This window comes from Hylobates moloch, unplaced genomic scaffold, assembly GCF_009828535.3.
Source record: "Hylobates moloch isolate HMO894 unplaced genomic scaffold, HMol_V3 SCAFFOLD_2, whole genome shotgun sequence".
Lineage (NCBI taxonomy): Eukaryota > Metazoa > Chordata > Mammalia > Primates > Hylobatidae > Hylobates > Hylobates moloch.
The window spans coordinates 139582755-139654843 of NW_026652277.1; the positions used below are offsets into that span (position 1 = coordinate 139582755).

At 37.1% G+C, this 72089-nt stretch overlaps 1 non-coding gene and 1 pseudogene across 1 annotated transcript; both read right to left on the minus strand.

Annotated features, from left to right (window-relative positions):
- Positions 1-21765: 21765 nt before the first annotated feature.
- On the minus strand, positions 21766-22352 carry LOC116475909 (high mobility group protein B3-like; annotated as a pseudogene).
- An 8381-nt stretch (positions 22353-30733) lies between these two features.
- LOC116477694 (small nucleolar RNA SNORA46) lies at positions 30734-30868 on the minus strand. The gene has a single exon (XR_004250598.1). It is a non-coding gene; the product is annotated as a small nucleolar RNA SNORA46 (small nucleolar RNA).
- Positions 30869-72089: the final 41221 nt, after the last annotated feature.

Consider the following 72089-nt stretch of genomic DNA (forward strand, 5'->3'; position numbering starts at 1 on the left):
AAATACAAAAATTAGCTGGGCATGATGGTGCTTCACTGTAATCCCAGCTACTCTGGAGGCTGAGGCAAGAGAATCTTTTGAACCAAGGAGGCAGAGGTTGTGGTGAGCCGAGATCATGCCACTGCACTCTAGCCTGGGCAACAGAGAGAGACTCTATGTAAAAAAAAAAAAAAAAGAGAGAGACAGAGAGAAAGAGAGGCAGAGGGAGATTTGACACATAGGGAAGAGTATGTAAAGAGCAGCAGAGATTGCAGGGATGCAGGCACAAACCATGGAATGCCAATGAATGCTAGCAGCCACCAGAAGCTAGAAGATGCAAGGAATAGGTTCTTCCTCAGAACCTCTATACAGAAGGTCGCCTTGCCCACATCTGATTTTGGTCGTCTGGCTTCCAGGACTGTGACAGAATACTTTTCTGTTGTTTTTAGCCACCAAGGCTGTAGTGAATTTTTTTTTTTTTTTACAGCAGCTTAAGGATATTAATACAGTGGGCAAGTTATAACTAGATAACATACTTTGAATTGTCTTCTTTTAAATAAGTGTACATCTCAAGGTTACTCACTAATTCATTCCATTTTCTCTGTAAGTAGAGTTCTTTCCTATAATTGACTGTGGGTGCACATGTGTGTATGTGTAGTCATGCTGACTTTGCCCTTTCAGTATTTAAGTAGACAGAGTGATTCTATGGCAATCTTTTCTACATGCCTCATTCTTTCTTGCTGTTTATGACTTCAGTTTTTTGAGCCTGTTTTTGTCAAAAAAAAAAAGTTGTGAGTAAGTTCATTACTTCAAGTAGTTTCATCTGTTACCCTGCTCTTTGCTGATACATGCAAATACAATTACTGCTTTGCCTGGCCTGGCAGTAGGATAGACATCTGATGGATGAAATGCTTTATAAGGTATTTTACTTTTCTAAGCATTGCATAGGCTTTTCTTAGGGTCATATCCATGATGGATAGACTATATGTTTTCAAAAAGTAAACAACTAAGATTTAGAAGTCAGCAAATTGGTCTATAGACAAGGTCAGTCAAAGTCTTTGCTGTATTAAGCCTATGCTCTACTGGGGAAGATGTACAAGAGAGGTATGGATAATATTTGACAAATGTTAAATTACTGTGTTTGTATCCCTCTCCCCCATAAACCATGTTTCATCACAGTGATTTTTTTTTAAATTATACTTTAGGTTTTAGGGTACATGTGCACAATGTGCAGGTTTGTTACATATGTATCCATGTGCCATGTTGATTTCCTGCACCCATTAACTCATCATTTAGCATTAGGTATATCATGCTGTCCCTCCCCCCTCCCCCAACCCCACAACAGTCCCCAGAGTGTGATGTTCCCCTTCCTGTGTCCATGAGTTCTCATTATTCAATTCCCACCTATGAGTGAGAACATGAAGTGTTTGGTTTTTCGTCCTTGCGATAGTTTACTGAGAATGATGTTTTCCAGTTTCATCCATGTCCCTACAAAGGACATGAACTCGTCATTTTTTATGGCTGCATAGTATTCCATGGTGTATATGTGCCACATTTTCTTAATCCAGTCTATCATTGTTGGACATTTGGGTTGGTTCCAACTCTTTGCTATTGTGAATAGTGCCGCAATAAACATACATGTGCATGTGTCTTTATAGCAGCATGATTTATAGTCCTTTGGGTATATACCCAGTAATGGGATGGCTGGGTCAAATGGTATTTCTAGTTCTAGATCCCTGAGGAATTGCCACAGTGACTTCCACAATGCTTGAACTAGTTTACAGTCCCACCAACAGTGTAAAAGTGTTCCTATTTCTCCACATCCTCTCCAGCACCTGTTGTTTCCTGATTTTTTAATGATGGCCATTCTAACTGGTGTGAGATGGTATCTCACTGTGGTTTTGATTTGCATTTCTCTGATGGCCAGTGATGATGAGCATTTCTTCATGTGTTTTTTGGCTGCATAAATGTCTTCTTTTGAGAAGTGTCTGTTCATGTCCTTTGCCACTTTTTGATGGGGTTGTTTGTTTTTTTCTTGTAAATTTGTTTGAGTTCATTGTAGATTCTGGATATTAGCCCTTTGTCAGATGAGTAGGTTGCAAAAATTTTCTCCCATTCTGTAGGTTGCCTGTTCACTCTGATGGTAGTTTCTTTTGCTGTGCAGAAGCTCTTTAGTTTAATGAGATCCTATTTGTCAATTTTGGCTTTTGTTGCCATTGCTTTTGGTGTTTTAGACATGAAGTCCTTGCCCACGCCTATGTCCTGAATGGTATTGCCTAGGTTTTCTTGTAGGATTTTAATGGTTTTAGGTCTAACATTTAAGTCTTTAATCCATCTTGAATTAATTTTTGTATAAGGTATAAGGAAGGGATCCAGTTTCAGCTTTCTACATATGGCTAGCCAGTTTTCCCAGCACCATTTATTAAATAGGGAATCCTTTCCCCATTTCTTGTTTTTGTCAGGTTTGTCAAAGATCAGATAGTTGTAGATATGCGGCATCATTTCTGAGGGCTCTCTTCTGTTCCATTGATCTATGTCTCTGTTGTGGTACCAGTACCATGCTGTTTTGGTTACTGATCACAGTGATTTTATTGGGGTTGTGCATGGAAAGGAGGTGTTGACAAATGCTTCTTCAGGAAGAAAGAAGACATAGACATAGTGAAAGTCTATGTCACAAAGCAGGCAGACAGAACACTCCCTTCTTTCACTGGCTTATGGGCAGAAAAAGAGAAAGAAAACATAAGATGAGAAGGAAAACAGTCAGACATGGGGTTTTGATAAAGGATGTGCCCTTTAAGGAAAATCAAGGCAACAAGGATTTTGGCCCATCCACCCATTAGGTCTCTGGGATGAGCCCATGAACAGAGTGGCCAGACAAAATGAAATGGCCCACATCAGGCAAGTAGGTGGATTGGCATACACACACTGAGTCAGAGCTCTGTTTTTCCTCCTGAAACTCCCTTAGGTACTGTGTAATGTGAATGTTGAGTTGACAGCCCAGTCCCTGGCCAAGCCAAGCACACTCAACCACAAGCTCATCAGATATAGATGTCAGCAGCAGACACTAACAGAAAGCCCAAGGGTGGGACTGAGCCAACCACAGCTCACTGGATCCCAGCCAAGTACACAAACAAGGCAGCACAGGATGGTGGTTAAAGTCATGGGCTATGGAGCAGTCTGCCTGGGTACAATTCTTGTCTTTGTAGTAACTTTGCATAAATCATATTGCCTCTCTCTGCCTCAGTTTCTCCAACTGTAAATCTTAATAAAGGTACAAATGCTCTTAGACTTATAATCGGATTATGGCCCAATAAACCCATTGTAAATTGAAAATATCATAAGCTAAAAGTGCATTTAATAGGCCACACATGGTAGCTCACACCTGTAATCCCAGCACTTTGGGAGGCCGAGGTTGGTGATCACCTGAGGTCAGGAGTTCGAGACTAGCTTGGCCAACGTGGTGAAACCCCATCTCTACTGAAAATACAAAAATTAGCTGGGCATGGTGGTGCATGCCTGTAATCCCAGCTACTCAGGAGGCTGAGGCGGGAGAATCACTTGAACCCTGAAGGCAGAGGTTGCAGTGAGCCAAGATGGCATCACTGTACTCCAGCCTGGGCAACAGAGAGACTCCATCTCAAAATAAAAAAGTGCATTTAATATATCTAACCCACTGAACATTATAGCTTAGCCCAGACTACCTTAATTAAATGTGCTCAGAACACTGACATTAGCCTATGGTTGGGCAAACTCATCTTACACAAAGCCTATTTTATAATGTGTTGAATATCCCATGTAATTTATTGAATACTGTAGTGAAAGTGAAAAACAGAATGGTTTTATGGGTACTCAAAGTAGGATTTCTACTGAATGTGTATTGCATTCATACCATCATAAAGTCAAGAAGCTTTAAGATAAATTATTGTAGGACAGGAACTGTCTGTGTTTACCTGACAGAGTTGTTTTGTGATGATTAAATTAAGCAATGCACATAATCAACTTAGAACAATTCTGGGATTATAATAATCATTCATTAAACATGCTTGAGTTACCCAAGAACCAGCATGAGGCCAGGAAATTCCCTTTCCATATTGCTGTGATGACACATAAATACTTCCCCCTTTTCCAACTTGAGGAAAGCAAGGAGTTCAGAAGATACATGTAAAAGATGAAATAATTATATCAAACAAATCAAGAGACGATTTAAACCCTTGGATTGAATTAAGTTTTAAAGTGAAATATACTACATAGAATTTCTTTTTCACTTTTCCTTGCTCCTAGCTGGTGAGATTGGGGACAGGCTCATGAGTAAGACCACGTTAGTTAATAGACTAAGAAAAAAAGACTTCATTTTCTTTGCCTTTAATAAATTGTAGTGTAGGTTAAAGCCTGGTTCTGGGCCCAAGTAAATGAATGACCATTTTCTGATAGTAATGATCTGTGACAAAACTTCAAGTGAATAAATTCATGTATAAAATGCGTCGAAGCAGGAACTTTAGAGCCAGGGAAGAACTCCCTGAGAAGGTAACATTGGAGCTTAGACTTGAATTTGAGAAGGAGCCACGCTGACTTATATTTGGAGGAAGAACTTTTCAGATAGATGGAGTAGCAATGCAAAGGTCTGTTGGCCACAAGAATTGCTGTGTTTTCGGAACAGAGGGAGAGCCAATGTGCCCAGAATGATGGAGATGGAGGCACAGGCCATGGAAGTATTTCCAGGCTGTGGTAGGGAGTCTAGGTTTTATTCTAAAAGTAATGAGAAAACATAGAATATTTTTAATCAAAGAGTAAGATGACAGATGTACATTTTTACAAGTCACTTATATGCATGGAATATGGATTCTAAAGGGAAATTAGTGGAAGAGATGTAGACTGTCCACTGTAGGTAATCCAGACAAGTGAACATGATTTGAACTAGAGTGATGACAGTGGATATGGGAGAAAGTGGGTGGATACAGAATATATTTGAGTAGTAGAGACAACAGTTTGTGCTGATACATTAGTTGTGAAGTTGAGAAATTAACAACTTCTTGAATTTTGGCCTTGGCATTGGTGGACAAAAATAAATAACCCTTACTGAGGTGAGAAAGAACGGTTTTGGGGGTTTGTGGCCTCAAGACAGAACAGGCATCAAATATTCTGTTTTGAATGTATTTAATTTAAGGTGCTTACTACACAGCCATGTGTAAACACCAAATAAGTAAAAAGTATGAATAAGTCTAAAGCTCTCAGTAAAATTCATGGCTTTAACATCTAAATTTAGGTGTCACCATCCATATAGAGAGATTTGGCATCATGGGACCATAAGCAATCATCTATTTGGAGAATGTAGATAAAGAAAAGGAGAGTGCTCAGATCTATTTAGGATAAAGCAAAACCAAAACACAACACATAAAAAACAAAAATGTTTCTTATCTGTCTTTTGTGTATCTGCCAGTACAGTGGAAAAGTGCACGAAGGATACAAGCTAAACTTGGAACATGGATTCTGACATGGTTGTGGGATTGGAGGAAGTTGAAGGAAAATGTTACCTTTTTGCTTTATACATTCTGTATTGTTTGAAGACACATGGCTTCAAACATGGAAAATATCATAACTAATACATGTACCTTATAGATAATTTAGAAGATAATACCAAGCCAAAAAATAAAAGAAACTTAATTCATAACCCCACACTCAGAAGCAACTACTGCTAACATTTTAACATATAGCCCTCCGGACTTTTTCTTGTACAAATGTATTTAGACATAGAACTTTAAGTATTTTATTTTTAGTATTTCACAAAAAAAGTTCTCCAGAGTTTGTGTTGTCAGTTTTCATTCTATCCCAAGTTGATTTTTCTGAACTCCTAAGTTTTCATACCATTTATAACTTTGATTTATACCATTCTGAATGGTATAAATGGCAGAACGATTTATACCATTCTGCTTATCCTACTTTTATATCCTTTGACTACCTGTAGTTCCACTTGTGTGCCCTCTCAGAAGCCCAGATTTAATGTATCACACTTGAAATGTATGTTTCCCCAATCTGCACATTCTGAATTTTCCAAACCAGAATTTTCAGGCAGGTTCTTATCCCTGACCTATTCCTTTCTCTTACTTTCCATATCTAAAGAGTTAACATGTTCTGTATCTTTTATACTCTGTACATCCTTTAAATCCAAATTTAGATATCCTTGTTACCACTGCTTACATTCAAGCTTTTAATTTTTTATTGTTGTGACAGCTATTCAATTCTTTTGTTGCTGTGTTATAATCTGATTTTTCTAAAAAAGTAAACCTGAGTATGTCACTCTCTCATCTAAAGCTTCTCAATGACAACCTACTGCCTTCAGGATAAAAGCTGAACTCCATAGTTTCACACAAGCCATTTCCTGATGGGCTTCCTCTGCCTTGGCTGCATTGTATCTTATCACCTTCCTTCTTGCATCTTTATCTCTAGTCACAGGGAGGCACCTGCAGTTTCCAGAATATACTCCAGCCTCCAATTTACCTACAGTTTCTGACAGACTCCCTGGAACCAAATAGTCATTCAATACATGCTTATTGAATACAAAAATATAAGTTTAAGAAGGCCTCTAAAGCTTACAGTGTGGACATGAGAAGTAGCCGACTGTGTGGAGACGAAAAGTCCAAGTGAAAACATGAGCCGCAAATATCAAAAGGATTCAGAATCAGGAAGGAGTATTTGAAAGTATAGGGATGTAGTATCCAGGGATTCATATTCGAATCCAGTGCTGTCCAATAGAAACATGATGTGAGTCACATAGCTAATTTCAAACTTCCTAGTAGCCACATTTAAAAAAATGAAAATAAACAGGTAAAAATAGCTTTATTAATATAATTAATATAGCCAATATATTGAAAATATTTTCATTTCAACATGTAATTAATATTTAAAAATTAATATTAAAATGATTGAGATATGTTATGTTTTGAATACTAATCAAAATCTAGTACAGGTGTATATACATCATGTCATTACTTTTCTTTTTAAAGTTTTATTTATTGACTTATTTATTTATTTTGAGACAGAGTCTCGCTCTGTCGCCCAGGCTGGAGTACAGTGGTGTGATCTCGGTTCACTGCAACCTTCACCTCCTGGATTTAAGCAATTCTCCTGCCTCAGCCTCTTGAGTAGCTGGGATTACAGGCACATGCCACCAAGCCCGGCTAATTTTTGTATTTTTAGTAGAGATGGGGTTTCACCATGTTGGTCAGGCTGGTCTCGAACTCCTGACCTTGTGATCCGCCCACCTCAGCATCTCAAAGTGCTGGGATTACAGGTGTAAGCCACCGTGCCCGGCCTAAAGTTTTATTTTTTTAATCAACTTGATTAATAAAATAATTTTTCATTAAGTTGAAACAGTAAGATTTTTTGTTGTCGTTTTTTCTTTGATTTTTTTTTTTTTTAAGACAGGGTCTCACTGTGTTGCCCAGGCTGGAGTGCAGTGGTGTGATCAAGGCTCACTGAAGCCTTGACCCCCCTAGGCTCAGTAATCCTCCCACCTCAGCCTCACAAGTGGCTGGTACTACAGGCGTGTGCCACTACACCTAGCTAATTTTTATATTTTTTGTAGAGATAGGGTTTCACGGTGTTGCTGAGGCTGGCCTTGAACTGGGCTCAAACAATCCTTCCACCTCAGCTTCCCAAAGTGCTGGGATTACAGGCATGAGCCAGCATGCCCATCCTGGTATATAGTTCTGTAAGTTTAGCATATGTATAGAATCATGTAATCATCCATAAAAGAAGGATACAGAACATCTGTATCACTCCAAAAAATTCTTTTTTAAAAATTGACATGTAATAATTGTACATATTTCTGGGATACATAGTGATGTTTTAATACATGCACTATATAGTAATCAGGTCAGGATAATTAGTATATCCATCTAAAACTTTCCTCATTTCTTTATGTTGGGAGCATTCAATATCCTCCTTCTAGCTATTTGAAATTACATAATATATTATTGTTAACTATAGTAATCCTACAACTTACAGCACATAGTAATATACTCAATATATACAATATAATTAAGCCACATTCTCAATATACAGTAGTCACATATATTGCTCATATGTACAATAGGTAGTATACACATCATAATGCAGATTAGGGCTCCGTAATCACATGTGGCTAGTGACTACTGTATTCCTATAAAATCTCCTTCTACAAAATAATAAAATAATAAATATAATAATAAATAAATATAAAATATAAAATAATCTTCTACAGAGAAGAAGCTGGAGTTCTTTTTTGTCACCTTGAATATCAGTGAATTGAAATCTCTAAAATAGTACAGGGTGGCCGTGATCTGTAAACCAACTTGATGACAGTACCCCACCCTTCCCTTCAATAAATACGCTGTGAGCCCAGATAGAGAAACCTAGTACCTTTATTAGATAAGGACACTAATTATAGTGAGGTAGGGCGCATTCATTCACATCCTCTGGTACTTCTGGAGAAGCAGGAGTAATGATGTGTCAGAACCGATAAAAGGTGCTCAGAAACATATTGCCTGCTTTTTGTCCATAGGGAATACACATCTGTGACTAAAGACATATTAGACTTTCTATGAAATACTCAACACGCAATCTTTATAAGGAAAATTTTCACTATTAGGCTATTTTTTAATACACCAGAGTTTAATTTATGTATTTTTTTCTGATGTAATGTTCCAACTCTTGGAAAGGTAGTTTATGAAATTTTTAAAAAAGAAGAAGCGCAAAATATTACACTAAAAGCAGAAAATCCTTTTACATATTAAATTAATTGGCTATTTGAACAATGTCCTAGTTTTCACCATATCTGCAAGCATCTCGTGATATGATATACAACAAATATCAGCAAATGTTATTCTTCTATAGAGTCTTTTCTTATGTCACTACTCCTGATTATATTACCCACAAGGAGAAAACATTTATGGTATTATTTAGCTTTTTTGTTTTTTAACATTCAATAAGCATTTAATTAGTTTCTCCTATGTCTATTTCAATAAAGAAGCTAGATTTTCTTTACTGATTTTGATTTGATTTTTTTACCAAACTTAGACATCTTTTCAAATTTGGCACTAAAATAAGAACAATAAGAATACTTAATTTGTATTACAAATAGCAAAGATTGATGCATGTAGACCACAGAAACTTGGCTACAAAGCTAGGCTTTTGGAGCTAGTAATATGAAGTCTCTCTAATGATGTATAGTTCTTCATGACCCATATTTGGTTCAAACTTAGCCCTTTACAGGTGTGGGAAGGTGGGGCAGAGTGGGAAACAAATCAGGTTCTATTAGCAGATTGGGGAGTGAAGGGGGTTCGAAGTGAAGTAAGTCTACCAGCTATTGCACAAATAATGAGTTTTGAATATTGCAGGGAAAAGTGTGGTTATTTGTTGCAGGAAAATAAAGTACCTGCCATTTCTGCATTTGTTTCAGGTTAAATAAATGTTTAAATATATTTTTGAGAAAGACGTGTGTTCATGGAAACCAGTAATTTTAATTCTAAAAATCATGACATAATTTTCACTTTTTTCTTCTCAAACCCATGCTTCCCAGTTGATCTTAAATTGGGACCCCTTCCTCACAAGTTTTAAACAGGTCTAATTCATGACAGTTCATATCCATATCTGAAATTAATGGCAGTGAATCTCTATGCCAGTGGTCACGATCACATGGCTCCATTCAGTTCCCAGAAGGACAATAGTGAGTCAAACTTCTTTAACCCCCATCAGGCTTCAGGGAGAGAGAACTTTCTCATCAAGGAGATCCTTGAGAACCCTGTTTTAAAGTCAGCTCCCGTCATATTGAACCTACAATTTTACTGCAATGTGTCTGCTAATTATCTTATACAATCATACACATTTATTTTATTTAGAGAACTGTTTCCTCTGCTTCTTCTAAGTTAATTTTCTAAAACTATTTTCTATAGAACCAGAAATAATTCGGCCAGAGGGAATTGTCAAAGCTAGTCCGTAACAATAGAAGAATGAGGTTTAAATAATTTATATTGGCCCAGGATTTACTTTTACTTATAGAAAACTTTTTAAAATTGCTTTTAAAGGCTTCTGTATTGGGCCTTTTTGTTTGTTTCTCTGTTTCGCATTTGCTATTTATTTATTTATTTATTTATTTATTTTTTGAGATGGAGTCTCCTTCTGTCACCCAAGCTAGAGTGCAATGGCATGATCTCAGCTCACTGCAACCTCCAGGGTTCAAGTGATGCCGGTGCCTCAGTCTCCCTTGTAGCTGGGATTACAGATGTGTGTCACCATGCTCAGCTAATGTATGTATTTTTAGTAGAGATGGAATTCTGCCATGTTCCTCAGGCGGGTCTCAGACTCCTGAGGCTGAAGCAATCCACCCACCTTGGACTCCAAAAGTGCTGGGATTACACATGTGAGCCACTGTGCGCAGCCTGCTTTTGCTTTATTAAAGACAAAAATATAAAGTTACTTTCTGAGGGATTAAGTAGTACACTAGGTGTATTTAATACAGTTACTTCACTTGGTTAGTCACTCTGTAGCCACTAAAAGTACAAATCCAATATTTAATAAGACTTTAATAAGAAGAAATAATTAATGAAAAATTAAAATTAATTTATAGCATTTAGACCAACTATAGTGAGGCATGTCTTAATAAAGCTTCTTTTAAAAAGGGAGGGAGACCGGGCATAATGGCTCATGCCTGTAATCCCAACACTATGATAATCCCAGCACTGTGGGAGGCTGAGGCAGGAGGATCACTTAGCCCAAGAGTCTGAGACTAGCCTGGGCAACAGAGTGAGACTCTGTCTCTACAAAACAATAAAAAGATTAGCTGTGCACGGTGGCATGCACCTGCAGTTCTAGCTACATGGGAGGCTGAGGCACAAGGATCAGGTGAGCCTGGGAGGTCAAGGCTGCAGTGAGCTGTGTTTGAGCTACTGAACTCCAGCCTGGGCATTATAATGAGATCCTGCCTCAAAAAATTAAAATAAAATAAAAAGTAAATAAAAAGGGAGAAGGAGTTATTATCAAGGCCAAAAGTAAAAATTATAGTGAGATTGATGTTCAAAGTTAATAACAACTGTGATTTTAACATGTTCTGATGTAGGCTTTACTGTCAAGTAGTTAAAAAAAAAAAAAAAAAGACTCAACCTCCATTTATGGGACAGTCAGTGGCCTGTGGCAATCTGTAAGGATGAGAGAGAGAAAAAAGCAGGATTAACATCTCACTCTCCCATGGGTCTGAACCATGGGACCTGCAAATCCCAAGACAGAGGGAGACTCATACAAGGTCACTTGGGATTAGGCATGCAAACTAATGGCCTTACTAATTGTTCCAAGGGGTCCTGTGATTGGGCGTGAAGCCAGCACACTTCAGCCAACAAAGCCTTTCAATTAGGTACAGTCGTAATGCCAAGTTCCTCAGCAAGAGCATGTGAAAAGGCTCCTTTTGACTTTTGATCAAATCCATTTAAAATCTTTGCCATGGGACCCTGAAAATCACCCTTATAAAATATGCCTGGAATGTCTCATACCTGGGAACTAATATTATATGTTATTCTTACTATAGAGCTTACGACCAATGAATTGGTTCATAACGCTCTCAAGTAAATGGATTTCAAAACAAAACACTGCTGTAGATCAGGCTGGAGACTGGAAATCCACCCACATTTGCCAGCAATGTCAGACTATCTGCTTTTGAAGGCAGGGTCCTTGTCTTACACCTCTGTGCAGGTGCAGAGCCCAACATATGGTGACATTTCATGAATTGTTTTTCTGATTGTATCGATAAGATAAACAGTGGATTCCTTGAGCTTGTAAAATACGCCTCAAACAAATAGGTGGTTTACGGTTTGGAAGACTCTTTTCTACTCTATTTTCTTGGCTACCCATGGTGAGACTTGAAATATTTGTGCTTTTAGGATAGCAGAAGAGCTTTTTTTCCCACCCCAGGAAATCCAGCACAGTGGCAGTGTGCCGGCTTCGTGGTGGTTGTCTAATCCCTCCTGCTTTGGAACGCTCATTTGTGCGAGATGTGAAGTCTTCTGCCTTAGATCTGATCACAGAACTATGGAGAAGGGCTTTCACTTCAGTACACTTTATTTTCTTTTCAAGTGTAAGAAAAACAAGGTTGGACCTACACGTAGTCCTGGATACTTTGTTTTCAGCTCTTATTTGTCTTTTCTATTGAATTTTTGGTGACAATAGTGATTCACAACCAAAAGAAGTATTCAGATTTATTCTCTTCAAAAGGGATACTCCCATAATTTCAACTCTGCTGAGGTAGATACAATAAGGGAAGTTAAAGAACCCCAAAGCAAAAGAGTTAGGACAGACTGCAGCAATTTCTGTGGCCTGTGCACACAATCATCTGCCTGTTCTACCAAGCTCCCCTATGTGGAATCAAACAAGTCTTCAGAGAAAGGAATTCAATTTGTTGTTTTTCTGGTAAGGAATGCAGGAATTTAGGAGACATTGAACACTTACATCTTAACCATGAAAGTTTGCAGAATGTAATCTGGAAAAATATACTTTTATAAATTTAAACAATATTTGCAAATTCAAATGCCTATAGAGACCAACAAGGTAAGAAATAAATTTGTGAAGTGGGGCAGGTATTAGATGAAAGAAGTGTTAAGGCTGTGGCACAGTGGTACATTTATGCCTGTTCCAAAGTTATTCAAATTATTGAACATACACACACACCTTGGGCCAAAAATTTCAGTGGCTATATATAGTTTTATGGCCATTACTTTAAGCCATAGATCCCATCTGGCATTTTGTTTAGGTTGTCCACGTTAGGAAAGTTTTTCCACATGGGACTTAAGCCTAGATCCGCTTACTGTCATGTGACATTTAAAGAGAGGTATGATTTCAAAAGAACTAAAGATTGAGCTATGTGGAAGCAGGACCTTCTTAGCCCTTCCTAATTCACCAAAAGCTCAATCTGCTACTACAATGACCCAGTGAGGACTGTGTCTGGACCCTCATTCAGTACTACTCTCCTTGAGCTCCCCCTAGAGGTCAGAGTCCTCCATTAACAGGCCCCCTGCTGTTACTCAGCCTCTTCTGAAAGGTGAGATAAATACGCTGGAATAGGAGTGGTACTGGTGTTGTTGATGCTAAGAAAAGAACAATCAAAAGAGAACTAAGAACAATATTTATATATATTTATTCCTCACGTCTTGTTCAATAAATATTGAGGGCATACTACATGCATAAAATTATGATACGTGTTCTGGACAATACAGAAATCACCAATACAATACCTCACTCTTTGGGGGAAACTAAAAGCCCGCATGAAGCAACCATTCTTTCTGCCATCTTAACCATTCTTTCTGCCATCTTAACCATTCTTTCTGAAGTCTTACAATTATCTTTCACTAATTTTTCTACTATGTACTTCTTAAGTAATGATGTTCTTAAGAATTCTTTTTGAACTTTCTTTCCTCATTTTATAGACCTTTATTTAGGTATGCCTGTTCTTTCTTCTGGTTTCAGTTGCCACCTATTTTCTGAAGATTTTCACCTTTGTATCTCTATATCTCTAGACTGCACCCTTCCTGAGTGACAGACTTAAGCTCACAATTTTCTGCTGGAATTCTCCCTTAGAATATTTCAAAGTCAATTCAAATCCAACGTATCCCAATGAAAAGTCAAGGCCACAAGTATTTGGTGCCATATGTGTGATACTAGCAATAAGTGCTATGAATCTAGATCACTTTGAGCTGAGATGCCTGGGAACGACTTATGGCAGAGGTAGACATGGGCAAGACTTCAAACAAGGGATTGTTATTGGGCAACACTGAACAAAATCAGGAGCACACCTACCATTGTTTCTTTTCTTCCTTTGTTTCTTTCTTTTTCTTTTTCTTTTTTTTTGGAGACAAAATGTCACTCTGTCACCCAGGCTGGAGTGTAGTGGTACAATCACAGCTCACTATAGCCTTAACTTCCTGGGCTCAAAAGATTATCCTGCCTTAGCCTCCTTATCTGGGACTACAGGCCAGTGCAGCCACACCTCAATAATTTTTAAATTTTCTGTAGAGATGAGGTCTCACTTATTGCCTAGGCTGGTCTCGATCTCCTGGTCTCAAGCAATCCTCCTGCCTTGGCCTCCCTAAGTGCTGGGATTATAGGCATGAGCCACAGTGCACAACCTTATCCCAATACTTTGGAGGTTCAAGCTCAGTTTTGACCTCTATTACAATCCATATATATATATATTTTTTTAAGTGGAAACTTCCCTCTTGGCAATCTTTTTCATTCTGTCTGTTTTATTTTTCCTCTTCTAATTGAGGAGATTGGAGATTGAAGACCAGATAAGCAGAAGTCCCAGCCATATTCAGCTCACCTCAAAAGTATACATATTTTCCAAACATTTATAGATTTCTTGATGCCTAGAAACCGAAAAGGACAATCATGAATCCCAGTTGAGAGGCAGCTTTTGAATGCCAGGCATTTTCTTTATTCACTCTCTCTCCACTTAAGAGTGTGGCTCTGGCTCTGCCTTTATTTCAGCCGGTAGCTGAATGCAGCCTCTCAGGCTCACAGCACTGCCCTGTAATCCTCTGAAAGGACTGCTGTTCTTTCTGTTCCCTCCCTAGCAGTGTGGCACTTCCAGCTTAAGCAACTCTCAGCCCAACTGAACTCTTTTATAATCCCACCAGGCAAGCTCTTTTGATACTTATTTCAAAATAAAATAGATGTTTTCTTCTTTATATCTTATGCAATGTTGTTTAGAAGGAACATGGAGAGGATTTTCTGTTCCCTGAGTAATCACAGTAGTTGCTTTTCTTCCTAGAATTGTAGATAATTAAGAACATGATTTTTTTTTTTTTTTTTTTTAGTGTACAACTAGGTACACCATGAAAATCTTAGCTGTGTTGTACTTTTTCATGAGAAAAAAAGTATCCTTTTTACTGTGATAGCCTCAGGGGTGAAATAAGTTATACTATGACAGCTTACAAAAAAGGCAATATCGTTGTGAAAATTCACTAGAAAACAAGAGGCTCTGTTGAAGAGTTCTAATGTCTTGTGGTTTTTCCTTCCAAAATGACAGTTATTAAAATTTTTTAAATTTTATTTATTTTTTTGTAGCCTTTTTATAGAAAACTGTCCATTTCATTTATCAACCAGAGTCATGAAAAAGATCTTTTATAATTGCATCTACTGAAGTTAATTAGGCATATTATATATCATGGCTTGTTTACCATAATACTGGCTTTGTTCTTAATTGAAGTGTTATTTGGTGAGTCTGTTTAATGAAGGGCTATGTGTTTTCTTTTGTAATTCTAAAAGTCACAAAAAATTTAGCCCAGATGAATAAATGAAGTTAAGAAGCATTTGAAGAAAGAAAAGAAGTCTCCCAATTTTTGCTAGTTTATTAAGCTAGTGCTTGCATTGGAAAGTAGTGAAAAATCTGTTTTGTTTTTAAAGGCAAAACTAGGCAACATCTCACTTTGCTTAGGTTTTGGTGGGATAGTCATTTGGCTTTTAAAAATGCATCCTACAGATACAAGAGCATGCACAGACTAGGAACCGGCATGACTTGTTTCAAAGTTAAGGACACAAATATGGTTATAATATAGTCATCTCCACCGTACCTCCACCAATCAATCATTTACTCCCCTGTACCTCTTTTTAGAAAACAAAGCAAAACAAAATAAAATGATATCTGTCTTTAAGACCAAACTTCTCTTTCCCTGCTAGGCAAAAAAAAGAAGAAGAAAAACAAACAAACAACAACAAAAAAAAAAAAAAAAGAAGAAGAAGAAAAATCCAAGAACCCTAACAAGGGTGACACTTGTCCTGATTCCAATACTAAACAGAAAGGAAGCTATCTGCCCAATTAGACTCCTTCTGCCATTGCTGTTCCCTGGCACACAATGTTGATGTTAAGGCCTGAGCCTGCAGATTGATGGACAGTGGGTGTGTACCATCGCTGAGGTGTTCTTGCTGTTATATATACATGCCAGGCCATAGGAGTGTCCTGTATTATGTATGTGCCAAGGTGAAAACTCTTTTTAGTTCATACCACCATGCTCAGCTACTGTTGCTGAAAGCACATAAAATGGGAGGAAAGAGTATTTCAGAGGTGTAAAATAGCATGTGTTACACTTCGAGACAGAAGAGATATGGTCATGTCTAGACAGAGAAATACACTGGAAAACATCACTTTCTAACAGTGGATAACTTTGGACTATAGGATCATAGATGACTTTGTTTCAATTTTCTTAGTCTTCTGCAAGAAAACCACATTACCTTATTATTTAAAAATGTTTTAGTACCCAAAGGAGTAAAAAATCAGTGACAGAGGAAAAAACAAAACCTAGAAGTGATATTATTTTTATTTTTATTATTATTATTATTTTTGAGATAAGTTCTCACTGTCACCCAGGCTGGAGTGCAGTGGCCCAATCATAGCACTGCAGCCTTGAACTCCTGTCTTCAAACTATCCTCCCACCTCAGCCTCATGAGTAGCTGGGACTACAGGAACACACCACCATGAATAGCTAATTTTTAATTTTAATTTTTTTTGGAGAGATGGAGTCTCCCTATGTTGTCCAGGCTGGGCTTGAACTCCTGAGCTCAAGTGGTCCTCCCACCTCAGCCTTCCGAAGTGTTGGGATTATAGGCGTGAACCACTGTGTCCAGCTAGTAATATTTTAAAAAGTGTTACGGGGCAGTACTCAAGCTGTATAAGAAGAAGAAAATGAAAAAAATTAATTCATCAGATTTAATGAAAACATTGATGTAGGAATCCAGTTCTCAAATAAAGCCTGGATCTGGGTACTGGCAGATTCTGTGGAGAAGGTTATAGAGAAATAAGAAAGAATGTAGGGCTGAATTCAGCATGGAAGTTTTTCTCACTTGTTTTTTCTATCTCAAAGGTGCCACCCACAGAGATGCCTGAGAATTTTCCTTAGTCCTTCACTCCCTTCTATTTCAGGATTTTGCTTTATGTCTTTGTTTTCCTGCATCTTGAATGTGGTATATCAAAGTATAAATATTTTTATGCTCATCCTGGTTGGTGTCCTCTGAACTTCTTGGATCTGTTGTTTTGTGACTTTGAGGGGAGACAACCGTCTTGCCCTGCTCAGGTGCAACAGCAGTTAAAAACATGCAGATCATCAACTAAAGTAACTAGAATCAGTCATTAACCATGCCCCTTGTCCCTCTTCCTATCTCCTTTTGGTTTTATTACTATTAAGGCATAGTAAAACCAACAGACCAGGAGATAACTGCCATTGAAAAGGTAGTTTATTATACTCTCAGATCCCAAGAGAAGGAGTACAGGTCATGCCACAGAGGCCGCATAGGGAAGCGCCAGCGCTGGTCCCGAAGCAGAGGGAGAGGGCAAAACTGGTGCCCACGAGCCTTCACCATAGTTTCTATGGGGAAAATGGGCAAGGCAGGGCAATCAGGCTTAGAATGGGAGAGCTTGAAAATTCCAGCAAGTTCTGGGGTATGGGGGTTGTCCCTAGTTGTCTGGCATCTAGCCCTGGGGTGAATTTCAGGGTGTATAGTGGCTTGGAGTGTGAGATAAGGGAGGTGGTTGAGGGTATAGACTCTGAATTGGTTCATTTGTATTTGAATAGTGTGCTGCTGGGGAGGAGAAACCCCTTTGACAAGAGGGGGGACAAAGGAGGCAGGAGGCTAAGGCAAGATGACTCAGGCATATTATCAGGTTGTCCAGAATTTGATGTATCTGGCATATGCATGTAGGATAGATAAAGCATCAAGCTTACAGAAGCAGGTGACATGGTTAATATACCCTTCTCCCTCTCATCCTCTTTCTCTCTCCCTCTGGCTTTCATACTCCTGTGAAGAGGCTCATGACAAAGGTCCAGTGTACTTTGCTAATGCGTGGTGGGTGGAGAGCGGTGGGAGAGTTGAAAATGGGATGGGGCAACAGGATGAATCTCCACTCTTGGGTGCCTCACAGCATCCCCAGTTACCTAAAGAACTTCACTTTACTGAAGGAGTCTTTTTTTTTTTTTTTTTTTTTTTGGAGACAGAGTCTCGCTCTGTCACCCAGGCTGGAGTGCAGTGGCGCGATCTCGGCTCACGGCAAGCCCTGCCTCCCGGGTTCACGCCATTCTCCTGCCTCAGCCTCCCGAGTAGCTGGGACTACAGGCCCCCGCCACCACGCCTGGCTAATTTTTTGTATTTTTAGTAGAGACGGGGTTTCACTGTGGTCTCGATCTCCTGACCTCGTGATCCGCCCGCCTCGGACTCCCAAAGTGCTGGGATTACAAGCGTGAGCCACCGCGCCCGGCCTGAAGAAGTCTTTTGTGTGTAAAATCATAGCTAAGAAAGATGTATCATTAAACTAGCGATAGCTGTGTTATCAAAAATTACCCTAATAATGATGAATAATTTTAAAATTATTAAAATGCCTTTATGCATAATTTTTACTCCAAATTTGAATACTTATTAAGCTATGTATGTGGATATATATGGTTTAGAAAATACGTATTTAGAAAATATAAAGTATATATTTTACAATTTTGATTTGTATATTAAAAATATAAACCCTATATTGTATGTTTTATATTACAAATATATTTATATATGAGATATTACAAATGTTATAAGAATTTAAGTGACAGACAATGCATTTATTACACAGGACATTGACCATTCTTACCAACCTCGAACTTTCTAAATCACGAGTCTCCTTCAAAACCTATTTAAAGTTCCACATCCTTGGGGAACTTGGGAGTAAGCCTTGCTCCCTAACAGGCTAATCCTGCTCATGGTATTGCAGCACTGATTACACTTGCTAATCTACCCCAGGTTATGGCCACAGTGTTCTCCAAATAAAGGTTTTTTTCTGAATATTTCTGATATTCAGAATACAGGATATAGGAATACTCCTATACCTGAGTTTTTATCTTGAGTGTCATTATCTCTCTTCTCCAACTCCCCATGTCCTCACATTCTGTATGCTCAATTACTAGAATTCTATTTTGACCTGTGTTTTGAGTTTTTGCAATATTATCCTGCCTTGCTGCTTAGATCTGCTGAAGGGTTTCTGCCAGTACAGAAGCCCAGTCTTTGTAGATTATAGATTTCCTAGATGGTGATGACAAGCCTGTCTCTTCTGCCAAGTATCTCCTTCTACTATTATTGATGTGTCCTGCCACCCCAAACCTGCAATTTACTAACAGATGAGTCTATTTCTAAATCCTGGATGTTATCTTAAATTAAACCTTACCTTGAGTAACTAACCATGCCTAGATGATGAGTTATAAAATAATATACTAAGCATTCCTGCTAGTTTTGCTCTCTTCTCACACACTTTATGTCAAACACATTGACCTGTTTCGCAGCCAACTGGATTTGGGGAATCACTTCTCCTGTTACATTTGGAGGAGGCGTACTTCCTCCTGTCTACAATTCATCCTTCCACTTGAGTTTGAATTCTCCCTGCTCCCTGCTTCTGAGACCTCTCACATGTGATTATTTGATAAATGTCTACCTCCCACAGTAGGCTGTAATTTGTAGGAGATCAGTGATCTTATTCTATTTTTGATTCCTATTGCACCCCTAATGCCTGGCAGACTGCCTGGCACATAGTAAGTGCTCAATAAATATCTGTTGAATAAACAAATGAAAATGCTAAGGCCCTTGAAGTATGGGACTGCATAATGTAAACTCCATCTTAGAATGTACTGTTATGTTACTCAGACTCTCAAAATATATGTAAATGATGAATGAAGACATTCTTGAAGAAATATATAATTTAATGCTGTGTTAGAATTCATAGGTTTCAGAAGATTAATCTTCAATTTCAGAAAAAAAGTATTCTGCATAGAAGTTTAGACCTAAATAAAAGAAGACATATCCCTAGATGAAAGTTCAGACTAGCTCTCAATGATATGGTGCATTCCTAGGCTCATTTTGATGGTCAATATCCACATTCCTTTTTTGAAATCTGTTTAAATAATTTTCTCCTTTTCATATTGGCAAGAAAACAGAACTGGTTTGATCAAAAGACTCAATGCAGTTTCTAACCATTGCACAAGCCAACAAAAGGCTCACTCTGTGTTCATTTTTGGGTTAGTCCACATCTCCATCATTTATTATGGAATGTAACTGGTATTTCCTGCTTTCACAAAGAAACTCAAACCCCAGTTGAAATATCAAGAACTCAAAAGGATGGGGCTGTGTTCTCTCCATTCGTAAAACAAGGAATCCTCCCTCCACAAAAATCCCAAATAAGAGCTGAGGGCCTAACAACAGCAGTCCCAATTCTGTTTGCTCTGTAGCAGTGCTGTTCAGTAGAAACCTAATGCCAGTTTCTTAAATATAAGCCACATGTGTAATTTAAAATTTTCTAATATCCACATTTAAAAAAAGGTAAGAGAAATGTTGAAAATAATTTTAGTAATGTATTATTAAAATGTAATGCTGTTTACTTAATTTCAAAAATATTTCAGCATTCTAAACATACAAAAAAAAACAGAATGTGGAGATCATGTTTAAGTACAGAAGGTTCTTGAACTTTCATTGATGCAGTGGCTCTTCGCTTTGTTGAAAATGAAAAGTTCTACAGTTTGTTTAAAAACAAATGGTTTAACAACTACCACACTGAACTGAAAAAAAGCAAAAACAAAAAGTAAACACTTCTCAAGCCACCTGACCACCTTTTGTTCACAGCAAGGAATGGTAGCAGAATGCTATGTCATTAGATATAGAAACAAGACAACCTGAGGCTAAATGGATGCCCAGTGCAGAGTCAACAGGCCCAGCCTCATAGTGCACAGCCTGAGCTATGGCCACTCCCAGAGGCATCTTCCACCACAGCCTCAACATCAAGCAAAGAGCATCAAGAGTTTGTCTTGGTTGTTTTGTTCGTTTTACAAACTATGGATATATGCAGTTGATAACTCAGGATTTCTAGCCAATAACTATGTAGTTAACACTACCTTACAAATTAAAAAAAAAAAAAATGCTAGAAGCACCTTTAAATGCCTTATCACACTAACAGCAAAGCACATAGAGTGAGGAGAGCATGAAATTACCTTTTCATTTTAAAAATATTTGGAAATATGTACAACTTTGATATAGTTTCAGGGTGCTCTAGACCCACGTGGCCACTTCATGTAAAGAGTTTCTAGTTTGAGAAACAACAATATGATCGTAATCAAACTTTGTAATTAAAACTAATGAGGGCAACAGACACTTCTCAAATAAGAGATGTGTCAATTACAGCTCTCCCCTACTTTAAGGCAGGGGTCCCCAACCCCTGGGCCATAGATAGATACCAGTCAGTGGCCTGTTAGGAACCAGGCCACACAGCAGGAGGTGAGTGGCAAGTGAGCAAAGCTTCATCTGTATTTACAACCACTTCCGATGGCTCACATTACCATCTGAGCTCCGCCTCCTGCCAGATCAGCAGCAGCTCTCATAGGAGAGCAAACCCTGTTGTGAACTGTGCATACAAGGGATCTAGTTTAGCTGCTGCTTATGAGAATCTAACTAATGCCTGATGATCTGTCATTGCCTCCCATCACCCCCAGAAAGACTGTCTAGTTGAAGGAAAACAAGCTCTGGGCTCCCACTGATTCTACGTTATGGTGAGTCATATAATTATTTCACTATATATTACAATGTAATAATAATAGAAATAAAGTGCACAATAAATTTAATGTGCGTGAATCATCCCAAAGACCATCTCCCGACCCATCCATGGAAAAACTGTCTTCCACAAAACTGGTCCCTGGTTCCAAAAAGGTTGGGGACTGCTGCTCTAAAGTATTCACAAGGAGACAAACAGTTTTTTAAATTTTTTACTCCTCTTCCTCCTCCTTCTTTTCTTCCTCCTCATTTTCTTTGTTGTCCTCTTCCACCTTTTTCCAGGCAACTTTAGTGGAATGCTTTGGGCCATCAAACTTTCCTTTAGACTTACAGTCAGCAATAACCTTCTCATACTTCTTCAGCTGTGCCACCTTAGTGATGTAAGGCTACTTTTCACTGTCATTTAAGTTATTCCACATCTCACCCAGCTTTTTGACACATCTCCAATAGAGATGTCAGGGTTTGTGGATTTGATCTTGTAGCAGAATTCTGAACAGAACAGGAAGAGTCCAGATGGTGGCCTTTTGGGAGCATTAGGGTTCTTCTTGCCTCCCTTAGCTGGTTCATAATTCTTCATCTCCCAATCATAGTGTACTTTATCTGCCTTTGCCATTTCGTCAAATTTAGACTTCTCTTTCCCAGACATCGTCTTCCACCTCTCAGAGCAATTCTTGGAAAATTCTGTAAAATTAATAGGGAACTCTAGATTTTTCTTTTTATGTTCTTCTCTGCCTATCTGCACAAAGAAGGCATAGGCAGACATCTTGCCCTTCGGTTTCTTTGGGTCAACTTTATCCATCCTGACTGTATTGTTCCAATATATTTTATTTAGCTTAAAATATCAAAAAACTCATTTCAACATGTAATCAATATGAAAATTATTTAGATATTTTACTTTTTTTTTTCCTATACTAAGTCTGCAATCTGATGTGTACTTTTACACTTCAAGTCAAACTAGCTAAAATTTGAGAGCTTAATCGCAAGATGTGGCTAATGGTTACACATTAGGTGGCATAGTTCTAGAATATGCTTCTGTGCTATTGTTTCCCATACAATTGAAAAAGATGTCCACATTTATTTCTACTGCAGCCATTGGTACCATAATGAGGAAAGGCCAGCTGCTAAAATCTCTGTAAAGTTTTAATAGATTCATTAAGTAAGATCTAACCAAGTGCTTCAGTTCTCTCCAAGCCTCTGCTCACTGCAGCTGCAGTTGCTAGATTAAGCTCAGCTTTGATACAATGTGACTGGGTTCATGCTGCTGCTCTTATTGCTGCCATCATTATACAACCTTGTCCAGGCTCACTGTGGCCAGACACAGGAAGAACTCTTTTTCCTTTCATTATCAAGTGCAGCCAAGTGTGCTCAAGCCAAAACTGACTTGACATCTCAGTCCCACAGCTTTTGTCAGATTCACTCACTTGTATTCTTTCTGTTTTTCTTACTCTGGGTAACTCTAATGATCAGAAAGCATCCTTCTAGGCCAAGTACCTATAAATGCTAATAATAATAATAAGTAACAAGTAGCTATAAATGCTAGAATAATATATATATGAGTTTTTAAATTTATTTTTTTGAGACAGGGTCTCACTGTTGCCCAGGCTAGAGTGCAGTAGTGCGGTTATAGCCCACCGCAGCCTCAAATTCCTGTACTCCAGCAATCCTCCCTCCCACCTCAGTCTCCTGAGTGGCAGGGACCACAGGTGCACAGCACAATGTCTGGCTAATTTTTTAATTTTTTGTAGAGATGGGGTCTCTCTATGTTGTTGCCCAGGCTGTTTTTGAACTCTTGGACTCAAGCAATCCTTCTGCCTTGGCCTCTCAAAGTGTTGGAAATACAGGTGTGAGCCACCCCACCACAGCCAGCTGAATGCTTTTTTTTTTTTTTTTTTTTTGAGATGAAGTCTCGCTCCTGTCGCCCAGGCTGGAGTGCAATGGCACGATCTTGGCTCACTGCAACCTCCATCTCCTGGGTTTAAGTGATTCGTGATTCTCCTGCCTCAGCCTCCCGAGTAGTTGGGATTACAAGTGCATGACACCACCCCTGGCTAATTTTTGTATTTTTAGTAGAGACAGCGTTTTACAATGTTGGCCGGGCTGATCTCGAACGCCTGACCTCAGGCGATCCGCCCGCCTTGGCCTTCGAAAGTGCTGGGATTACAGGCATGTGCCACCGCACCCGGCCCCGAATAATATCTTTAAAATAAGGTTTTAACAGACAGGACAAACAAATTTGTGGAGAATTAATAAACCAAGCTTTAGTGTCATGAGAATAGCATAAGTTTTCTTAAATTTTCATATGTAGTAAACCACAAAGATTATACTGTGGATTCTGATAATTTCCAGCTCATCTTTACTAGAGAGTGATTGATAGTAGATCTAACCTAAGATGATTTTGTTGATTTTTCAAATTGTGTTGCTTGCACCTAATGCATCGGCAGAGCCTGCTGCTGGGAGCTCTGGGGCAGAGGAGAGAGGCAGGTGTGGATAAAGGGTAGCAGGCAGCAGGGCATCTACTTCTCATTCTCCTTTTCCCAAACCCCCATCATTGTCTTCCATTGTTTTTCTTTCAATGCTTCTGGGCAAGATCTGGTATGGATAAATGGTTTCTGTGCCCAATTTTTAAAAGCCCACCTACCTAAGGGAATTGTCTCTGTTTTGATTCAGTCTGCATATTTTTGTGCTCCCCATATTACATTTTTATCCTGCCATCTGTTCTGAGATGTCCACTTTTTCCTTAGAGGCTTTACTACTAAGTACTGTCTTTGCTTGTGCAACTGTTCAAAGAAAAATCTTTCAGTACCACATCTTTTAAGCTCATTTTTATTGTGTGTGTGTGTGTGTGGTTTTTTTTTTTTTTGCTTTCTGTTTATTTAAGTAATATTCTTACTGTGGGGGAAGAAACTAAACAGAAAAACAGGACATAAAAGTCATCCATAATCGCATCACACAGAGATAAAAATGTTAACATTTTGATAAATTTCCTCCTGAATTTTAGTTCATGTATATTTTAAAGTAAATTTGAATCATCTTTTATGTGCTTTTCATTATTGTGATCTTGTGTCTATTTCATTAAGGCATAATCATTATTAACTTTAAAATTATTTTTTTTTAATTTTTTAAATTATACTTTAAGTTCTGGGGTACATGTGCAGAACATGCAGGTTTGTTACATAGGTATACATGTGCCATAGTGGTTTGCTATACCCACCAACCCAACATCTACATTAGGTATTTCTCCTAATGGTATCCCTCCCTACCCCCCGCCCCCTGCCAACCCCTGACAGGCCCCAGTATGTGATATTCTCTTCCTTGTGTGTATGTGTTCTCATTGTTCTACTCCCAGTTATGAGTGAGAACCTGTGGTGTTTGGTTTTTTGTTCTTGTGTTAGTTTGCTGAGAATGATGGTTTCCAGCTTCATCCATGCCCCTGCAAAGGGCATGAACTCATCCTTTTTTATGGCTGCATAGTATTCCATGGTGTATATGTGCCACTTTTTGTTTATCCAGTCTATCATTGATGGGCATTTGGGTTGGTTCCAAGTCTTTGCTATTGTGAACAGTGCCACAATAAGCATATGTGTGCATGTGTCTTTATAGTAGAATGATTTATCATCATTTGGGTGTATATCCAGTAATGGGAGTGCAGGGTCAAATGGTATTTCTTGTTCTAGATCCTTGAGGAATTGCCACACTGTCTTCCACAATGGTTGAACTAATTTACACTCCCACCAACAGTGTGAAAGCATTCCTATTTCTCCACGTCCTCGTCAGCATCTGTTTCCTGACTTTTTTATGGTTGCCATTCTAACTGGTGTGAGATGATATCTCACTGTAGTTTTGATTTGCATTTCTCTAGTGACCAGCGATGATGAGCCTTTTTTCATATATTTGTTGCCTGGATAAATGTCTTCTTTTGAGAAGTGTCTGTTCACATTCTTTGCCCACTTTTTGATGGGGTTGTTTTTTTCTTGTAAATTTGTTTAAATTCTTTGTAGATTCTGGATATTAGCCCTTTGTCAGATGGATAGATTGCAAAAATTTTCTCCCATTCTGTAGGTTGCCTGTTCACTCTGATGATAGTTTCTTTTGCTGTGCGGAAGGTCTTTAGTTTAATTAGATCCCATTTGTCAATTTTGGCTTCTGTTGCCATTGCTTTTGGTGTTTTAGTAATGAAGTCTTTGCCCATGCCTATGTTCTGAATGGTATTGCCTAATTTTTCTTCTAGGGTTTTTATGGGTTTTGATCTACATTTAAGTCTTTAATCCATCTTGAGTTAATTTTTGTATAAGATGTAAGGAAAGGATCCAGTTTCAGCTTTCTGCATTTGGCTAGCCAGTTTTCCCAACACCATTTATTAAATACAGAATCCTTTCCCTATTGCTTGTTTTGGTCAGGTTTGTCAAAAATCAGATGGTAGTAGATGTGTGACATTGTTTCTGAGGCCTCTATTCTGTTCCATTGATCTAGATATCTGTTTGGTACCAGTACCATGCTGTTTTGGTTACTGTAGCATTGTAGTATCGTTTGAAGTCAGGTGGTGTGATGCCTACAGCTTTGTTTTTTGCTTAGGATTGTCTTGACTATGCAGGCTCTTTTTTGGCTCCATATAAAATTTAAAGTAGTTTTTTCCAATTCTGTGAAGAATGTCAATGGTAGCTTGATGGGGATAGCACTGAATCTATAAATTACTTTGGGCAGTATGGCCATTTTCATGATACTGATTCTTCCTATCCATCAACATGGAATGTTTTTCCATTTGTTTGTGTCCTCTCTTCTTTCCATGAGCAGTGGTCTGTAGTTCTCCTTGAATAGGTCCTTCATATACCTTGTAAGTTGTATTCCTAGGTATTTTATTCTCTTAGTACCAATTGTGAATGGGAGTTCACTCATGATTTGGCTCTCTGTTTGTCTATTATTGGTGTATAGGAATGCTTGTGATTGTTTGCACATTGATTTTGTATCCTGAGGCTTTGCTGTAAGTTGCTTATCTGCTTGAGGAGATTATGGGCTGAGACTCTGGGGTTTTCTAAATATACAATCATGTCATCTGCAAACAGAGACAATTTGACTTCTTCTTTTCCTAATTGAATACTCTTTATTTCTTTCTCTTGCCTGATTGCCCTTGCCAGAACTTCCAACACTATGTTGAATAGGAGTGGTGAGAGAGGGCATCTTTGTGCCAGTTTTCAAAGGGAATCTAGTTTTTGCCCATTCAGTATGATATTGGCTGTGGGTTTGTCATAAATAGCTCTTATTGAGATACGTTCCATCACTGCCTAGTTTGTTGAGCGTTTTTTAGCATGAAGGGCTGTTGAATTTTATCAAAGGCCTTTTCTGTAACTATTGAGATAACCATGTGGTTTTTGTCGTTGGTTCTGCTTATCTGATGGATTACATTTATTGATTTGCATATGTTGAACAAGCCTTGCATCCTGAGATTAAACTGACTTGATTGTGGTGGATAAGCTTTTTGCTGTGTTGCTGGATTATCTTTGCCAGTATTTTATTGAGGATTTTCACATCGATTTCATCAGGGATATTGGCCTGAAATTTTCTTTTTTTGTTGTGTCTCTGCCAGGTTTTGGTATCAGGATGATGCTGGCCTCATAAAATGAGTTAGGGAGGAGTCCTTCTTTTTCTATGGTTTGGAATAGTTTTAGAAAGAATGGTGCCAGCTCCTCTTTGTATCTCCAGTAGAATTCAGCTGTGACTCTCTCTGGTCCTGGGCTAATTTTGGTTGGTAGCTATTAATTGCTGCCTCTATTTCAGAACTTGCTCTTGGCCTTCTCAGGGATTCTTCTTCTTCCTAGTTTAGTTTTGGGAGGGTGTATGTGTCCAGTAATTTATCCATTTTTTCTAGATTTTCTAGCTTATTTGCATAGAGGTGTTTATAGTATTCTTTGATGGTAGTTTGTATTTCTGTGGGATTGGTGGTGACATCCCCTTTATCATTTTTTATCGCATCTATTTGATTATTCTCTCTTGCTTTCTTTATTGGTCTGGCTAGTGGTCTATCTATTTTGTTGATCTTTTCAAAAAACTAGCTCCTGGATTCATTGATTTTTTGAAGGGTCTTTCATGTCTCTATCTCCTTCAGTTCTGCTCTGATCTTAGTTATTTCTTGTCTTCTGCTAGCTTTTGATTTTGTTTGCACTTTCTTCTCTAGTTCTTTTTATTGTGATGTTAGCGTGTCGATTTTAGATCTTTCCTGCTCTCTCTTGTAGGCATTTAGTGCTATAAATTTCCCTCTACACACTGCTTTAAATGTGTCCCAGAGATTCTGGTACATTCTGTCTTTATTCTCATTGGTTTCAAAGAACATCTTTATTTCTGCCTTCATTTCATTATTTATCCAGTAGTCATTCAGGAGCGGGTTGTTTAGTTTCCATGTAGTTGTGCAGTTTTGAGTGAGTTTTTTAATCCTGAGATCTAATTTGATTGCACTGTGGTCTGAAAGACTGTTTGTTATGATTTCTGTTCTTTTGCATTTTCTGAGGAGTGTTTTATTTTCAATTATGTTGTCAATTTTAGAATAAATGTTATGTGGTGCTGAGAAGAATGTGTATTCTGTTGATTTGGAGTGGAGAGTTCTGTAGATGTCTATTAGGTCGGCTTGGTCCAGAGCTGAGTTTAAGTCCTGGATATCCCTGTTAATTTTCTGTCTCATTGATCTGTCTAATACTGACAGTAGGGTGTTAAAGTCTCCTGCTACTATTGTGTGGGAGCCTAAGTCTCTTTGTAGGTCTCTAAGAACTTGTTTTAGAAATGTGAGTGCTCCTGTATTGGATGCATATATATTTAGGATAGCTCTTCTTGTTGCATTGATCCCTTTACCATTATGTAATGACCTTCTTTGTCTCTTTTTAGCTTTGTTGGTTTAAAGTCTGTTTTATCATAGACTAGGATTGCAATCTCTGCTTTTTTTGCTTTCCATTTTTGTGGTAAATATTTCTCCATCCCTTTATTTTGAGCCTGTGTGTGTCTTTGCATGTCAGATGGGTCTCCTGAATACAGCACACCAATGGGTCTTGACTCTTTATCCAATTTGCCAGTCTGTGTCTTTTAATTGGGGCATTTAGCCCATTTACATTTAAGGTTCATATTGTTATATGTGAATTTGATTCTGCCATTAAGATGCTAGCTGGTTATTTTGCCCATTACTTGTTGCAGTTTCTTCATAGTGTTGATGGTCTTTACAAGTTGGTATGTTTTTGCAGTGGCTGATACCAGCTGTTTCTTTCCATATTTAGTGCTTCCTTCAGGAGCTCATGTAGGGCGGGCCTGGTGGTGACAAAATCTCTCAGCATTTCCTTTACTCTAAAGGATTTTATTTCTCCTTTGCTTTGGAAGCTTAGTTTGCCTGGATATGAAATTCTGGTTTGAAAATTCTTTTTTTTTTCTTTCTTGAGATGGAGTCTCACTCTGTTGCCCAGGCTGGAGTGCAGTGGCACAATCTTGGCTAACTGCAACCTCCGCCTCCTGGATTCAAGCGATTCTTCTGCCTCAGCCTCCTGAGTAGCTGGGATTACAGGTGTGTGCCACAATGCCCGACTAATTTTTGTATTTTTAGTAGAGACAGGGTTTCACCATGTTAGTTAGGCTGGTCTTGAACTCCTGACCTCATGATCTGCCCACCTCGGCCTCCCAAAGTGCTGGGATTACAGGCATGAGCCACTGCACCTGGTCCAAAAATTTTTTTCTTTAAGAATGTTGAATATTGGCCCCCTCTCTCTTCTGGCTTGTAGGGTTTCTGCTGAGAGATCTGCTGTTAGTCTGATGGGCTTCCCTTTGTGGGTAACTCGACCTTTCTCTCTGGCTGCCCTTAACATTTTTTTCTTCATTTCAACCTTGGTAAATCTGACGATTATGTGTCTTGGGGTTGCTCTTCTCGAGGAGTATTTTTGTGGTGTTCTCTGTATTTTCTGAATTTGAACGTTGGCTTGCCTTGCTAGGTTGGGGAAGTTCTCCTGGATATTATCCTGAAGAGTATTTTCCAACTTGGCTCCATTCTCTCCATCACTTTCAGGTACACCAAGCAAACGTAGATTTTGTCTTTTCACATAGTCCCATATTTCTCAGAGTCATTGTTTCTTTTCACTCTTTTTTCTATAACCTTGTCTTCTCACTGTATTTCTTTGAGTTGATCTTCAGTCTCTGATATCCTTTCTTCTGCTTAATCAATTCAGCTGTTGATACTTGTGTATGCTTCATGAAGTTCTCGTGCTGTGTTTTTCAGCTCCATCAGGTCGTTTATGTTCTTCTCTAAACTGGTTACTCTAGTGAGCAATTCGTTTAACCTTTCTTCAAGGTTCTTTTTATTTCATTTTCTGGGATCTCTCTCTCTCTCCTTATATATGTGTGTGTGTGTGTGTGTGTGTGTGTTTGTGTGTGTCTACACACACACACACTTTCCTGTGTGCTATAACACAGTTCCTTTGAGTGCTATAACAAAGTATCATAGACTGGGTGGCTTATAAGCAACAGAAATTTATTTCTCACAGGTCTAGAGGCTGAATGTCCAATATTAGGGTGCCAGCATGGTTGGGTTCTGGTCAGGGCCCTCTTCACAGTTGCTGACTGTATCACTTCATTCTCACACTGCTATAAAGAACTACCCAAGACTGGGTAGTTCATGAGGAGGTTTAATTAACTCACAGTTTTGTGGGCTGTACATGAAGCATGGTTGGGGAGGCCTCAGAAAACTTAAAATCATGGCAGAAGGCAAAGGGGAAGCAAGCATGAGTTACTATGGTGGGGCAGGATAGAGAGAGCAAAGGGGGAAGTGCCATGCACTTTTAAACTATCAGATCTCGTGAGAACTCACTATCATGAGAACAGCAAGGAGGAACTCTGCCCCTGTGATCCAATCACCTCTCACCAGGTCCCTCCCCCAACATTGGGAATTATAATTCAACATGAGATTTGGGTGGGGAGGCAAACCATATCACACTCTTTTTACTTATGCGAATTTCTGCAGCCAGCTCCCCAGAAAATGGATTTTTCCTTTATACCACATGGCTGCAAATTTTCCAAACTTTTATGCTCTGCTTCCCTTTTAAATATACGTTCCAGTTTCAGACAATCTTTTTGTTCATGCATGTGGGCATATGCTATTAGAAGCAGCCAGAGCACATATTTTTTATTTTTAAATTTTTTGTTTTCAAAAATCAAATACAGTCATGTTCCTTAACTCCATACAGCAACAGCAGAATGGCATGTCAGTTGTGCAACAGAGAGAGCCAGGAATTTTCTTGCACTACAGCGTAACCAAGAATGGGGAAAATTCCCATCCAAAGTTTTAAATATAGTGCTACAGATCACTTCTTGAATGCTTTGCTGCTTAGAAATTTCTTTCACTAAATAACCTAAATCATCTCTCTCAAGTTCTCTAGAGAAAGGGCAAAATGCCACCAGTCTCTTTGCTAAAGCTTAGTAAAAGTGGCCTTTATTCCAGTTAGTTCCCAACAAGTTCCTCATCTCCATCTGAGACCACCTCAACCTGGACTTCATTGTCCATATCAGTATCAGCATTTTGGTCAAAACTATTCAACAAGTCTCTAGGAAGTTCCAAACCTTTCCTCCTCTTCCTGTCTTCTTCTGAGCCTTCCAAACTGTTCCAACCTCTTTCTGTTTTCCAGTTCTGAAGCTGTTTCCACATTTTCAGGAATCTTTATAGCAATGCCCCACTTCTCTGATACCAATTTTCTATATTAGCCCATTTTCACACTGTTATAAAGAACTACCTGAGACTGGGTAATTTATGAAGAGGTTTAATTGATCAGTTTTGCAGGCTGTGTGGGAAGCATGGCTGGGAAGTCCTCAGGAAACTTACAATCATGGCAGAAGGTGAAGGGGAAGTGTCTTCACATGGCCAGGAGAGGCAGAGAGAAGAGGGAAGTGCCATAAACTTTTAAACCATCAGATCTCATGAGAACTCATTTACTATCACAGGAACAGCAACGGGGAAATTTGCCCCCATGATCCAATCACCTCCCACCAGGTCCCTCCCCCAATATTGGGAATTACAATTCAACATAAGATTTGTGTGAGGACAAAGATTCAAACCATATCACAGACTGTCAACTTCTCATTGTATCTTTACATGGTAGAAAGACAGTGAGAGAGCTCTCTGAGATCTGTTTTATGTCACTAACCCCACTCATGAGGGCTCTACCCTCATGACCTACTCACCTCCCAAGAGTCTCACCTCCTAATACTGCCACATTGGGAGTTAGGATTCCAACATATTAATTTTGACATTTGCTATATAGCAATTCTTATGGTAATTTTTCCTTGCAAATGTCAACAATTTCATTTATGGGGACATTTTATGTTTCAAGAATAAAACATAAATCTTGACCTATCATATTCATTGTAAATGAAAATGACCCAGATTCTCTAATTTTTAATTTTATTGTTTTTTTTGAAGGGGTTGACACATAGGTTTGGTCACAAGCACTCTATTCTGTCACTTCAGGCAGCTTCATCCACACATATGGCTTCTATTACACTGAATTCACACAAACTTACATATCTAGCCCAGAGCCTAAGATAGAGAGGGACTATCTTAAAGATATATGTTGAAGGCTTTTATCTAAAACAGTAGAAAGTAAATTGATAAAAATAAAGCCCATAAGATTTTATAAGAAATTGTATCAGCTTGAACTGTAAGAGGCAAAGGCAGTACAAAATTGGGAGGCCTTTGGAACTCCTGAACTACTATAGGCAAAAGGAAGTTAGCAAAGATGACTTAGCTGTGAACATGAAACACTTTTTATGAAAATGTCACTCACAGGGATGAGCCAAAAGTCCAGAATATAGTCAAGAGTCATGGAGAAGTATTCCTAGGTAATAGGACTGAGCCTTGGTCAAGGGAATGGAAACATGTCTCTACATATATTTCAGAATTGCTATGGACCGTGACTGTTTTGCACCTCTTTTGAATGGAAATGTCTACTGCAGGTATCCTATACTTATCTTATGACTGTATGTTGGGTATGCTGGGGATGTAATGGTTAATTTTATGTGTGAATTTGACTGGGCTGTGGGCTTTCCAGATATTTGATCAAGCATTATTATGAGTGTTTCTGTGAGGGTGTTAGTTGACAAATATAACATTTAAATTGATAGACTGAGTAAAGAAGCTGCCCTCCTGCGTGTGAGTGGGCCTTACCAAGTCAGTTGAAGGTCTGAATAGAGCAATAAGCTGACTAAAAGAGGAAATTCCTTCTGCCTGAATGTGCTTGAGTTGGGACATATTTTATATTTGTTTTTATGCCTTTAGACTTTAACTAAAATATTGGCGCTTCCTAAGTCTAAAGACTGCTGGCCTTTTATCTGCATATAGACCTGATTTAGAGGACTTACACTTTCAGCCAAAGCCTGATGCTACAATGAGAAAAGACTTGTCAGGGGTCCTGGCAGAGGCTGAATGTATTTTGTTTTTATTATTATTGTGATTTCAATAGTTTTTGGGGAACAATGGTGTTTGGTTACATGGATAAGTTCTTTAGGTGTGATTTCTGAGATTTTGGCGCACCCATTACCCAAGCAGTGTACACTTCACCCAATAGGTAGTCTTTTATACTTCATGCCCTCGACCCTTCTCCCCAAGTCCCCAGAGTCCATTATGTCATTCTTATGCCTTTGCATCCTCATAGCTTAGATCCCACTTATAAGTGAGAACATATGATGTGGGATGTTCGGATTTCCATTTCTGAGTTACTTCACTTAGAATAATGATCTCTAATTCCATCCAGGTTGCTGCGAATGTCATTGTTTCATTCCTTGTTATTGCTGAGTAGTATTCTAGGGTGTGTGTATATATATATATATACACACACACACATATATGTGTATATATACATATATATACACGTATCACACTTTATCCACTCCGTTGATTGATGGGCATTTAGGCTGGTTCCATATTTTTGCAATTGTGAATTGTGCTGCTATAAACATGCATGTGCAAGTGTCTTTTTCTTACAATGACTTCTTTTCTTTTGGGTAGATACCCAGTAGTGGTATTGCTGGAGCGATTAATACCTCTTACCCTACCTGTGGCTTGGTTTCTTCTTGACCACCTTTCTAGGCCCTGCCAAGAAACCCTTAGCTTCATTTTGCCTTTCATAAGTTACATACCCTTTTATTTGGACTCAGTTCATGTTCTCATGGACTTCAGAGCCCACTTGTGCCAGCTATTTGGGATCCAAATTCTCTTTAGTCCATGATTACAAGCAAGAACCAGCCGCAATCACTTTCATATCAGACACATGGTTTTAGAACTTCAGACTCAGTTACTGCCTAGAAGGAAAGTTTGAGTAACACACAGAAAATCTACCAATGTTCTATTCGGTTACATGTATAGACCAGTTAAGTTATAACATGGCTATTTAATATTTTAGGTTTTCATATTATTGTTGAACAAATTTCAGTAACATATTGTGTAGAAAATCTTTCATGTTGAGATATTTGCATCTATAGACATAAAGTTCTTCATGGTAATAGCTCATATTTTTGTTTTGTTTTGTAGAGACAAGGTCTTATGTTTTCCAGGCTGGTCTCAAACTCCTGGCCTCAAGAGGTCTTCCTTGCTTGGCCTCCCAAAGGGTTGGGATAACAGGCGTCAGCCACCATGTCTGGCCTTTCATATTCTGTTGTTTTCCCTCTTTCTATTCTTAATTTTGTATTTTCTCCATAGTTTTAAAATTATATTTATAAAAGTTTATAGATTTTCCTCAAAGATTTATATCTTGAGTTTATTAATTCTACTATCTTTAGATTTTCAAATGCTGGATTTCTGCTTCAGTACCTACAGTTGTCCTTCTTAGAGTTTATTTTCTTGAATTTTTCCCTTGAGTTTTTGAGTTGAATATATGGTCAGTACCTTTACATTCTTTCCATATCTTTTGAATATTAAAAACATTATATATATATAATAATCTGCTTATTTTTAGTTGACAAAATTGTACACATTTATAGTGTAAATGATGTTTTAAAATAGGTATACATTGTGAAATGGTTACATAAAGCTTATTAAGCTTATTAACATATGCATTACCTCACATATTTATTTGTGGTGAGAATACTTAAAATCCACTCTTAGCAACTTTCAAGTATACAATACATTGTTATCAACTATAATCACCATGTACATTAGACCTCTTAAATTTATTCCTCTTGTGGTGTAATTGAAATTTTGTATCTTTTGACCATCATCTCCCCAATCTCTTTACTTTCCCCACTACCAGCCCCTGATAACCACCACTCTTCTCTCTCCTTCTATGACTTAGACTTTTTTAGATTCTGCATGTAAGCAACATCATATGGTATTAGTATTTCCGGGCCTGGTTTATTTCTTTTAATATAATGTCTTCCAGGTTTATCCATGTCGTTGGGAATCTATAGAATGGGAGAAAGTATTTGCAAACCATACATCTGATAAAGAGTTAGTATCTAAAATATATAGAAAATCACATTGTTCAATAGCAAGAGAACAAATAACTCAATTGAAAATGGGCAAAGGACTTGAATAGACATTTCACAAAAGAAGACAAAAATGTCCAACAGGTATATGAAAAAAATGCTCATATCAGAGAAATATAAATTAAAACCACAATGAGATATTACCTCACACGTGTTAGAATAGCTGTTTTGAAAAAGGTAACATGTTGGTGAGGATGCGAAGAAAAGGGAACTCTAGTACACTGTTAGTGATCATGTAAATTAGTACAGCCATTGTGGAAGACAGGATGGAGGTTCCTCAAAAAAATGAAAAATATAACTATCATATGATCCAGCAACCCCACGCTGGGTATATATTCAAAAGAAATGAAATCAGTATGTCAAAGAATATCTGCACTGTCATGTTCATTGCTACACTATTCATAGTAGCTAAAATATGGAATCTACCTAATTGTCCATCAGTGGATGAATGGATAAAGAAAATGGATACATACAGAATACTATTCAGCCTTAAAAATAAAAACATTATATATTTAAAACAGAATTCCTGCTGAAATGCTGCCTTGGTCACATCCCATATTTTTTGACATATAAGATTTCATTGTTTTAATTTTAAAACTAACCTGCATTAGTGCCTTGATTTTTTATTTTAATCATTTTTTTTTTTGCCAGAGAATATTTTAAAACTTAAGTGTTTTTGTGTTTTTGGTAGTTTGTCATTCAACTTTGTGTGTGTGGGTTAATTTTATTGTAGCCAGCTACTTTGGTCTATTCATTCTCAACTTTTGGGAATATATAGTTTTTCTTATGTCCTAGTATTTGATTAACTATTGTACAAACTTTATTATAGATATCGTATCCTAATTCAACTGCATTAAGTATTTTATTCTCTCTTTAACTTTAAAATACAAATAAGTATTACATTTTTGTATTTTGTACAGATAAGTATTACATTTAATTTGCATAAAATGCAATTAAATATTAAATTTTGCTTATTTGAGATCAAAGGCTGAGAAAAGAGTGTGAAAGTCTTCCATTACAGCTGTGTTTTTCCCTACTTACCTGTATTTCTAAGTTTTGGCTTTTTATAATTTGATCCTACATGCCCATGTTTGTCATGACTCTTATAATGTTATTGTGAATTGTATATTATTTAATATATGAAAACATTCTTGATTAATAAATGCTTTTCCCTCTTCAAAATCATCTTTTTTAAAAATTCAACTTTTAAGTTTAGGGGCACATGTGCAGGTTTGTTATATAGGTAAACCGTGTCATGGGGGGTTGTTATATAGATTATTTCATCAGCCAGGTATTAAGCCAAGTACCCATTAGTTATTTTTCCTGATCGTCTCCCTCATCACAACCTCCACCCTCTGGTGGATCCCAGTGTCTGCTGTTCCTCTCTCATCATTTAGCTCCCACTTACAAGTGAGAACATACAGTATTTGGTTTTCTGTTCCTGCATTAGTTTGCTAAAGATAATGGCCTCCAGCTCCATTTATGTCCCTCCAAAGGACATGATCTCATTCTTTTTTATGTCTGCATAGTATTCCATGGTGTATATGTACCACATTTTTCTTTATCCAGTCTGCCACTGATGGACATTTAGGTTGATTCCATATCTTCGCTATTGTGAATAGTGCTGCAATGAACATATAGCATGTATCTATGATATAACAGAATGATTTATATTTCTTTGGGTATATACTCAGTAATGGGATTGCTGGGTTCAATGGCAGTTCTGTTTTTAGGTCTTTAAGGAATCACCACATTGCTTTCCACGATGGGTCGAAATCATCTTTTCATTTTACAATAGTTTTAGATTTTTTGAAAAAGTTATTAAGATAATACCTTTCCTCCCAATTTTTCCTACTACTAACATCTTATATTACCATGATACATTTGTCACACTAAGAAAACAATATTGGTACATTCTACTAACTAAACCTCAGACTTTGTTCAGATTTCGCAAGTTTTCTTTTTTTAAACTGGTATCCTTTCTCTATTCCAGAATCCCATTTAGTAATACCACATTACATGTACTTGTTGTACTTGTAGTGTCTCCTTAATCTCTTCTGGTCTGTGACAGTTTCTTAATCTTTTATCTCTCTCTCTCTCTCTCTCTCTGTGTGTGATCTTGAAAGTTTTAAGGAAGAGTGATCAGTTATTTAGTAGAGAGGAAGGTTTGTCTGACATTCTTCTCATGGTTAGACTGGAGACATGACTTATTACTGGTGATGTTATCCTTCACACCTGGGCAAGAAAGTGTTGGATAGTTTTCTCCACTATAAAGTTTCTTCCCCTTTCTCTCTCCCCCCTGCTTTTTTTTTAATCTTTCTTCATATTCGATTCTTTGGAAGCAAATCATTAAGAACAGTCCATATTTAAAGATTTAGGGTAGGAATCATGAAGTTTCACCTCCTGGAAGGGAGATGTCTTTCACATTTAATTGTATTTTGAGATTTCCTTCATTTGCACTTGACTTGTGAATTTTTATCTGCCTTTTAAAAAATTTTGTTAATCTGTACCATTTTTTTGTATGCTACTTTTACAGTTGAATTCTATTTTACAAGCCAATGTATACCTCTTTGTCTTTTATCAGAGGAATTTCTCAAGATTTTATATTTACTGATTGATTTCTAAGGGATGCTATTTGCTTCTAACATGTTAATCAGCAATGTAGGCTCTGGCATAGCTTACCAACCCTAAGAGTGGCAGGGAGTTGCTCTGTGTAATGGTGGAGTACTCAGCTGTCTTCTCCATGGTGGTTGAGTTCTCTGGATGAGATCAGCTTTCTTCACATGTCACTGAAGTGAAAGGGGACAATTGAAACCTATTTTGACAGGGTGAGTCATTTCTAAGGAAGCAATGTGACCTAAAAAGAAACTTCTTATTTTGTAATACCATAATCTTTCTGGTTCAAATTTTAATAGCTACCATTTGTGCGTTTGGCATTATCCTGGATGCTTTATGTGTAACATTTTATTTCTTCTTCCCAACATTCCTAAGGGTAAACCTTATTAAGATGACAAACTCCTCCTAGGAAATGGCAGAATTTTGAAAACAAGCCCATCTTACGTCTATACCTGTGCTCTTTTCTACTACACCAATCCCCTAGTAGACAGAAAAATCCCTGACAGCACGTTTCTTCTGCTTCCTACCCTTTCCTGGAGCTTTCCAAAATGTTACTGTTTATCTGATTCAGGCTCAGAGTCAAATAGGCAATTTTACTGTCCCGCTTCCATTAAGTAGTGCAAAAATCAGTACGTGGTGGTCTAATGCAGACACACAGCAAAGAAAACAGTAAAAGTCATGACGTGAAATTGTAAGGAGAGAAGAAAGCCTACCTTAAATAAATTCAATTCAACAAACACCAAATTAGCCCACTGCTATATGGAGATCCTTGGGAAGATAAAAGAGTGAATTAGACACAGTATTTGTACATTAGGAACTCTCAGATTTTGACTGAAGGAAACCAAAATATTTCTCTCCAAAATAGTGATTGTTGAATTACAAACACTGAAAACACAGGGGAACACTCTGTCTCAGGCTCTGCTTGCCTGATGGCAGGCCATCAATCCTTCCTTGAGACAGAACTTGCTTATCAGCCCAGGGAAGTCACCAGAGAAGTTTCCAGGAGGCACCAGAAAAAATTGCAGACACATTTTACTATCTTCTACATTTTCCTACCCTTTGAAAGACTGAAACTGCTCTCTCCTTTGTCTTTCTACTATATCGGATTGATGGTTCTTTGTTGAAATACTATTTAAGCAAGTCCCCTAAATCACTGCTTTGAGAGAGAAATACTTTTGAACTGAGGCCTCTCCTGCATGATGGGTACAGCATGCATTAATAAACTTCCGTTTGTCTCTTTTGTTAATCCAATGTTTGTTTTCAGGAAACTCTCTCAACAAAGAACCTAAAAAGGAAAGAAAAGAAATTATGTTTTCTCCCCTACATAATAAATAAGCAGGAGTTCCTTTTTATAAGAATGGGAGTATCCAGAACATGAGACTGTATCACGACAATAAGGATCAGATCACAGTCAGAGGGCTTGTCTCCATTGACATTTAAGCACCATGCTCTGAGCCCTGAGTCAGTGACTCAGTTGGAAAGAATGACCTCAAGTGGCATGTTGTGTTTTAGCCAAGAAATTGCAAATTTTACAGGACTTAATAAGATTAATAGACCATTCAACTTCTCCCTACAAGGGAGAGAGTATAAAAAGTATATAAGACATTTTTTATTTCAAAATTTTTGTATTTACCTAGATTTGTATAAAGTAGACACTTCCCAGACTTTTCAGAAAGTTACTAAACATTAGCTCAGCATAGCAAAATATTTCTAATATTATTGTCTTAATATTACCCACACAAATTGATTATAAATTTTTTTCTCCCACTGTGGGTAGTGTCATTTTTTAAAAACCTAATGCATTTCAAGGAAACAGAACATATTTATGATAGATAGTTTAGTTTGTATTTGCAATGCCCAAGTTGACTTGGAAAAATTGAAACTTACCCTACTATTATTCCAAAATTTGATCTTAAGTGCCCAAAGTATGTTTAAATCTTAGCTTAAAAAGTGCATTTGAAACTAAAATGTTACAGATTTTTTAAGCTCAAGACTATATGTACAATCTTCTATCTGATTTGAAATATTTTATTTCAGATTTCAGTGGGGTTATCTTCAAATCTGGTATTTATTGAAATAGTGTTTGTTCAAAAGTTGGACATTCTGTTACACATTATCTAATTTGGTGGCATTAGTAAGTGGTACCAAGTTTCCTGTGTGCAGTCTGTGTCCCTCTGCAAAACTTGTAAAGGGAATCCTAGCAGACATTGGCAGTTTAAGATTTTTAAAATCTTAGTGTACTAAAGTTTAAAAATACATAAGTTCTATTAAAGAAGGTAAGTAGAAAAGTACTGTATTTGCTTCAAGGATGTGATATGAAGCCTTGCCTTACGTTTTAACTACATTTCAAATTGCAAGAAGTCAAAAAAGATAAAACTTTATGAGACTATAGTTATTTCTTGTGCAACATTTGCTAGTAAAAATTCTTCTCTGCCTTCATTTATCTTTATTTTTAGTTTAAAAGCTAAAGCCAAGCCAGGAAGAGGAAGACAAGATGAGAAACCCCAAATCAAGGTAAACATTGCTTTAGCAAAGGATAGAACTGTGAAATAAACCAGAAGGAACATTATCATGCCTGTCATCTAGGTATCTCCCCACATCTCCCCCATCGCAAAAAAAAACTTGCTTTCTCTTGATATTCTTTCTATAAAATAGATACTATTAGAGAAAATATCTGCATTCTTGTCTTGTAGAAAATGTTTCATACAAAATGTATTTATTTCCAGCTGATAGAAATATGAACGATATTTAAGCCGTGCCCAGACGTTGAACAGATTTCTTAATTAATACTATAATGGCTAAAACAAAAACTCTTTAAAAAGGGCTTAAATTTTATAATCACCTGCACATTTTGGGCTACATCTGAGTTTCAAACTCATATGAAGGTTTCAGAAGATCCTCTATTTCTTCTTATTTTCAGGTACATATACCAAAGTAGAAAGTATTTTAAGAGCTTTTTAAAAAAGATGGGCAGGGTGCAGTGGCTCATGCCTGTAATCCCAACACTTTGGGAGGCCGAGGCAGGCAGATCACGAGGTCAGGAGATCGAGACCATCCTGGCTAACATGGCGAAACCCTGTGTCTACTAAAAAAAATACAAAAAATTAGCTGGGCGTGGTAGCGGGCACCTGTAGTCCCAGCTACGCAGGAGGCTGAGGCAGGAGAATGGCATGAACCTGGGAGGCGGAGCTTACAGTGAGTGGAGATGTGCCACTGCACTCCAGCCTGGGTGACAAAGCGAGACTCCACCTCAAAAAAAAAAAAAAAAAAAAAAAGATGGCATTTTGGCATCTTTGCTTCCAGCAGTAGTTGGTCAAAGAGCTTCTTTAAAAATTCTGTTAACTTTGTATTTCATGAAAGTGGCTAAAAAGAAGAGTCAAAAGCACAGCATTTAAAATATTTTTATTCTAGTCAATTCTGGAAAAAAAATATTGATGGCCTGAAAGGCAACAATAATTACCACATGATACTAAATATAAAGCACTGAATTTCTTCAATTAAACTGAAATTTTTGATTATTTTAATGAGGGAATCAAGTCAATGGATTAGTTAACAAAAATAATTGATCTATTATAGGGACAAAAAAGCAGGAATTGAATAAACAATAGTTGTCATTGGAATACTTATAGTAGTAATAAACAAAGTTTTAATGTGCAAATTATTAGAATTATAAAATATTCCACTATTTTGTATTAACTGAAGATGATAAAATATGGGAAAATCACTTTTAATTTAGTAAAATTGCTACTCAAAGTTATTTTTTTTTTAAAAAGGGTGCTTGCTAAGATAGTTTTCTCTTCAAGTTAACAGTATATAATAGACACAGTTTTGAAATAACTCACACTAAATACTTATTTTACTACTGCCTCCTTCATTGCCTCTCAAGTAAACCTGGTCTAGCCCATTCACGGAAAAAAATAATAAATCAACATATCGTAACTTGGTAAATATATGAAGCTGAATTCAATTCACCCATCTGATGAATCTGACTGTTACATTTTAGGAAAATGTCTAGCATGTTCCCATGAATTTACAACGAATGACACTGCCCAGTTGTTGCATATAACCGAACTCATCACACGTCTCCATATGCAGACACTTGGCAGTTTTGGTGTGATCAAATAAGCAACAAATTAGGTGTGTGTCAAAAAAGAAAGGAAAAGAAGAAGAAAAAAGAATTTTCTATATCAACATAAGTCCCATAGTAGCTTAACAAATTATAAAATACAAGAATTACAAAAGGCATAGTAGTGAACATAAACCAAAATACTGTAAAAGTTTGAAGAGTGGCTGAAGTTAGATTACTTTGGTTGGTTTCTGCCATGTGTTCTCTGCCTTTTTTCTTCTCTGTCTTCCTGCCTACCACTCTATCCCCTAGTGGCCACATACAGGCTGACCCAAAAGATCATGGTAGGATAGGAAGTAGACCAGGAAGCTCAGCCCACCACGGAGTGGCACTTAAAATGAAGTCATGTTACCTAGAAGACATGATGTTTTGTGTGCCTGGATTAAGCCCTGTTAACTAGTGTGGGATTTTTAACATTCCCTTCTGTTCTAATTTTCCTGGATACCTGACTTATTTAAAATACCAAGTCTGACTCAAACCATCTTTCTTTCCCTAGCACTGCATCTCAATTGCTGTGCCCTATCCACTGCCTGGTGCTCTGTTGTGATTGCACAGATTGCCCAGAAATCAGGACGGAGCATCTCACTATCACCCGAGAAATAATAAGTCAAAGGATCTTTCACTGTTTTCCCTTATTTATTCATTCACCCATTTGTTCATTCATTCATCCATGTATTAATACATTTATATATTTATTCAGTATCTCCAATTGAAATTTTTTAAATAGAATCACCAACAATTAGTAACTTATTGGACATAGGTGGAAATAAATGGAGAAGCCTTTACCAATTCTAGTTTTGATAAAATCCAGACTTTACCAAACAGCCAGTCAGATTACATCCCTCCATTTTACACCCTTCTCCTTCCTGACTCCATGATACACCCTAATAAAGGAATCCCTCTGTCTATAGCCTACTATTCTCTCTCCTTTCTGTGCACTTCTTTTACAGCCTGTCTTTTATGCTGCTTGGGGAGGCTGCTTCCATTCTCGATTTGACTTAACACTTCAGAGTGATAATTTCATATTAGAAGTTAAACCTATGTAAATTGCACAACCTTCTTTTTACTATTTAGTATAAATTGCAATTAAATTACATATTCTAAAAGCTTTCCTTAAAAGGAATAGTAACTGGATAAGATAAATATCTTTAGGTATTTATAAAGCATAGTAAAATATTTAATCAGCAAATGGAATTTGGTGTATATTTCTTATTTTCAGAAAATCTTTCTGTGGCTATTCTGTGATTTTATCATGTTACCCTTATAACAGAAAGGAAAAGCTTAACTTGGAGAATAATTGTATTAGTCCGTTCTCATGCTGCAAATAAGGACATACCCAAGACTGGGTAATATATAAAGGAAAGAGGTTTAATGGACTCACAGTCCAGCATGGCTGGGGAGGCCTCACAATCATGGCAGAAGACAAAGGAAGAACAAAGGGATATCTTACATGGCAGCAGGGAAGAAGGTATGTGCAGGGTAATTCTCCATTATGAAACCATCAGATCTCATGAGACTTATTTGCTATCATGAGAACAGCATGGGAAAAACCCATCCCCATGATTCAATTACCTCACACTGGGTCCCTCCCATGACACATGGGGATTATGACAATTCAAGGTGAGATTTGGGTGAGGACACAGCCAAACGATATATTTCTGCCCCTGGCCCCCCCCAAATCTCATGTCCTCACATTTCAAAACCAATTATTCCTTCCAACAGGCCATAAAGCTTTAACTCATTGCAACATTAACCCAAAAGTCCAAGACCAAAGTCTCATCTGAGACAAGGCAAGTCACTTCTGCCTATGAACCTGAAAAATGAAAAACAAGTTAGTTACTTCCTAGATACAATGGGGGTATAGGCATTGGGTAAATACACCCATTCCAAGTAGGAAAAGTTGGCCAAAACAGAGGGGCTACAGGCCCTATGTAAGTCCAAAATCCAGCAGGATATTCAAATCTTAAAGCTCCAAAATGATCTCCTTTGACTCCATGTCTCACATCCAGGTCACACTGATGCAAGAGGTGGGTTTCCATAGTCATGGGCAGCTCCAACCCTGTGGCTTTGCAGGGTACAGCCCTCCTCCTGACTGCTTTCTTGGGCTGGCATTTAGTGTCTGAGGCCTTTCCAGGTGCACAGTGCAAGCTGTCAGTAGATCTACCATTCTGGGGTCTAGAGAATGGTGGCCCTTTTCTCACAGCTCCACTAGGCAGTGCTCCAGTGGGGACTCTGTGTAGAGGCTAGCACCCCACATTTCCCTCCTGCACTGCCCTAGTAGAGGTTCTTCATGAGGGCTCTGCCCCTGCAGCACACCTCTGCCTGGACATCAAGGTGTTTCTATACATCCTCTGAAATCTAAGTGGAGGTTCCCAAACTTCAATTCTTGACTTCTGTGCACCTGCAGCCTCAACACCATGTGGAAGCTGCCAAGGCTTGGGACTTACACCCTCTGAAGCCACAGCCTGAGGTGTATCTTGGCCCCTTTTATCAATGGCTGAAGCATCCAGGACACAGGGCACCAAGTTCCTAGGCTGCACACAGCAGGGGCCCCTGGGCCTGGCTCATGAAACCATTTTTTCCTCCTAGGTCTCTGGGCCTGAGATAGGAGGGGCTTCCTTGAAGGTCTGTGACATGCCCTGGAGACATTTTCCCCATTGTCTTGGATTAACATTGGACTTCTCATTACTTATGTAAATTTCTGCAGCAGGCTTGAATTTCTCCCCAGAAAATGGGTTTTTCTTTTCTATTGCATCATCAGGCTACAAATTTCTCAGACTTTTATGCTGTGCTACCTCTTGAACACTTGCCACTTAGACACTTCTTCCATCAGATACTCTAAACCGTCTTTCTCAAGCTCAAATTTCCACAAATCTCTAGGGCAGGGGCGAAATGCCACCAGTCTCTTTGCTAAAGCATAACAAGAGTAACCTTTTCTGCAGTTATCAACAAGTTCCTCATCTCCACCTCAGACCACCTCAACCTAGACTTCATTGTCCATATCACGAGCAACATTTTGGTTAAAACCATTCAACCAGTCTCTAGGATGACCCAAAGTTTCCCACATTCTCCTGTCTTCTTCTGAGCCCTCCAAACTGTTCCATCCTCTGCCTGTTACCCAGTTCCAAAGTCACTTCAACATTTTCAGGTATTTTTACAGCAGCACCCTACTCTACCGGTACCAATTTACTGTATTAGTCCATTCTCATGCTGCTAGTAAAGACATACCTAGACTGGGTAATTTATAAAGGAAAGAGGTTTAGTGGACTCACAGTTCCACATGGCTGGGGAGGCCTCACAATCATGGTAGGAGGAGGAGCAAAGTGACATCTCACTTGGCGGCAGGCAAGAGGACATGTGCAGGGGAACTACCCTTTATAAAACCATCAGATCTCATGAGACTTATTCACTGTCATGAGAACAGCTTGGGAAAAACTCACTCCCATGACTCAACTTCCTCCCACTGGGTCCCTCCCATGACACATGTGGATGATTACGATTCAAAGTGAGATTTGGCTGGGAACACAGAGCCAAACCATATCAATAATGAAAAAAATGTAATGAAGAAATTATACTTTTCAAAAATGTGAACTACTTTTTAAAAGTTATCCTCAGTACACATCTTTTACTTCTATAAAGTATTTAAAGCAAATACTTTGTATGTAAAACAGCTTTCCATGGAAGGTATGTGATTGATTGCCAGACAAGTGATAAAGACTAGCTTTGACAAGGTCTTTTTCTTTTTTCAAATACGAGAGAACCCCATGTTTGAACGCACTAGTTCAAAGTCCACCTTGTCAGCTAACACTTGGTGATTAGAGGAGACTTAATCCCAACGTAACTCCCAGAGGTACGCTGACAAAAAAAAAACACTGGTGATTTTGCACTTCCTTCACATAAAAATCTATTCTAAAGAGGTTATTATAAAAGTCTTTTTTTCATCCCCTGTATCTTTGAAGAAGTTAGGAATGATAACTATCACCTTTTTGATTACGAATTTACAAATAAATACTAAGTGGAAAATGTTCATTTTCCTGGCTTAATTATGTCCAGACAAGGCATAATGTTTTTACACTGGTCTGCACAAAGCCTAGGTCTTTTTACTAAGATGTTGGAAAATCAAGTGAAAAACCATTTTAATAGTCCCTGTCCTAATTTTCTCTAAATCTTATTTCTTTCTGAAAAATTGAAAGCTAATAAGACATAAAGAGTTGACCTTAGTTTCAGAAAAAGTAAATTCACATGCAATTTATTAGGCATCTACAATACGTTTTAATGATACCAACACTGGCCAATGCCACCTCTTAACAATGAAATTATCCAAAATTTCTATGTTCTCTATGTCAAAAAGATAAAACACCTGTTTAGGGCAAACATACAGTTTCCCTACAAACATATAACTATGGAAACAAAGTCATTGGAAGGAAAGATGATAGTGCTCAGTATACTGGAGCATGACAGCCTGGTTATCCTGGCTCCACTGTCGGATGTCTAGGATGGCTATTTTTATTCAGAACCTGATGCCCTCTTTTGAGAGAAGAACATCTTAGATAGATCCTTGCAGCCAGTGTCTTGCACTGTAAGTCTCAGGATAATCATCACCTGAATTTCAATTTCACTGATCTCTGGCCTCCAGCACTTTCTTTCTGCTGTCAGTTTCCTTGGCATTCCACAAGTGGAACCAGAATTCAGATATGTTTTATTTAGATCAAAGATCAGCAAGCTTTTTTTGTGAAAGTCCAGATAATGGGGCCAGGAGCAGTGGCTCACGCCTGTAATCCCAGCACTTTGGGAGGCTGAGACGGGCGCGGTAGGTCAGGAGACTGAGACCATCCTGGCTAACCCAGCGAAACTCCATCTCTACTAAAAATACAAAAAATTAGCCAGGCATGGTGGCAGGTGCCTGTAGTCCCAGCTACTCGGGAGGCTGAGGCAGGAGAATGGCATGAACCCAGGAGGCAGAGCTTGCAGAGAGCAGAGATTGTGCCACTGCACTCTAGCCTGGGCGACAGAGCAAGACTATGTAAAAAAAAAAAAAAAAAAAAAAAAAAAAGTCCAGATAATGAATTTTTTAAGCTTTGCAGGCAAAGAGGCAAAATCATGGAAATTACATAGATGTTACATAATCAGAAAACAAATTTCCACATATTTTTAATTGAGGAAATTTAAATAGAATAACAATTATAATTAACTACACCATTCAAGTTATTTTGAGTACTACAAAATAATATATATATATATATTTTTTACTTTTTTACTTTGTACCCAAATGAGTTGAAATAATTTTAATACAAGTCTAATAATGAGAAGAATGGAGTTCTCCCTTTTGGGGGTTGCAGGTAACATTTGCTTAACTGAAATTCCTAGTGTTTTCTCTTATCAAAATCAGTTACAAATATCATCTGTTAATGCTGTCCGTAATGAAATTTTATGTATTTCGTCTTCCAAAACATCTTTTAGCACAGATGGCACTGCCAAATACAGTTATCAATCCACCAGCATATGATTTTAATCATAATTGAAACTTGAAATATGTTAACACACTCCTATTAGAGTCTTTTGATATTTGGCTTTTAGTGTGTCGCTACATTTTGGATGAATACGTTCTAATTGAAGGTTAGGTGAAAGCTTCTCAATGTCTTAGTGAAATATATTTTGAAATATGGAATTTCCTTTTCATTTGCATCAAGGTCTAAAGAGTTCTGCTGAAACTGCAGTTTGAGTTCAAAGAACATATGCACTAAATATTCATATGAGGAAGAAAATCTTGACTGTTGCTTTAACTTTTGCCAACATGTGGTTCAAAATTGTCATTTGGGAAAATATTACTTGCCAAAATGACTTTATTGCAGTATCGTTCACATATAAACTCTAAATTCCCTTGTAATTTTAGATTGAATTAATTAAGTAATCAAGTCTGTAGTAACAGCAAATTTCCAAAGCTGTTTAGTATTAAATAATACTGATTCAGGGCAATTATTCATGTTCAAGACAATGTCAAAAGCTTAGTAAATTTGTCCAAATAAGCCATTTTCTGCTCTACACTTTTTTTTCCATCATTAGTTATAACACATCTTAGCAGATACCACTTCAGATTTTACTGAATTGTTGCTTTCTCAAATTTTTGGAAAATATTCTCTCCTGTAATTATCCCACATGAACTGTTCATACACACTAATTCTTCAGTCATCTCAAACTTGGCATTGATTCCTCAAGTGAAAAACAACTCAGCAGTATTGGTAACCCCTGTTAACTTACCAAGAGCCAAAACTAACCACTAAACACAATTTCCCTTGTTTTTTAATTGACTATTGACATTGCTCCCAATGTCCTCAACGTTTTGAACTGTTATTCTCATTAAAAGACTAATAATCTTCAGTAGAATTTTCTCTAGGCAGATATTAACTAGAGCTGCAATCAAATGTAATTTAATTCACAATTTGTAAATGAATTTCCTTGACTAACAAATGAGCAATGTGGACATGTAGTTTGGTCACAGTCTGATTTTCATTTTTTATTTTTGTGAAGAAATTCTGTGACAAAATAGTCCATGTTAAATTTTTTTATTTTTGCCTTTTTTGTGAGTTGGAAGAATATTGTAGTGCATGCATGGTTTTTGGTGACGCTGATGTATATTGCATTTTATCACAGCTGTAGTGTCATTGCATAATAAATACAACCCTTCACAATTGAATTCAATAATAAAATAACCTACATTCCATTGTGCCTCAAAGGTGCAACTTTCAAACCCCCATTTTCTCTTTTCTTCTTTTGACATAATACCCACTGATAATTTATAAAAACTATGTTGTGGTGGAGCAATATGCATGACATATTGAAATACTGTTGAGTTACATTTGAAATACTGTTAAGTTACAATTGCATCACTGTGATCTGTAGTATATTGAGCAGGAGTGTGAAGTCATGAGAGTGTCACATATGGTTTCTGTTGTCATTACTTAACTTTGCCAGTATAACAGAAAAGCAATGGTATCTAGTGCATGAACAAATGAGTATGGCTGTGTTCCCATATTATTTTATCTGTAGATAATGAAATTTGAATTTCATATCATTTTCAAGTGTCACCAGATATTATCTTTTTGAGTTAATTTCAACCACTTAAAAATGTTAAAAAAAAAAAAAAGCCGGGCGCATTGGCTTATGCCTGTAATCCCAGCACTTTGGGAGGCTGAGGCAGGCGGATCACAAGATCAGGAGTTCGAGACGGCCTGGCCAATATGGTGAAACCCTGTCTTTACTAAAAATACAAAAATTAGCCAGGCATGTTGGTGGATGCCTGTAGTTCCAGCTGCTTGGGAGGCTGAGGCAGGAGAATCACTTGAACCCGGGAGGTGGAGGTTGCAGTGAGCTGAGATTGCACCACTGCACTCCAGCCTGGGTAACAGAGAAGACTGTCTCAAAAAAAAAAAAAAAAAGTTAAAAACCATTCTTAGCTCACGGATGTACAGAAAGAGGCAAAGGGCCAGGTTTAATCCATGGTTCAGAGTTTGCAATCCTATTCAGACCAAAAATTTCTTATGGCTGCCATTTCTTTTTTCATTCATTAAAAAGGAGGAGGAAGAGAAAGAAGAGGAGAAAGAAAAGGAGAAGGGAAAAGAGGAGGAGGAAAAGGAGGATAATTTTTAAATGTCTGAGCTACTTAATCTTCCCATGTCCATGTTGTGGAGAGGAGGAGAGATAGAAGAGGAGAGGGAAGAGTAGGGGAACGATTAGGTATTTATGTACATCTCAGTAAAGCCTGCTGCTTGTGGTCACAGTTCACTTTCTATCTCTAGAATCACACTTGAGACCCTCGTGACTCTAATTTTATACTGAAAATAGGAAATAACACTTCTATAGTCCCAAAGGCAGATTTAGAATAAATAATGTTTTAGGATTATTAATCATACAAATACTGACTTGTTCTCCATACCTTAATTTAAACCATAAAATGAAGCAGCGAAATGTTTGTAAATTTTCAAATGTCTGGGCTACTCCTTCTTATCCATGTCCACATTGTGGGTATACATTTTTGTGCATGTGTTATATATAAACTGGAGCTCTCTCCATCTCTACCTCTGCTCTCAAACACATACGTTAGGAAGGAGAAATCAAGGAATTTGATTGGAAATACTACTTTGCAGGAAGGGAAACTAAGGCTAAGCAATTTATAGTTAGTATGATGTCTTTTATAATGACACCACACTCAGTGGGGCATAAGAGAAAAAAATAAAGCCTCTTAGAAGAATAATGGTGGAGTCTGTTGTCCTAAAAAGGACAGGACAAAATAAAACTAAATAACCATAGCCTTTCATTTCACATGTGCATATGTATATATATATATCTGTCATGAGACATAGATATATATATGCATTTGCTTTGAATATGAGATTTTGTTTTATAATCTTAGTGACCACTTTGATGAAGATTAACTATCAGATGATCTAGTGTGAAAAAAAGCAAATTTTCCTTTGGAGTATGTACTGAACCTGAACTGAAACTCATATTTACTTATAATCATGTAATTAGAATGCATCCCATCTTCCTGAACAAATGAGATGTTATAAACATTTGAACTAAGTCAGAGGTGCCGTTTGAGTTGGTAGGCATGGAACAGACCAAAAAGGGAAACTTCTACCTGCTGAGGAAAGTAATAAGATTTCCTGAAAAGGGGATAAAGGATTGAAATGAGAAACATGAAAAAGGACTTCTTTAGGAAAATGTGATTTTTCAAATGAAAGAGGGAATTTGTGAAGGAGGAAATTTTGCAAGGACTTAAGTGTGGAAATTTAAAGAAGTAACTACATTAACTACACTGAAAACAGTTCCAATCTCCTCCTTTCTTGTTGTATTACCACCTAGAAATTTGCCCATCTCCTTATGACCTTTGCATATCAACATGTTAAATGTGGAGGCTGATAATTGAAGGTGGTGGAGGTTAGGAGGATAGACTGAGAAATGGACAGAAGAGATGATAGGGTATCCTTTCAGTGGAATATGGGGTGATTTTAGACCTTTTTGGGGATAATCCAATTTAAGAGTATACTAAGCTATTTTGCTACTCAATAGGGTAGGAAACTGATCACTTATAGGAAACTACAGGTAATTCAGATGAATCTTTTTCATAACTATGCAAATGAAATTGATCCTTTAGAAATGCAATCAATTTAAAGGTTTATATTTCATAGTCTCAAAGTGTGATTCACAGTCCACATGTGACCTAGAGATCCATTCCAGAGGCCTAAAAGGTCAAAACTATTTATGTAGTAATACTATGATATATCTGCCTTTTTCACTTTTTCACAAGTTTACAGTGGAGTTGTCCAGCTACAGACATATGATATCACCACGGATGATTGCCAAGGCAAATATGAGATTCCAGATGTTTTCTATTAAGCCAGACATTAAGGAGACTTGCAAAAATGTAAAGCAATGCCATGCTTCTCACTACATTTGTGTCAGTTTTAGAAAATATGGCCAATTTTCATAAATATATTAAATTATAATATAAAGTACTATCTGCCACCTCAAGATTATACTGTCATTATATTCCTTCTAGTAGTTCAGTGTTTCAATTTTCTATTATTAATTTTCAGTACATTTGGAACTTACTCTGCCATGTGGCACGAGGTAGGGATCTAACTTTTTTTTCCCAAGCCATCAGCCAGCTCATTTACTAAATAATCTTTTCTTTCTCAATCATTTAAAATGGCACCTCTATCATTTATTAGTCATTTATATACTTATATGTTTCTGGATCTTCTAGTGTATTACATTAATTTGCCTCTATCCTAATACCAGTAATAAACTTTAAAATTATTAAGATTGTATAATTTATTTTAATGTATAGTATGGCAAGGAAACCCTATTCTTTTTCCCATTTCTTTCCCAAAAAACATTCCTCTTAAAGAAAGCAAATATGTTCAAAAATTGCAAGTAAATATATGAATGATGTGTAAGTTGTTAGCAAAGCATTGAATAGTCTTTAGATGGAGTTGAAACTCAGTCTACTAAAACCCCAAAAGCCATAATGAGCAACTACTATGTGCCACATAGGTGCTTTTTAAAGCTTTAAAAAGTGCTTTTTATTAACATATATGTTGGTTTTGGCATAATTTTTCTTAGCATCTCAATTCATGTTTTAGTCTTGCATGGAATATAAGATATTCAAAAAGTATTACTGTATCATTTCAAGATTTATCTATATGTAGTTTTTCCCAAATCACAAGTCACTATTTTTATACTTATTAGTTTGAAAAGAACAAGTTTTAATATATTTTTCATTTTCAGCAAGATTGCTACCTGGTGTGCTACCTGGTGTGCTAATTATAACAATTATTGTTGGTCAAAAACAAAGCACCACAATTTTCTGTGTTCCATTTTGGGTGATTAGGTTGTCAGGAATATGTAGAAACTTGTCTTGGAAGTTTCCTCACCTACTTCTTTGTAACAGCAGTGAAGAATGTCTTGATAAGAGACAACACAAATTGGCAATGTCATAAAAGATTTCATTCTCTAAAATCATATTAATTTTTTGCATAAAAGATACATATTAACAAATAACAATTAACTACCTTAGGTGTAAACAAATGCAGAAAAGCAGCAACAGTAATAGCTGTACCATTTTAGGAACATATGAGTGGCTACTCTATAGTTCCCTGTCGTTCAAATTATTCATCCATTTATTTGTACTAAATATTTTCTTAATATCTCTTTTAAAAGATTTTAATGGTTTTTAGTTTATGTAATATGAAGCTACATATATAATATCTTATGTTTCTTTATACAAATGTTTCTTTACTCAGTTCTTCAGGCTTTCTATATAAAATGTCTTAGCATAGCTAAGTTATTCCACATTTTACTGCCTTTGAAATTCCAAGAAGGGTTTTCTGTACTCTGCTGGCCTTTTTTCACTTTCTTTCTTTTTCCCCTCAGATTCTCCTGGGCAGTAATATCAAATAACCATGAGGACATCTGATATTTCCAGAGAGAGGATTTTCTTGTTTTGGGAGGGGGGGGACAACAAAAGACCTTTTTGGAAACAGGAAATCATTTTAAGTTGACCACATTAAGCATTCCAAAGCTAGAAGCTCTGGAAAGTTTTATTTTATTGCTTTTTGATGTCAGCCTAATGCAGGGTTCCATACTTAGTCTGGATGTCTTAGAATTATTACTTTAGAGATGCATAAAAACGTTCTGCAGAATTGCAGCCTTATGTATGTGCCAATAGTTCTATCCACCTATCTAGTTCCTCCTAAATAAGCTTTGTATATAAAACAAGACTTATATATTGCAAACAAATTCAATGAGTGATAATAAGCAGTGATTTGTAGTATAAGTTGAAGGAAACTATACTGGTACTCTGTGGATAAGTATTTTAATATATGATATATTTGGATTTATGGGCTTGCTTCTAGATATGCAAATTACTTCTATGAATTATAAAATGTTTAGAAGACAATAAACATGACAACAGAATTATGTGTTAATTTAGTTTATATGGAGACAATTGACAATAACATTACCGAAGTAATCCATGTTTAAGTCATAGAATCTATAGAAAACTTATTGAAATATAATTAAAGAGAGATAGATAACATTCCCTCTATACTTGGTTTGCTTCTCTCTACTCAAAATGTGAAATCTCAGACAACAGAGAAGAAAATTAGTAAATTACTCTTTTCCCAATTTTTAAATTTTTGGTTGCAATGGGCAGAACTTGTGGAGAAAGTTGAAACACAGGCTAAGTGCTCATCATTTTTGGAAGATCTTTTTTAATGCATTCTAGGATCACTTAAGTTCCTTTTACATGACCATATTGAGAAACTAAAGGTAAACCAAAGATACATCAGCATTTATTTCCTATATGTATCATGTATATATGAGGCAGATAAAGAATTACCATCTCCTTTGGTGAACTGAATTTGTACCTGCCTAAGAGAATGAATGACTCTACAATCAAATACTCCAACGCTTGAGCATCCTGGCATCAGTAACAGTCAAGAGAGCTCACCCAAAGGGAAAGTGGAGTCCAGCACACTGTAATCTGCTTCCACCCATGAAAGGCACTGAAGAGAACATCAGGCCCTGTGTTATTACATAGGTCAAATTCCAAATGCTACTGTGGGGAGCTGAACACAGTGGTTGTTTGGAGGACCTCCAGAGTAAGTGCCTCTCTTTAACCCATTGTATGTTCTATGTCACAAAAATCCCATCTGTAGTATTCACTATTGTATCCACAGTGTGTACAACTTTGTGATGTCCAATGAATTGAGAATATAATAAATGTTATAAACTGACCCATAGTGATAATCACACTGAGCATTCCAGTCTCAAAGAGACCCAGGGTCAAGCTGAAGATTTTAAAGGGCTCTACTGGGAGATGACCGTCACAGGAGCTATGCCTGGCAAGAATCCACTAGTAACCACAAGTCACTGAGTACAGAGGGAAGCATGAGAGACAGCAGAAGGAGACCTGCCTTGAGTTGTATCTTTAGCTAGCCGAAATTGCCTTTGAAAACATAAATCCCAAAGCATAGTTCCCTGCTCTCTGCTGTGTTGCAAAGTTTTTAAGTGGCAGATTTGGAATTGAAGGGACAAAGGGAACAGTGTAGAAAAAGCAGGTAACTCATAGTGTACCACTCAGTTTAGAGCAATGTAGCATGCACTTTTTGTGGATTCGCTATGAGTTTGGCAAAGTTGTTAATACACATCTCTTTGTGTCTCAGTTTTACACATCTATAACTTCAATGATCAGCTCTCTGAGGTTTGGGGGGAAGGACTGACTTAACCTGCATAAACCTGGGTTATATCAGAATCAATGATTCCATCACTGAAGAATTTTTAAGATCAATAAATTGCTCTGGGTTAATTGCACAAGGACATGCATAAACATGGTTCAGAGTATCCATTTCATATTTTTTTCCTGAAGCATTCCCTGGCTGGAAACTATACTCATGTTCATTTTCTCCAGCTCATTCCCTCACACTAGGTACCTCCATTCAAAAAAGATCCATCTATGTAAAGGTCATTTCATTATATTACAATGAAATTCATTCCAGGAATAGCCGATATTCACAGGCTGCTATAATAGGTGTTACAGGTGGATTTCCTGCTGAAGAGTCATATTCTCCTAAAAGGAGGTTACCAATTTCAAGGAAAGCAAGCTCTGCTAGTTAGACAAGTCCCAAAATGGGTATTGCCAGGTGAAATTGTCTTCTTCATCCTAAGCCACTGTTTACCAAAGGATGTGGATTGCCTGTTGAAAATTACAGCCTCAGAGTTTCCTTGGACTATGCTAGAGGCAGCTTTTCCAAGTTCAGTGTTCTCAGTGTGCCAGCTTAACCTCTTAAGTTCATACTGTGTGATAAGTGAGAGCCCGTGTAAATCCTCTTGGCTACTCTTTTTTTTTTTTTTTTTCCCCGAAGAATCCACATCTTTACACTTAAATGAGTTTTCTGGGATTGTGAACTGCTCGATCATTGGAAATGTGTTCACAGAACTAATCAAATGAAAAAAGGTGGTTGCTGTAATGAATGTAATATAAAACCTCAAGAGACTATGTCTGATTTCTTGCAAATGAACTGAGGTGGATAACAATGTCAACCTCTGTATGCTGAGATTTCTTGCTACTGCCAGTAAGATGATATCATTCCTTAGCCAAATTCTATTTTACTTATAAATGAAAATTCTGGAAGATGTAGAAAATTAGAATGAAAAAGGAAACATCCATAATCTTATATTCTCAGTCAACTGTATTGATATATTTGTCTGTCTAGCAAAATCCATTTTCTATATATGTGTTCTGTGTTCTCTGCAGTTATATTGTCAAGCTAATACTTATGGAACATTTGTTAGCCATATTCCCTAGATTTTCCACTTATTACTTTATTTTATCCTCACCCAAATCCTATTAATTAGTTTTATGTTTTATAGATAAGGAAACCAAAGTTCAGATAAGTCCAGTGAAAGCCCCTTACCATAAAGTTAGTAAAGGAAAGATTGAGATTCACATCCATGTCTGTTTGGGGTAAATAACCATCTGTTAGCTGTTACTTTGTATTGCCAATAGTGTAAGGAATGTGTCAAACACAAAAATGTTTGAGAATGGATCATCCCCAACAATAACAACCACTTTAAGAGCAAAAATACTGAGTTGCATTCCTTGAAAAATGTTAACGTGTGCATTTTATGGTTATATTCAACGAGGCTAGAGACCACTGAGACCTAAGTATCTTCCTAAAGCAAATGTCGCCTTTCATAGTTGGAGATATTTGGCAACCCTACGAGTCACATGTGTTCATTTCTTCCATGTGCAGAAGCAAACAGATGTGCATACACTGCAAAGCACAAAGGAGCTTGTCCTGGAGACTATTTTGTCCCAAACGTGACATTCAAGTCCTCTGGGGAAATATTAAGTCACTGGCGTTGTATGCAGTTATAGTAAGACCTCAAGGGGTTTTAGTAGTTTTGGTAAAAAAACATATGGATAATTATTAAGAAACAGTGTAAAGCTCAAATATACTTACTTTGACTTAAAATGAACTGGAATAATTGGATTCAGATTTTCCCGATGACAAGGGTGATTATACACAGTTTAGCTTGAGCTCAGGAGTTAGGTGGCACATGTTGAAAATCACACCTGTATCAACACCTGTTCTTTGCCTTTCTTCCTCTGAAAAGTTGGAATAATAACACTTTTGAGCACCATTGTGAGAGAGAGTGCATAATCCATGTGAAGTACTCAGGACTGTGCCTGACTCAGAGTTTGCATTTAAGAGATGCTAGCAATTCAACACTACAACAGATTGGTTAATGGAATCCTTACCTTGAGCACATATTTTTTTCTTTCTTTGTAATGGATTTGGTATAGTATTTTTCCCTCTTCCAGTGTATGACTTAAAATCCTAGAAAAAAGCTCTAGACATACGTAATTTAAAAACATTGTGGACTTTCCTCTCATTTTTCTTTATACGAGATTTAAGTCTTCATGATTTGATTCAACATTAAGAGCTCTCATGCCCTTTTTTTCTCTTTTGCCTCAGTTGCCCAAGTCATTTAAAATACTGATCATACACCTTTATTGTTTATTAGCTTTGTGTATCTCTGATCTTATAGTATCAAGATATTTTTCTCTGTCTTTTTAATACTTTATCGAGAAAACTCCAAATCAGTGTTTCAAACTACAAAATTAAAGTGATTAGGCACAGAAAAAATGATTAAGCCAAATGAGCATTAGAGAATCAGAAAAGAAGCCTGTAAACCTTCATACTGCCCCTTAGTTGGTATGCGACTTGGGCAAATCACTCAGGATTCCCTGGTTCAGCTTTCTTATCTGTAAAATGGAGATTATAATATCTGTCAGGCCTTTCTCCAAGGATATTGCAAAACAAGATACCAAATGTAAAAACTGTGTGTACTCTATAGATCGAGGGCATGAAAGCTTGTTTATTTAAGCTGTGGGATATTGGAAAGCTCTGTGTAAACTATATAGTGCAAAAGTGCACATGACATTGTATGGGAGTTTATATATTTAATCCCTCCTGACGGAGGCACTGTGCTATGATCTGGGGTTTTGCAATATGGTAGCAGCTTTCCAGAAAAGGGAGTTTTCAGCTCTAAGTAGAATCTGATAAGAGCCCAATAAGTGATCTTGAGAGTGTGTACTCTAGGTGTCCAGGGAAGGAAAGGAGAACCCAGGGACTAACTGAGCTCTTAGGAAACACCTACAAAAGAGGTGGGTTTCTGACCCTTGCATTAAATATTGTGTAGGATGGAAATAAAGAGTACAGAACGGGGTGCTCCAGATGGGAGGAACAGCCAGATCAAATATGTACAGTGGTGGAAGAGCACCAAGGCTGAGCAATGGACTGATTTGAATGAGGCAGAACCTTCCTGTAGGGAAGCAATGAGAGATGAAACTGGCAAGGCTGAGAGAGGCTCAATGGGAGGCCAAGATAATGATGCACTTTGTTAACACATCACATTTGAAAGGAAGGCCACTGAAGGATTTTCTGAACAGGAGAGTGATGTGGTAAAAACTGTGAACTCTAGCTTCAGACAAACCCATTTTTAATCCAAACTGGCCTTTTAGCCAATATTTTCTTAGGCAACACTTACTGGACACACATGGTACAGTGGAAAAAGTGTGAGACTCAGAGTCACGGGAGGATCTTTGGAATGTAAGGCCTCTTTTCTGGACCTACCTTTGGGACAGCGTGGCAGGCAAAGCCATTGCCTCATATCCTGCTCTTTCCCAACTCTTCTGGAACCATTTCTGCCATATTCTTGCTTCATTGAATTTCTCAGTGTCCTCCAGGTTAAGAGTACAAAAAAAGGTTAAAAGATGTTTTCACTGAAAAGCCTTCAAAGAGATTTGAAACTGTCCTGTCTGGTATTAATTCTTTTTCTATTCCTTTATTGCTCAATCTTGTTTCATTGGTCATGTTGTCTTTCAGCATTGAGTGTGCAATTACATCACAATTAGAAGCATATGATTACATTTTAAATGACCATTTCCTGTCCAGATTCGTCATTAAAATGGCCTTTATAGTTAGAAAATTCCAACCCACATCTAATGATATTTTAACATCAGATATGTTCTTACTATTTAGAATTATCTTAAGCCACGCTTTTACATGGAGAGTTTGCAAATCATTTTTTTATGTGCGGAAGTTTATGTTAATGATGTCTTTGGCCCTTTCTGGGCCAGAAATGTTTGGTTCTAAAGGTATTAGTGGATTTCACATAGCTTATTTAGGTGATGACATGCTAGCGATAAGATTTTTCTTTACTTTTAACTAGCGAAAATAAACTCATTCTGCCCATCTGCTGTTTCTCAAAACTGCAAAGAGGAATAAACTTGTTTTTACATATTCCTTGATTTTTATCTTGGCCTCTAGAGTGTGGCAGAAACTTGTCACTCCATATACATATGTAGATTTGGAACCAGCATTTTTAAAATCATGCTCCACATAACCTAATTAGTACACAAAGGGCGAGTCTGCTATAACTGCCAAGCCAATAAACAGGACTGAGTATAGTCTCCTAGCAAAATGATCAATACGGTATCCCCTTAAACTGTAAAATAGAATTGTGGGGAGCCTAGATCTCTACAGTAGAGAATCAACCATCTCAGTTTCTATTTCTTTCTCATAGACATTAAATATAACTTTAGTCAAATTGTCTCAATTTCAAGAATGTATTATTTTTCACATTGTGAAATGATATAGATATTTTATGTCCCAAACAAAATGGTCTATGGAGCAATGTGAGATCCTTGAAAAACAAGTAAACAATGGTGGAAATACCTATGGTAATTTGAATCTGGAAACTATGATAATATCATTGCCATCTGAGTTTTAAGTTGTTATAAATGAGAATGGATTTAGAACAGTGTTACTATGAATTTATTCCCCATGCCATAATCAGTAACATTTTATAGATAAAAAAGGATGTTTCAAAATGGTCTTTTAGGGTAATTACTTGTAGTTTATTGTTCTTACATGAAAAATGCTCAGAGCTTAAATTTTCTGAAACTGGACAAGATGGTCAACATGTATTCCTCAATTTTCAACTAAATTGGTTATGCTCTGTTATGATATCTCTTTGGAGAATCATTCAGATAAACCCACTCTCTGTTTCAAATAAAAGTTTGAGGTAATTAAAAGAGATTTTTATAAAAACAACTCTAATCCCTGTTAAGAAAATCAGGAATCATTACTGACATGAGATATTAAAAAAACCTCATGGACTCTTTACAAGACTAAAGATATCTCTTGCCACTTTTTGAAAGCCATACTTTGAATTGCATTTTCAAAGCCAGCACTTCTACCAGATGATGAAATAAATTGAAAACCGAATGTTTTCAATCAGAGAAAGAATTCTCATGCTGGAAGGGAGAGGAAATAGAAAGATACCACTCTTAGGATTGTACTTAATTCCAAGTACAGTTATCAATTCTCACCTTTTAAACTTAAGAAGTCATTAATATTTGTACATGCCTATGGCATGGTCTAATAACACAAAAGACCTGGTCTCTAGTTACATTCATATTTGGGGGGAAAAGTGAATGTATATATTAGCGCATACATAAAAGTATGAGAATGGATATGTAATAGAGTGCATGTTAAGAACATAAAAATAAGGGTACATTTTACTACTGTCACAGAAGTGTACACATAAATTAAAAACTAGAGTCTATGGATTAATTAAACCAGATAGTTCAAGAAAAGATAATATTGCATCATTTGGAAGGATGGGGCTGGGTGTGGTGGTTTACACCTGTAATCCCAGCACTTTGGTAGGCTGAGGCTGTCGGATCTCTTGAGGTCAGGAGTTCCAGACCAGCCTGGCCGACATGGCAAAACCCTACCTCTACTAAAAATACAAAAATTAGCCAGGCATGGTGGTGCATATGCCTGTAGTCCCAGCTATTTGGGAGGGAGGCTGAGGCACGAGAATTTCTTGAACCTGAGAGGTGGAGGTTGCAGTGGGCCAAGATGGCACCACTGCACTCCAGCCTGGGCGATAGGAAAGTAGTTTTGCAGAGAGGAAGCAAAAACATACCATTGTGTCATTTACGTCTGTGTGACCCCTTGAGCCACTCTCCTTCCTTCTTCATCTGCCCTTGGCCTCAAAAATGGACCTGCATTGGTCACATCCACAGACCCTCCACCCACCCCGCCATGTCCTGTGGCTTTGTACTGTTTCATTTGAGGTTCTGTTCACTTCTCCATTTCCTCAACACTTTTGGATTAAGAGTGGTAACAGTTCACTGCCGCTGGCTGCCACTCCTGACCTATCTGTGGTGATTCACTTCCTTTCCACGCAAACATTCATAATCTGTTACTTTTTAAATAAATACGCATCTAATTATTTCTATTCTGCTGGGACTTTGGCTGATACATTAATTGGTACTAGAAGTGGCCCCAGGAAACAGATCTCTTGAAAGGAGATCCTAGGATTGGTACATCATATCTTTGAGGAGTACAGAGATAATTTTTTTTTTGCTGGGAGTGGGAGGAGTCAGATAGGGTATATGGCATATGAGAGCATCATAAATACTCAAGTTATCGCTGGTGGTTGAACATGGGATAATGTGCAAGCAGAGATCAAGTGGTTGTGGCACTTAGCTGTTCTAACAATTAAAATTATTGAGTCACTTAATTTCTTCTTACAGTTCTACAAAATATACATAGGGGAAAAGAGTTATAACTATAAACATGTAATTAAGAAAGTATACATAGAGCCAGAAGGTTTTCTGAATAACTTGGGGTAGGCACTTCTCTCCTATAGTCACAGGACAGATGCAGCTGACAACCAAGCTCAGGGTATGATTGTAAAGGTTACAAAGTTTTAGCACTAATTATAAACTTGACCTGCCAGGTCTCTTACGCTAAGTAAAAGGTAATTGTCAAGAAGCAATGAAACTGTCTCAATGGATGAGGACATTTTGGTAGATATAGATGAAGCTAAGAACTATGACTCTCAAATTCCCATAAACTTTCCTTGTCTCACAAGCAAATATTGACTCTTGTTTCAGACCCACTTCGCCAGTAGGTCTATAATAAAAATTGGAGCCCAGTACAGACTGGACTGAGAGTACAAAGACTATTCACAAAAGGAGGAATGAATATTCAAGTCATCCCACTAGGTAAATCCTCTCATCCAGCAGAAGTACTTCCAGATGCTAAGAGAGCTTGGAATTGGATGGTGGAAGCAGGCAGTTATGATCATCAATTTATGCTAGTGGACAGCTACAGAGGGAGAATTTAGAAGTTATATTTTATGATACTCCATTATTTTTTTCTTCCCTTTCCCTTGTATAGCAGGCAAGTCCTGCTGGTTCACGCCTGTAATCTCAGCACTTTGGGAGGCCAAGTTGGGAGGATAGCTTAAGGCCAAGTGTCCAAGATCAATCTGCGCAACATAGTGAGATCACATATCTACAGAAAATAATAATAAAAACTTAGCTGGACATAGTGGCATGCATCTGTAGTCCTAGCTTCTCAGGAGACTGAGGCAGTGGGATCTTTTGAGCCCTGGGGGATCAGGATCAGGGTTGCAGTGAGCCACGATCATGCCACTGCACTCCTGACTGGGTGATAAGCAGGAATTAAGCGAGACCTTGACTCAAAAAAAAAAAAAGAAGAAGAATTAGAAGAGTTAACTTTTTAGGCTTCAGGAGGTAATATGATTGAATTAATATTATCCCATAGTGATATGATAGTTGATGAGACTTTATTTCTTCTCTAGTTGCAGGCACAGGCTTTCCATCCAGGCAGAAACATTGAGCAGAAAGGGCTGACTGTCTTGTAGTACAACAAAAAGCCTCCCATTCTTTCTGACTTCGGTCAAGGAGGAGCCCAGCAGGAGGCAGGAAGTTGGGAAGAGAGTGACATCATGGACTTATTCCTAGGGCTGGCTGTGCCCTCAATGGGAAATTCCTGCTGCTCTCCAGGTGGCCTTCTGTTCTCACCTTTTTCCTAGCGAGTTCCTTTTCTCACCCCTCTGGACATGGGATGGGAGAGGAGGGTGAGAGCTCTATTGATACTAGCGCTGAGTCTCTGCATGATCTGAGCTGTTTCTTAAACTGCATTCACATCTCAGTCATTAGTCCATTTGTAAACAAACCCTTCTTAAGTTATTCTGATGTGAATGGGCCATCTGCTTCCTGTAAGGAAGGTCTCTGAATGACACTTAGATGTCTGATAACAAATATGCCAAAACCAAGTTTAGAATAAGGAGAAGCAAACTTGGCAAGCTTCACTGTTAAAAAAGAGGTCACTAAGAATTTTCCTCTATTGTGTATCTTTTATGAAAAAGACATCACTGGGTCATCTAAGAGAACACATCCAACTATTTCTGAAATGATGCTGAACTACGGCTGACATTATCCATGAAGCATGCTAAATGTCCCAGTTATGGAAAAACTGGGATCTAGGGCAACACTCTGGAGAAAGACACGATGTCTTAAACTGCTTTGCTTCCCATATATCTAATAATACATCCCCATTTAGCAAAGACAATCTCTTTTTGAAAAAGATTTAAGTAAAATTTTTCTCAAGTAATATAAAATTTCCACAATAATCCTTTAAATGCCCCCTCTTTTCATTTATATCCTCAGTCAAAATAAGCATGACTTTATTGTGTAAATCATGTGCTTTGAGAATTTTCAAGTTGTGATGGTGGATTTTCACTGATCCATTCCATCTTTCTTGCTTATTTCTCTCTGGTGGCTAATGACAGGTTATCAGAGAAGGCAACTCATCAGTAATTACGTTTTCTATCTGGTTACCAATCTACTAATGGGTTAAGTTAATAAACTCTGCCAAACTGTGGAAACACATTCCTAGTAATTAAAATCCATTAGGTTTGCTGGCTCCTACATAAAAACCTAAAACAAACAAAATGAAACCAAACAAAAATAAGAGTAACATTGTCTTATGCCAGAATTAGTTATTATTATTCTTTTTTTGTAGGTGGTGATTTTACCTGACACATTTATTAATTCTGTCAATATTTGAATACCAACTGTTAGTTTAAGTACTGGTGATTTAAAAAAAAAAGGCAAAAACAAATAATACATGAATTCCCCTTTTGAAGAGTTTCTAGTCTGGTTGAGAAGAAATTGTGAAACAATGAGATAAATACTGTGGGAAAGATAAGCCATGGACATACATAGGAGGGACAGTTATGTCAGGTGGGAGATGTTGCAGAAAATCTTTTTGGGGGCATCACATAGAAGAAAGGTTTTGAAGGATAAATAGAATTAGACCAAGAAAGGGAACAAAGACATTCCTAGAAGAGGGACAAACACATACAAAGGTCTGTATGTGAAGATCTGAAACAGCACAATCTGTTCACATTATCATGGTATCTCACATCTGGAGAAAAAGGTGAGTATGGGAAGATGACAAGTCACAAAGCAAGAGAAGCAGGAAGGAATCAGATTACAAAGCTTGGATCAGGCTAAGAACTTTACAGAAGGTTATAAGGATAATGTCATTTGGAATACTGTTCATTGTAAGCGTTAGATTATTGTATGGTAAATGGCTTAAAAAAAAGGAAACATACTGGTTGTATAACTAAATCAAGAAACTCACTGACTTCCTGAGGATGGTTTTTCTCTGTCTCCCGGGTCCAATGTCAGGCTTTGAAAATGAATATTCTAGTCCTTGGACTCCCACGTGCACACCACAAGGTCTGGAGGAGGAGAGGGAAGCTTCTATCCCGGCATTTGAAACGAGAGTTCTGAGATTCACAAATTGAAACGTTTTAGGTCACATGCCCACTCATAAACCAACCAGGGCCTTCCCCTGGGAGCGTAAAAATTTTTCATGAGGCACATATGTCAAATTCTCAAAACTTAAGCATTTCACAAGTAATGGAAATACTCCCATTCCCACTTTTTAAACACTTTGCATTTTATTAAGAAGCTCAGCTAATGCTCTCTTAAAGAGATGCTTTATTTGGGAAAGGACTTATTATCATTTGACCATGGACACATTATAAACCAAATGGAAAAGGACACATCATAAACCAAATGGAATTTCATTATGTTAGTATTTTTTTAGTGAACCAAATTTTAATAGCAGGCTTTCCATGTGTTAAAAACCTTTGTACATAGCATACATAGGTAGAAAGTGTACTTTCAGAAGATCTGAATTCTAATTCCTACCTCACTACTTACTTCCTTTGGGCCTGTGAGCAAAAGACTCAAACTTTCCAAAGTCTTAGTTTTTCTCACTTGTAAAATACAGATAATTATCTGTGACCTGAACACATTACAAGATTATTAGAATCAAATAACTTCATTAGAAAGTGTTATGTAATGGTAAAAAGAAAATAAACCTAAATAGTATTATATTTTTAAATTATTATTCTGTGTAGCTAACTTAACAGGTAAAAATAATTCATTTTCCACTATCTTGCTTTTAAATGAAGATTCTATGAATATGATTCAACAAAATAAATCTCTATGTTTTATAGCCAACTCAGATAAAAGTAAGCCTTAAAGCCCTCTATAAAGGATGGCTTCTTGTCTTACCAGAAAATACAATTTATTTTTTAAATCCATATTTATTGCAGAAAATTAGGTAATACTAATAAACAAAGGAAAACAAATTCAAATGCCCTTAGTTTCACTAGATATACATTATCAGCATTAAACTCTAAACATGTTTTCAGACTGCTTTTTACTCATATACATAAATATGCTATATAAATATATATATATAAGTTCACACTATAAGGCTTATAATATGTTCTTACAACTTCATACATCAAAACATCTTTCAATATTCATCAGATTTAATTTCAGATATAAACTGCATGAGGACATAATTTCGTTCATTGCACATCTAGCATGAAGTCTGTAATAGGTGCTTAGTAAATATTTGTTGAAAGGAGAAATGAGTGAATATACAATCATTTAAATATTTCTCCCAACATAAATCAGGCTACATAATATATTACAATGATAAATAATAATAAAATACTTTATATTCGTTAAATATATTATTTTGATTTAAAATATCCAGAACGGTTGTACACATTTGCATATTCATCAGCAGTTCATATAATCTTGACAAATTTGCTCTTATTTTAAAACATATTTGCCATTTTGTAAGGTGAAAATCGATATCTCATGTTAATTTACATTATTTGAATCTGACGAGAATTGTACATTTTTATGGCACTTATCCATATTTATTTTGTAAATCACTTATTCAAATAATTTTGGATGTGACTCTGAATCTCTAAAACACATTATCATCTACCAATTCAGGTATTCATATTATAACAATAACAATAAAATGATTAAAGAGATGTGCTGAGAAATATTCAACCAAATTCTATAATGAGAAACATAAACAGGATTTTATAACGTTATGTGCAACAAACTTAATTATGCATTGAAGGCATCAGAATTTCAATGCCCGTTCCTTGAGAATAGATGAGAATTTTTATCTAGTATCAGAACAGCAAAAACAGTTATCAGTCTCATGTGTATCCTCTCAATATGGGTGGTACATTATTCTGTATTGATTAGTCCATGCAGAGATGTTCACATTTTATTTCAGGCATTTCTTATGAAATTCTTAGTTCTTGCCTAGGTATTTCTTCCACATGCAGTCTTTGAGGATGTCATCTCTGACATTTTTCTTAGAAGTTTTTATAGTACTTATGCATTCCTCTAATGTGTTTTGCACAATGTTGCCTCTGCCTATTCCACACTTTGACTGCTGCATTCTCTCTGGGGTAATCTGCTTGTTCTCATCTCAATGTTCTCATTGTCTCTGGGGTAATCTGCTTGTTCTCATCTTAAATGTGATAGGTGTATTTAAGCCCCCTTCATGAGAAGTTGTTTATTCTTAGGCATTTGAGTTCATCACAGTGCCTTGACAATTTATGAAAATGAATATTAAACTCAAAAAGATAATCCCCTTGTTGAGTATTATTTAATGTACAATATTGTCTAGGCTGTACCTCTAGGAACCAATAAACATGAATATAAAGATTCACAAAATTAAAGTTCATTTTTCATTTGCATTAATATAGACTTTCCCTTCCCTTTCAAGCTGGCTTCTTTTTGCTTTGATTGTTCCTTAATGTTGCTCTACATCTGGACGGGACTGATTAGTCTCCTCTCAGGTACGATCTCATTTCTAACAGTGTTTGGGTCAACTTTCGCAGATGACTCACAGTGATATTACATTAATTATATCTCTTCATTAGATGACTCACATTGATACTACATTAATTGTATCTCTTCATGAGATGAAAAATTTATTAATGGTAGCATTAATGTTTTTTTCTCAATCATTCTGTATACTTTCTATTTCTTGGAGAGCTACACCTCCAAGAATATTCAACATATAGCTGATAAGACATGCTCTTAAAATCAGTTAGAAAAAGTGCTCTTAATCATAGTCTTTTTGCTTGGATAAATGATTAAATCAAATGTCCTGTCTAAAGATGAACCATCAATATGAAGTAATGTGGGATTCACTAATGGTATTTGTGATTTTCATTCACCATCTCTGTTAATTACTTGAATTACAGAGTTAAGAATTGTCTTATAAAATTTCTTGACAATTCTAAATTTACAGGGGTAAGAAAAACTTGATTAAATGTGAACTTAATTTTTTAAATTATTAATTTAAATATGCTGTGACAACTTGGAAACATTAATCTATGAAAATCTAATGGAGTTCATATATTCAAGTATGTAAAAAATTTTTAAGGGCACAAGTTGTAAGATTTTATCCAAAAGTGACCAATATAATAATAGAGTACAGAATCAACAAAAGGCTACATTATACAAATATGTTTTCCTATTATTTTTCATGGTTTGAAAGTAGAGATATTGCTTTACATTTTTATCATTTAGAGTTTTTAACAAAATAGGCATTTTGTTAAAATAGAGTACTGTTTCACAGTAACATCAGTTTTACCTTTCTTTCTTCAATGAGTAAACCTCGTGCTCTGAAGAGTCCTACATCCTAAGGCATAAGTTTGTCACTTTTAATTTGGATAGCTACCTGATGTTGGGGTGATCAGACTGAACACCGGGTCGTGGGGATGACGAAGTCCGGCGGAGTCAAAGGAATGAGAAAAGACAGTCTGAGAGAGAAAGTGGGTCCAGGAGGCCATCGCTAAGTATGGAAGCTGTGAAGGCCCTGAGCTCTAGAAGCCTAGACTATTTATTGGTGATCAAACAAAGAAACAGGTGGTGAGAATGTGGGAGTGAAAGGGAGGGTTGCATTAAGCACATGATTTACAGCTGTGATGGTTTAGCATATGCTCGCTCCTTGAGATAATGGAGAGCAGGTTCTTTTAACTCAAGATACAGTTGATCCTGGGAGAGCAAGGAGCAAGGAGCCAGCAAGTCTAGATACATTCCAGAGGCCACGAGCCCTGGATTCAATCCAAGCCATGACGGGTTTTATGCCCTGGGCTTAGATTATGGTGCATCAGGGTAGCCTTCTACCCTTTAGCACAGAGCTGGGTGTTCCAAAGACCACAAGGGGTTTTAGACCCTGGACCCCGGACATGTTCCAAGACTCTTTCACATTATGTCAGACATGCAAGCCCTGCCTCAGCTTTTCCCAACACTCAGCCTTTCTCCCAACACCTGATGAAGTTTATGGATTTTTTTTTTCTGAGGTCCTTTTCAGGTGTCTCTTCTATCACAGTTGTGAAAAAGGAATCATTATGATTTAGAGTAGTGAGAAAATGTGGAAAATTTCTCCTCTCCATCTTTGAATCCTATGGAAATTTGTATCTTCATTTACTTTGACAAAATTTGTCTTATTTCTTTATTATTCTATCTTTAAAGGTAGGGACTGTGGTATATCATTACACCTCTTGCATCAGTAGGAAACATTTCTTCCATATGAAAAGTAGAACCCGAAGTCTGGTGAGTTGAATTGGCTGTCAGGAAAACCACATTAAAATCCCCCTCTTGCTGTTAACTATCCAAGTGATATTTGATGAATCACTTACTGGCCTCAGATTTTTTTCATCTGTAAAATGAAAGGATTGAACTAGCTGATCTTGAAGCTGATCTCTACTCCTAAAATATTACCAAGTATATAACAGTAATAACCAATCCTTAGTCATCCCCATTTACATAACACACAAGGAAAGTGTGGAACATATTTATATCCCAAAATATTTGGATTTCTTTTGCTGCGAATCACCCACAATCTACAAGAAAGTTTGCATTCCACAGGTTTCTTTAGGTTCTTTTTATTAGCAAACATGCTAAGCTGTATTTATGTAATGTATACTGATAACTGCTAATTGGTGCCAACTCTGAGCAAGGAATCCTCTGCTGTATAAGTGACTCTGGAGATGCACCTTATGGAAGAATTGTTTAGATTCTGCTATTTGCATGACTTTGCCATGTTCCTCCAGAGGCCGAGAGACTTGTTTGTTGATACAGGTAAAATAATTCAAGCTGAAAGTTTTATTTTATACTCCTGTTTTCTATCCGACTTTGAAACCTGTCCTTGAGCAAGTGAACCAGCACTTTTTTCTTCCAGGTTACTTAATTAGGGAAAAATAATAAGGATATATATATATATAAGCTGCTGTGTGTATATACTATGTATAGTAAAGATCAAATTAGTTCACTGTAGATAAAATTTTTACTGAAATAATGTTTCCTCAATTTCTAAAATGATATATGTATGTGTATATATATAATACAGATACATATATATATATACTTTGCTGAGCTCCACTTTGACACAGAGGGTGTGACTGCAAAGTCATAATAAGCAGAGTAGCCAACAAAAACCACTTAACTAGGCCCACCTATTCAGTATGACCAAGTTGAGGATAAGTCTCACTAAAATATTTCACCTGGCATGTGTTCAAGCTTTGAGGTTGAATGAGTCTGCTTTTGTTTCTCACTAAGCCTGGAAGAAAGGGAACTTGTTAGGGAGGAGGAGAGGAGAGAAGGGAGGAATGAGTTAAGTCCTTAGCATCTTTAGTGCTTTTTCTTTGCTTCTTTTCAAACAAGCACACCACATTGAATAGCATGTGGAAAATTGGCATTTCCAGTGAATAGAAATTAACTGGCAAACAACAAAAGAGAAAACAGAGGAATGCTGCTGGATGCTGTTTGGCTTGTCTCATCTTGTCAGAGAAGGAACACGTGTAAATCAAATGATTTAAGATGAATTTACCTACATGTTTGGCTCCTGTTCAGATGTTTTAGATTTCGTAGTAATTTTGTTTACTTGGGAGGGTTTTTAAAAGTATGATTCTTCTGTAAGTTAGGAATAAAAACAGAAGACTTAAAAGTAGTATGGGTGAACAACTCTTCAAATATGCCACTTCAGAAAATTTGTTCACTTTGTTTTCTTTTAGAGAAACACAAGCGCACACACACACACACACACACACACAGACACTTATTTAAATAGCCAAAAAACCAACACAAGTATCTGCAGTGTTCCGACTTTTAGAAAAGATTGCTAATCTGGTATTTTGAAAAGAAATTTGTCTTTTTAAGAATAGAAAATCTTCTTCAATATCAAAATCCTTTCATATCCATATACAGTAATTTTGCCCCCCCATAATATGCTGTATGCACTTCAAAGTTGGAAACTAAAACCTCATTTTATTCTAGTGTATTGTAAAAATTTACGTGAACAAGCTGTGCTGTGACATCATCTACTGAGTGAATGTGTATGGGTTTAGTAAAAAGCTGAAAGCCAACCTCATGTCTCACTTGTTCTTTGCTCTTTCTTTGGAGAAGAAAACCATCTGATATAAAATACAAATCATATTTTTAATTCAGATCAATGTTTTCCTGAATATGGAACAGATACTCTTTTTCATGACAACTCAATCGTGACTTGTGATTGAAGCAACAAATGAAAGGAAGGTATTTGGTAAAAGAGCATAAGTCCAGTGACAGAAATCACCTTTCATGAAGATTACCTCTATAAAAAGTTATACAAGCTTATATTTTAGTGACAAAGTTGTTAAATAATTCATCACATATGTAAAGTAACATAACCATGACCAACAATAGCAAGGTCTTAAGAGTTTTCACAGGTCTCAGACATTGTCATTAAATTATGGTGACTGATTTGCAAAAGGGTTTAGCTTTCATGATAATTGAGCATTAACCTCAGGGAAAAATATATCATGAGGAAAAAAAAATGCCTACAGATGATGCTGCTCAGTAAAGCTGGACTTCATTATTTTATATCAGGTTATAGTCATCTGAAAAGTAGGGACTTTCAGAATCACAGACTAGTTGAGTTGAAAGAAAACTTACTTCACAATACAACCATAGGCGTACCTTGTTTTATTGCATTTCACAGATAATTGCAATTTTTTTTTTTTACAAATTAATTTTGTGACAACCCTGTGTGAAGCAAGTTTATCAGCACCATTTTTCCAACAGCATGTGCTCACTTCATGTCTCTGTTATATTTTGGTAATTTTCACAATATTTCCAACTTTTTCATTACTTTTATATCTGTGATGTATCTTTGATATTACTATTGGAATTGTTTTGGGGCATCAGGAACTGTGCCCCACAGAAGATAACAAGCATAATCGATAAATGGTGTATGTGTTCTGACCGCTCCACCAGCCAGCTGTTCCCCATCTCTCTCTCTCTCTCTCTCTCTTTTCAGGCCTCCCTATTCCTTGAGACACAAAAATATTGAAATTAGGCCAATTAATAAGTCTAGAGTGGCCTCTAACTATTCAAGAGAAAGGAAGAATTGCACATATCCTGCTTTAAATCAAAACCTATAAATGATTAAGCTTAGTGAGGAGGGTATGTTTGAAAGTTGAGATAGGCTAAAAGCTAGGCCTCTTGTACCAGTTAATCGAGTTGTCAATGCAAGGAAAAATTTATTGAAGGAAATTTAAAGTGCTACTGCAGTGAATACATCAATGTTAAAGCAAAACAGCCTTACTCCTGATACGGAGAAAATTTGAGTGGTCTGGATAGAAGACCAAAGCAGCCACAACATTCTCCTAAGCCAAAGCCTAATCCAGACCAAGGTCCTAACTCTTTTCAGTTCTATAAAGGCTGATGTAGGTGAGAAAGGAAAATCTCTGAAGCTAGGAGAGGTTGATTCATGAGGTTTAAGGAAAGAACCTTCAGAAAAAAAGATTTCTTTAAAAATGCTAGTGCTCATTGACAGTGTACCTGGTCACCCAATAGCTCTGATGCAGATGTACATGATCAGTGTTGCTTTCAAGCCTGCTAACACACATTAATTCTGCAACCCATGGAACAAGGAGTAATTTTGACTTTGAAGTCTTATTATTTAAGAAATGCATTTTTAAAGGCCATAGCTGCCATAGATAGTAATTCATCTGATGGATCTGGGCAAAGTAAATTTAAAACCTCTGGAAAGGATTCACCATTCTACGTTCCATTAAGAAAATTCATGATTCATTGGAAGAGGTTATAATATCAACATTAACAAGTTTGGAAGAATTTGATTTCCAACCTTCATGGATGACTTTGAAGAGCTCCAGACTTCAGTGGAGGAAGTAACTGCAAATGTAGCAGAAATAGCAAGAGAAGTAGAATTAGGAGTGAAGTCTGAATACATAACTGAATTGCTGCAATTTCGTAAAAACATTTTAATCGATGAGGAGTTGTTTCTTATGGATAGTTAGAGAAAATTATTTCCTGAGATGGAACCTACCCCTGATAAATATGCTGTGAACATTGTTGAAATGACAACCAAGGATTTGGAATATTGTTTAAAATTAGTTGATGAAGCAATGGTGGGGTTGAAAGGATTGACT